Source organism: Quercus lobata, chromosome 8 (genome assembly GCF_001633185.2).
Source record: "Quercus lobata isolate SW786 chromosome 8, ValleyOak3.0 Primary Assembly, whole genome shotgun sequence".
NCBI lineage: Eukaryota > Viridiplantae > Streptophyta > Magnoliopsida > Fagales > Fagaceae > Quercus > Quercus lobata.
In genome coordinates this window covers 58,014,361-58,086,449 of record NC_044911.1, presented here as the reverse complement: position 1 = coordinate 58,086,449, position 72,089 = coordinate 58,014,361, and the positions used below count along the sequence as shown (strand labels likewise).

The window sequence follows — 72,089 nt, the reverse complement described above, 5'->3', positions numbered from 1 at the left end:
TATTATCAAGTATAGCAATGGTAATCCTCAGTAAATTAAACTCTTAGAACTAACCGGGATAACTGCTGAGTGCTGCGCGATGCACGCTAGACCAATGTCCAAAACTTAGCTTTCCTCCTCCAAGTAGTTGGTTTCCCCATAGGCTTGAGTCCGTGGACCATACAATGCCCTGGTTCTGTCCAAAACCTAGTTTTCCATCATCCAAGTAGTTGGTTTCCCCATAGGCTTGAGTCCGAGGACCATACAATGCCCTGGTTCTGTCCAAAACCTAGTTTTCCATCATCCAAGTAGTTGGTTTCCCCATAGGCTTGAGTCCGAGGACCATACAATGCCCTGGTTCTGTCCAAAACCTAGTTTTCCATCATCCAAGTAGTTGGTTTCCCCATAGGCTTGAGTCCGAGGACCATACAATGCCCTGGTTCTGTCCAAAACCTAGTTTTCCATCATCCAGGTAGTTGGTTTCCCCATAGGCTTGAGTCCGAGGACCATACAATGCCCTGGTTCTGTCCAAAACCTAGTTTTCCATCATCCAAGTAGTTGGTTTCCCCATAGGCTTGAGTCCGAGGACCATACAATGCCCTGGTTCTGTCCAAAACTAGTTTTCCATCATCCAGGTAGTTGGTTTCCCCAAGGACCTAGTTTTCCATCATCCAGGTAGTTTGAGTTACAATGCCCTGGTTCTGTCCAAAACCTAGTTTTCCTCATCCAGGTAGTTGGTTTCCCCATAGGCTTGAGTCCGAGGACCATACAATGCCCTGGTTCTGTCCAAAACCTAGTTTTCCATCATCCAAGTAGTTGGTTTCCCCATAGGCCTGAGTCCGAGGACCATACAGTGCCCTGGTTCTGTCCAAAACCTAGTTTTCCATCATCCAGGTAGTTGGTTTCCCCATAGGCTTGAGTCCGAGGACCATACAATGCCCTGGTTCTGTCCAAAACCTAGTTTTCCATCATCCAGGTAGTTGGTTTCCCCATAGGCTTGAGTCCGAGGACCATACAATGCCCTGGTTCTGTCCAAAACCTAGTTTTCCATCATCCAGGTAGTTGGTTTCCCCATAGGCTTGAGTCCAAGGACCATACAATGCCCTGATTCTGTCCAAAACCTAGTTTTCTCTTTGTGTGGGATCTTGGCTTTAGGGGAGTTAGCTCCTCAACCAAGCCCCTAGAGTTAATCCATACGATTAACGCTATCAAGTGCCTAGTTTGCTCTTTACGGGAGACCTTGGCTTTAAGGGAGTTAGCTCCTCAGCCAAGCCCCTAGTCAAGAAACGTAGCCCCTAGCAGAACTTTATACTAGAACTCTATAACCAACGATTAGAAATAACGAAGAAACTCTATCGACCCACATCCTATACCAACACACAAGCCTTCCCACAGACGGCGCCAATTGTAAGGACGCGATTCGTGGCGGACCGTAACAGTGTCGGGTTCGCACGTAAAAAGGCCCCTAACAATATCATTTGTAGAGCGTGGGTTTGGAAGGCTAGGCCCTGGTTGACAGGCGGTGAGTTTTTCGCGGTGTTCGTGCGAGTTTAAGTTTTCCTTCACCCCTGGAGTCTTTCTCCTAGAGGTGGGCTGGGAGGCTCTGGTTTTTGGCCATTTCCCCCCCCCCTCCATAGATTACTTACTTTTCCTTTTATACTGGCTCGTGTCCACTGTCCTTCGTCCACGCGTAGGGTTAAACTTTCCAAAATTGATACTTGTCCCATCAGTCCATACTCAAAGTCGTTAGGGATGGTTGTAAAAGCCAAAGAATGCGGCTCTGTCAGGTTCAGAGCATTAAATGGCAGTAACAGCAGCTTTCCCAGGATATTTTAGATCTTTCTTCCCAGTTTCAGTCCTATACCGTCTTTACCCCTCTTTCAGGGGGAGAACTTTGGGTCTGCCGAGGACTGAGCTGTCCTCGGCGGTATCCATAGGCTATCTTGTCGAGCTTGGGCCATAGCCCTCCTCGGCTTGGGCCTTCGGATTCTCCCCGGGTAGATGGGCCTAGCCCATAAATCATTTGGGCCCCACAATAGTCATTATGCATCCCTTTAGTAATTTTTACACATTACAACAATATAGATACAACAAAATTTCAACTTATGACATCCGTTCCATGATGTTTACCCTTTATCGTAGGCCCAAAACACCAATTGATTTTTGTGTATGTTGAGTTTTTATGTGGCTTTTTGGTGAGCTAAAATACTTTTTTTTTTTTTTTTTTTTTTTTTTTGGTATAAGCAAAAGGGAATGCTCAAGTTCTAATTGTAACTAATCTATTTGATCTGCTTTTCCTTCTTTTGTGAAAAAGAAATTTACCACTACGTAAGTATCTTAATTAATTATAACATTTCTTAGTCAAAAGGAAAAGAAAGTAATAATCTACAGGGGAAAGCTTCGTCTATATAAATTTATAATTAGCTAAGTACTTGAGAAGTTTTGCAACTTCTTAAACCTTTTTATTTTGTTACTTAAAATAAAATAAAAATAAATAAATAAACCTTTATTCATGCACCTATCCTTTAGGAAGCTTTCTTAGGGTGTGGAAATCCGAGCACCTATAAAATACAAAATCAGTATATCCGTGCACCTATAAAATACAAGATCAGTATATTATCTCTTATTAATAATAATAAAAAATCATTTTATCATCTTAATTAAATATACTATCCTAGTCTTCTTCTTTTTACTTCTTTTTTTTTTGGATAGATGTCATAGAATTTAAATCTATAGCGTCCGCTTTATGATTATTGTTTTATATCATCAAATCAAGACACTAATTGGTTTTTTGTGTAGGTGAGATTCAAACCCCAACTCTCTTATTCGACAACAAGAGACTTTATCGGTTAAGCTAATTGAAACGCATCGTCCTAATCTATACCCATTAAAATTCGAAAGGGCAAGAGGGGCCATGACCCCCAATCCCCACTCCCTTCAAAATTACAATCTTTTTCTATATATAAACATTAAAAAAATAAATAAATTAGTATTTGTCTATTTCAAACCTGTTGCTCCCTTCTTCTTCTTTTTTTGAGAAGGAAACCTGTTGCCCCTGAATTATCAATTTGAACCTTCAACTAAATATCCCATATATCGCTAACTTTAAAATCAATATTATTCTTTTGTTTAAAGCAAAAATAAATTTATTGAATGCCCACCCGCTCCGCATCCTAATCTTAGGGCATGACTAAAGCATGCATCATATTGTCAGGCAATTAAAGCAATTCAGGTAGTAATCCATTCATCTATCAAGACCAATCAAGCATGTGAACACCAACAACCAAACATGTGAACATAAAAGCATATAACTATGCGAGCAACATTCAAGCATGTGAACCCCCAGTCATGTGAGCATCAATCGAAGAGCTGGATGTTTAGGTTAAATTAATGATTAAAGACTTATGCAAGGGAATCTTTAATTGAATAGATGCTTCCATTAGATCTTATATGTATTCCAAAGTTAAACTTAGAAGTTAAAACATTAATGTATAATTAATCATTAATGTTCCTTGACATCAATCCTATTTAAATTCAAACCTCAAAGTGATTTAGGTAAAATATAATCTTGGCCTATCATTAGGGGTTAATTGGTTGTAATCTAGGAAATGATTCATCTTTGACCTAATCATTTAAGCTTAATTGGTTACATCTTTGGAAGGACTCCAGTTTTTGATTTGCATCATTAAACTTAATTGATTATAATCTTGGAAGTATTTTATTTTCATTCCTTTAATTAAATCTTAATTGTTTCTCAAAAGAAAAAAAAATTAAATCTTGATTGATTATCATTTGTGGAAAAATTTTATTATTCGAATCAACCATAAGGTGGCGTTTGATACAGGGAATCACATTACTCCTGGCATTCAAATTACTAGGAATGTGATGCCTTACAATTTAGATGTCTAGAAATGTAACTATTCTTATATTTGGTTTAACTAAGAATCTAATAAGATTCTTAGAAATGTGAAATTATTATGTTTGGTTTATTCTCAAGAATCTTAAAAATTATTTATTTTTCCCATACTATCCTTAGATTTGTAAATCCAATATCAAGTCTTTTTTTCATTTTAAATCTTCCTCCAAATAAATAATGATGAACAAATTGTAAACTGTATATTATGATAAATTCATTAAAAAATGACAAGTACAATGCAAAAATAACTATTTAAATTCTTATTCTTTTTGAAAAATCATGTTAATAAAAATAAATAATTTATTTTACTTTAGCATCTAACCAATTCCAAATAGGAGATATAAAAAGGGGAAAAAGTAATTCTTAACCATAATTTTAAAAAGAGCTTAATCCATAACAAAACAACTTGACAACATTTTGGTCTATATATGGGGCACAAATCCTACAAAAATCATTCTATCTAATTAACTTAAATAATATTATTTCAATTTTCATTTAGTTATTAATTATTAGTATAGATTTTTTAAGTGGTAAAAAAAATTTAACTGTGGTCTTTATCATATATTGAAAAAGAATAAATTAATTAAGTAGCTTATGAACAAGTTCGGATTTATTCAAGAAAAAAAATGAACCAATCATAAGCATAAACATAACCCATATTTAAATTAAAATTAAATAAACAAATCCTAAACCTTTAAACTCCACCTAATTAACTATAGAGCCCTAGTCACCATGTATCTCATTGGAGAGATCACTAGAACCCGGAGATACAAAGCCATTTAAGATGAATTTTTGTTTTTCTTTTTGGTTATCATCTAAAAGCAATTTCAGATTATTTTAATAACAAATCTTACATACTTTCATCTCATTTTGACATAATGCTAATAACTAACCAAACCCATAGAGAGAGAGAGAGAGAGAGAGAGAGAGAGAGAACGACCATCATTGGACATACATTGCCACACCAAATTTAACTACATTTAAAACATATTTGCAACAAAAAACATCTTAGCAATCCCACAAAATTCTTCATTTAGAAATGGAAACACCAATAAGATATAAGTCATGCTAGCAGGTGCTCTTAGAGCAACGGTTAACAATCTATTTAAGAAAAGTTTTGATACCACTTTTATAGAAAATGAAAAAAGCTATCAAAACTCCTCTTGAGGAAGTTCCCAAATCTGTGAGTTGAGCACGTCTACGAGGAAGCAAATCAATGTGCAGACGCCTTAGCTCGTATTGGTAGTACTAGTGATGTCTCTTTCATTTTGTTTGCCCATCCACCACCTGTGGTGGATCGGATTTGCTCCCTGGACATTGAAGGGGCCTTTTGTAACAGATTGATTTAGTTTTTATGCAATTATCTTCCATTACCAAAAAAAAAAGCAATCAAAACATTAATTATTTTTTTTCTTTTCTCATAAAAACTTTCTTTAAATAGATTATTAATCGTTACCTTAAACACATCCGTTAACATTCTCCGTTAACATTCTCCCATAAGATATAACAGTGCCATCATTCTACTTTTGCATCATTTAGGGCCATCATTTATGTTTCAAGTTCAAACATCGGAAGGAAGACGTTAGTGAGGACACTCTTCGATAGTAGTGAAGTCCTGAGCAATTTCTCACCCTTGCAATAAATCAGAAAAAGTAGCTAAGCTGTTAGTTATTACATGTAGCAAGTAAAAGAGACATTTTTGCAATAGGGCATCGGGAATTGACCTAGCAAACAAGTTGATTTGGACGGGAACAGACCTTTCTTGGTATTTGACGGGTCGGGTCTATCCAATAAAACGAGATGGATTATGCATGAGTTGCATAGCAAAATCTTTATTTACCCAAGTAATTGAAAGAAGTTTGAGTTTTTTTTAAAACAATATAATAATATCTATAGATAAATTAAAAAATTAATTAACACTAAAAACATTTAATTACACAAATTTTATAAAAACAAATTTGTCCTATTTAATATTTTATTAACAAATTTTTTCATATACTATCTGTGGGTTCCTCGGATGGACGGTTCTTCGAGCCAAGGGCTTTTTGCCTTGTAGCCTTTTACACCGCACCCTTTGGAGTCCCACATCGAAGGAAACCCCCCCCCCCCCTACTTGCTGCCTTATAAGCTGTGAAACCAAGGGAGTAGTGTACCATCAGTCTTTAGATCCGTCCATCCGATGAACACTAATGGTACACTATTCCCTTGGCTTCACAGCTTATAAGGCAGCAAGTGGAGGGGTTTTCCTTCGATGTGGGACTCCAAAGGGTGCAGTGTAAAAGGCTACAAGGCAAAAAGCGCTTGGCTCGAAGATCCGTCCATCCGAGGAACCCACATTATCAATGACTAAAGGAATTTTGATACATAAATAAATAAAAGAGTAATTGAATCATCTTGCTTTTTTTTTTCACAGATTTTCTTTTGTTAGCAAAGTTAGAAAATAATTTTATAAAAATGGATTCCCCCCCACCCCCCCCCCCAAAAAAAAGGGCCAATTTTTTTTTTTTTATTATATACCAATCATAAGATCACTTATTAAAAAAAAAAGTTAAAAAATTTTTTGGCTGTTTTTCATTAGGTAGCATCCTCACAAGTCACAACAGTAGCTACTTGCTTGTCTACCTTCATCATGTTTTTCTTATAAATACCAAAAAAAAAAAAAATCCATTTAATTTTATTTAAAATAGAACAAGTTTATTTCGCGTATTAAATGATATGGCTTCAACATAAATTTAGATGTGTAATATTTAATCTATAGGATAAATGCATTTCAAATGGGAATGGTTTTGAGAACCTAAATACAAATTCTTTATTTCATTTTCTGTGTTCTAATGGGAATGGTTTTGAAAGCGAAACTTAAGGATTATTTAATTCCATACATGTGAAAATGTATGAAATAGGTACTGTTAATAGGTGCCTTAAAACATTTTTATTATATTATTTTAAGAAAATTTTGATACCATTTTCATAAGAAATGTAAAAATAGCTGTAAAAAAAAAGTAATTATTTTTTCTTTTCACATAAAAAAGTTTCTAAAATATTTCCTAACCTAATGTCTTTAGGAAATCCGTTAACTTTTCCCAAGAATATTTAGTATTTTTTATTTTTTTTGTTTATTCTTGTTTGATTATTGATATGTAAAATGGATACCGTAAGGACTCGATTTGTACCAACCCAAAATGATACTGGGTTCGCACGTGAACAGGCCCAAACAATATAATTTGTAGAGCGTGGGTATTAAGAACTAAATTAACTTTTGTGGAATGAAAAGTTTCACCCTCATGTATATTGAAGGCCCAAAACTGGCACAACAATCGGTTTTTCTCTTGTAATCGATACAGTTCTTTTACTTTTCACGTTCTTCTTCTTCAGTCTTTCCTTTTCTTTTCTCTTTTATGTTCAAAAACTCCCCTTTTGCATGTTCTTCTTTCAGTTTATATACCACCCTCTGTGTTCCAACCTCACCACACACGTGTAGGCTGAGTTCGGGGGATTTCTTTATGTCCCATCTAGCGCCTCCTGGAACTTCTTATGAGCAGCTGTAAGGCTACCTCCTTACTGTTCAAGTATCACCTCCACATTAATGCGGTCAGAGAGTTGGTTGAGAGGTAATTAATGCGGAGGCAGCTGTAGTTATAGATATTTGTTTGTCTTTTCTTTCTTACCCTTGGTCTGTTATCCCATCTTCAGTGGTGACATAATTCCGAGGTCCGGTTGTAACAAGACCGCGTCCTGATCGTCCTCGGACGCATACTACCAAGCAGTATGGCGTCCTCGGACGAATACGGAACTCTACTTTCGTGATATTGACTACCACCCCCCCCTCAGTAATTACCCTTATGACCTGACTTGGCCTCCTCGGACGTGTAAGGTTGAATTTATTCAACCATCTTATTGGCTTTATTCCGTGCCAAATTTGCTTGTAATTCAACATTTAGTAACCCTGTATTTAGGTGGGTTTGATGTAAGGGTAGTGAGTGAGATAGGGTGAAGTTTGCTCAAGAGTGTGCAAGAAAACAGAGTGTCGCGGCTGGGACTCGCGGGTGACTCGCGGCTGCAAGCCGCCAAAAGCTGCACACGTGCCAAGCATGCTGGAAGATGAACAGTCATGCTAGCTGGAGCACTACAGGACAAAACAGGACAACTGGCCATACGGTTATCTCCATACGGTTATCTCGCGACTGGATCTCGCGACTTAGTCAAGCCGCGAGGTCAAGCCGCGAGCCACCCCTATTTTGTAAAAACCTGACGTTTCACATTCCTCTCCACTCCAGTATAAATACCCCTATTACCCACGATTGAAAGAGAGCTTCCAGAGAGAATTTTGAGAGAGAAACCCTAGAGAAAAACTAGATTGATTCACACACAATCTATACCTTAGAGACTCTTCAAATTCCTCAACTCTCTTCCTCTCCATTGTTAAATCCTTGAGAGGCATTATACCAAACCAGGTTCTCACCATCATCATCATTGTGAGACTGCTGTTTGGATTTCTGGGAAGCAGTTAGGAAGGAACCAATCTTCATTGGTTGATGCTACGGTCTAGTAGCGGAATCCGGGAAGCTAGAAAAGAAAAAGGTTCGGCGTAACCTCGTTGGAGCAAGAAGCTTGGAGGGCTTAGGTGCACTGGGTAGATTAGGCTTGGAAGGTCTATTGCTGTCCTTGTATCCCAACTATATTTTCTAGTGGATTGATTACCGCTTGGAGGGCGGCGGAGAGATTTTTCGCCGAGGGCTTCGGTTTCCTCTTCGATAACACATCGCGTGTTATCTTTGTGTTTGCATCTTCCTTCCTCTCTATCTTTGCCTTTTTATTTATCTGTTGTGGATATTAATCTGTTATGGCTTAGATAGTATTTAATCAATTTCGTTTGATAGCATATGTTAAGTTTCCGCACACTAGTTGTTTGACATATTGCTTGAATTGATTAAGTTGTTATTTGGGGGTCTAAACGTTCAAAGGTGTTTTTGTACACGTTTTTGAACTTTCAATTGGTATCAGAGCGGGTACACTGATATTGGTTTCATTACCATTGTGTGATCCTTGACTCCCTTTTGAGATGGATAGGTCTCAATCCCTAAATGCACCTCCATATTTTGATAGTAGTAATTATGCTTTTTGGAAGGTTCGAATGAGAGCTTTTCTGTGTTCTATTGATGAATCCGTTTGGGATGCTGTTGAGATTGGTTGGACCAAACCAGAGGCAGCAAAATCCACATGGGATAAGGCAGCACTTGCTGCATCTAATGCTAACAGTAAAGCACTCAATGCTATTTTCTGTGGTGTGTCTCCAGATGAATTTCACAGGATTTCTCATATTACCGTGGCCAAAGAAGCATGGGAGATTTTGGAAACTACCTATGAAGGCACGAAAAAAGTGAAAGACACCAAGTTACAAATGCTGACCACTCGGTTTGAGGAGCTCAAAATGAGTGAGGATGAGTCTTTTGACTCTTTCTATGGGAAGTTAAATGAAGTGGTTGTCAGCAAGTTCAACTTGGGGGAGAAAACGGAGGACTCGAAGATTGTAAGAAAGATCCTTCGATCATTGCCGGAAAGTTTTCGAGCTAAAGTGACAGCAATAGAAGAGAGCAAGAACCTCGATGACATCAAAGTGCAAGAGCTGGTGGGTTCTCTGCAGACTTATGAGATGTCGCTGCCCAATCAACGGAAGAGTAAATCTCTTGCTCTAAAGACCATTAATGAGAAGGTGGAAGATCAAGACTCATCGGGAGAAGATGTGGTTGACAAAGATGTTGCATACCTTGTCAAAAATTTCAAAAAGTTTTTGAAATTCAAAAATAATGGCAAATTTGATGATAAAAGAAAATTCCAAAGTTCTGGAAGGGATAAAAGGGAATTCAAAAGGAAAGATGGAAAAGAATCCCAACCTACACAAGGTGTCACTTGTTTCGAATGTAACGGGCATGGACACTTCAAAAAGGAATGTCCGAATTATTTGAAATCGAAAGGTAAAGTGTATGCCACGACCTTGAGTGACTCGGATTCGTCTGACTCAGAGTCTGAAGAGAGCTGTGATGGAGAGGGGAACTATTCAGCTTTTATGACTATTGCTCATATTGAGTCGTCAGATGAACTGAATCTGCTTGTGCAAGACCTTGGAGAACATAGTGATGATGAATCACTAGGAATTGTTGAAGAATTGGATGCTGAAGAAGATGGAAGCAACGCGAATCTTCAGGAGAATTATAACTTACTTTTGGAGAAGTCCGGGGAATACACAAGGGTGGCCAAGGCTGCTGTGAGAAAAATGAAGAAGGCTGAGGAGGACTACAAAAGTCTCCTAATCCGATATAGGGAGGCCAAGTGTGAGATAGAAACTCTGAATGGAGAGTTGTCCGAAGCTTACACAAAAGTAAGGTTTCTTGAGAGTGAGGTTGTGCAAGCTAATGCTAAAGTAGAGAGGGTTACCACCAAGAAGTTAGATGATGTTATATCATCTCAAAAGAGCTTTTCAGACAAATCCAGATTGGAATATACCGGAGGAGGTAGTTCGTCTGGAAATATCACAAAAGAAGTAAAGTTTGTAAAGGCCAAAGATCCAGTTGTAGCTGACTCTACTGGTGAAAAGCTTGAGATGAAGGAGAAGAAGAATTTGGTGAACCAACGGATGTTAAATCATCACAATCAGTTAGCAGGCAGGTCTGAATCTCATGCCAAGTCACGTCCTCGACCACAAAGAGGTCCTAGAGGAACTTATGTGTGCCACTACTGCGGACTTCAAGGGCATACTCGACCAAATTGCCAAAAGCTGAGAGCAAAGAATAGTGCAACCCCTCAAAGGTCAGGAGGACCTAGAAATGAGAGAAGAAGTTGGGCTGGAGATCAATCTAGAGATCAGAATGGTGATCCCGGAATGATGAACGTGATAAAGATGATTGGTGCATTCACCAACTGCTTGGAAAGCTTCTCACGAAGGTTTGAAAGCCCTAACTCCCGTACCCAATCCTATAAGGAAATCACCCCAAACGCAAGTGACGTGAGGGTGAATAAGGGTACTCATGCATAAGCATTACAACATGTCCATGCATCAATACTTCCTATGCTTTGTGACTATGTTTGATTGTTTTGCTTGCTATTTTTGCTGTTGGTTGTTTGTTTGTCTTCTTGTACATTTCTTTAATTTTGTCTTATCAATCTTTTTGTTTCTTGTGTCAAAAATCCAAAAAAACACATAAAAATAGAAAATCAAAAAGCTTGATTGACTTTGTTGAGCTTTTGTCTCAAAACTTGTTTTGACTTATACCTTTGTGCTAATGGCTTTGTGCATTTTCGAGCATTGCTTGTCTTTATGCACTTATATCACTGTGGGAAAAATCTTGAAATCTTTGTGATTGTTGTAAATAGATCTTCAAACTTGTCATGAATGATTAGTGAATGGTTCTGTTGATCTTGAGACTTGCATAGACTTGTGTCTATATATCTTCCCACTCTTTATTTTTGTTTTGCTAAAAAGAGCTCACCAAATGTAAATCTCCAAATGAAAAGAGATATCGAGCTGCAAAAGCCTGTCGCACATTCTAGTATTTGACTAGGAAAAAGGGTAAGCGACCTTCTATTGAAGTGAATGTTCATTCAAAAAAAAGCCAAAGGCTTATTCATTAAAGTGAAATATCATGTATCAATCTCACAATGAGAGGTGATTGACTCAAAAGATCAAAAAGATCAATTGTTATGTTTGAAAGTGGAGTCAAATGTAATGCTTCAAATCATGTTTTTCAAGTTTTGTGGGAGGTCATATATACATACTTCTATAATTGAGATAGGTCACATGATCTAGTGCTAATTGTGTATGCCTTGGTTGAATTGATCATTGAAGCTTCACATTAGACGAAGGACTATCTCATTGTTGATATCCACACACAACACACAAGTTTATGTTCAATAAATGTCATATTCATTTGTGTGATTGTACTTGATGAAATGTGTTTTCACATGCTCAATCTTTGTTATTTCAAGCACAAAAAGATTTTTGAGTGTTTTAGGTGCTTTTGGAAAGTATTTTTGTTTGAAAAATCTGAAAATTTCAAAAAACCAGTTTTGCCCTGTTTTGGCGGCTCAGTCGCGGGTATGTCAAGTCGCGAGTCTCAGTCGCATCTTTGCTGGTAATTTTTGGCGACTTGTTCGCGAGTGGAAGGTCCAGTCGCGAGGTTCACTCAGAGATTTTCGCGGCTCAGCTCGCGACTCGCTCGCGGGTAGACCTTCCAGTCGCGAAAAACACTTAGAAAAATTTTTTTTCAAAATTTTGTTCTTGAGTGCTTTGGCGGCTTGAGCTGGCGACTGTGTGGCGACTTAATCCAGTCGCGAAAATCGCGTGTTTGGCAGAAACATGAGCAGTTTTAAAACTTGTTTCAGTTTTCCCTCGAACATTTGTAACTGTTCATCTTCTCTCTAAACTTCCTCCTTTCCAAAAACTCTGTGAATCCATATTCAACCCTCATTGGTGCTTCATTTCTTATCCAAATCATCAAGAAAAGGTAAGGGTTTATGCTTTCTCAATCTCATTTTCTCTTTTCCTGGTTTTTCTTGCTGCTGTTTGGGTTGATATTGTGTACGAAATACTTCTCTCTTATGAAATGGGTATGGCGGGTCTTGTTTGATATTGTTCTCATCTGTTCTCATGTTGAACGGTCAAAATGTGATGTTCATTGTTCTGATATTTGCCTATTATTGAGTCTGAAAATCTTTTGTTAAATGGGTTTGGTGTCTATTTGACTTACTCATTTCACTTGCTTAAGCATTGTTTCTGATAATGATATTGGTTACTGAATCCTTTTTGGGTGTTTGTATCTCAACCTTGTTCTCTAGTATGGATTATTGGGTTCTTCATGTTGAAATATTTTTCCTTGTTCATATCTCTGGTGGAGTATTTTATGTTATCTGCTCTAAATGTTTGAATGCTGTATTTGTTTGCATATCATGGTCTTGATAACCTGTCTCAGCGACAAGTGTTAGTTGTTCTGTCCTTCTATGTCTTGGTGCACTATCACCATATTGCTGCACCTATCATTTTGTGCTTCTGTGTGTTGTTGGTAGTTTGATTGGGTCTGCACTATCTTCAATTTGTGTTTGTATATTGATATTCTGTTTACACTGAATCATGTTGACATTGGTCTTGTGTGGTATTGGTGTTTGGTTCTTTGCTGTGGGAATGTTATCTTGCAGATGTCTCGTCGATCTTCCAGGGGTAAAGACATTATTGCTGACGAACCAGCAACACCAGTTGCCAAAAGGACTCAATTATCATCTCAGGCTTCTCAAGACCCCAATGAGGATAGATTCAGACTTCCTCTTAACTCACACGTCTACTCAAATGTGTTTGACAAGTCGACCACTATAGTGGAACGAGTGGTAGAGTTTAATACCTTAGGGACCACTTTCATCCCTCGAATCTTTGAGAACCGAGATTGGGCAAACTTGTTCGGGAACTTTGATGACCCAATGGATGAGCTGGTCAAAGAATGCTTCTCCAATGCAACTGATCTTGGACCTGAACTCGTTTTCTGGGTCAGAGGAACAGAGTTCAGTGTTACCCCAAACTCCATCGCAGACCTTCTCAGCATCACCAGACCTCAGAATGTTAATATTACTCCTTACGATGAACGAAATCCGGAAGTTGGAGAAATTTTGCAAATCCTAGGATACGATCATGAAGTATCCAGTGCAGGAACCTCCATCAGCACCGCAAAGTTTGCACCCGAGCTGACCACACTGAAGTTGATCATGTTCACCAATCTCTACCCATTGTCCAACACTACATTCATCAATCTTGGGAGAGCTCTATTTCTTTGTGACCTTATTACAGGAGCTCCCATTGACATATGTGCTCACATCTACTACATCTTGAGGAAGACCGCATGTCGATCTGCAGCATTTTGCAGTCTCATCATGAAGCTCATTCTTCGTGAAGGCATTACTCCTCCTGCAGATGGAAAAATGTTGACTCGTCAACGTCCCATTTCCTTGCTCACTCTTCAACCTAGCAGAAGTCACTCCTCTAAATCACCAAGGAGTGCTCACATCTCTCCGGTCACTCCATCTGCCCCTGACTCAGAGACACCAGCACATACCACATCTACATCACGTGCTGTTCCTAAAGCTTCACCAGCTCCTATTCCGCAAGCACCGACTGCTCCTCATACTGATAGAGCTGGCAGTGTACTTGAGCATATTCAGAAACGCGTTGATGAGCTTGTGGAACTTCTCTACTCCACAAACAACCATGTTCAAATGCGTCTCGAGACTATGGAGAATCAGCTAGATGATATTCAACGAAAGTTGGACGAGAGCCTTTAGCTATTCGTGACAAAAAGGAGGAGAGCTTTCAGTAAGGGGGAGAAAAGTCCAAAGGGAAGTGTGCATAGTGATAGGGGGAGTACACACATACACACATACTTTTGTCATACTTTTGTTTTTAGTCTTATCCTCTAAACTTATGGTTTTTAGGTTTATGCTTGTTGGGTACTATTTAATGTTTTTATGGGTTTGATACACTATGTTTTTGGTGTATTGTTTCTAAACTCTTAACTTATACTCTTGGTATAAAGTTTAATATATTTTGATGATGTTATTCAAGGTTGTTTGTGTTTGTGTTTTGTACCCATGTGCTTATGTAAGCTTTTAGGGTTATGTTTTTATGCATATTTGTAGGCTTTATGGTATGTACCTTGCTTAATGCAGCCTTTATGCTATGTTGAAATCAGTACTTTAATCTAAATGGTATGCATTTTGGTTTATGTACTGTCACTCTTGTGCCCTTGTAGGATTGTTCCTAGATGCATATGACTTGTGTGATATGCATTGGTTGAGTGTTGAGCATACAAGTGTCTTGCCTTGTGCTTGTTAACTTGTATGTCCTTGTGTTCATTCCAAGTGTGAATGAGCATTGTGATCACTACCTTGTGGTGTTCACTTGGTTGATCAAGCCATGGTTTGTTTCATAACTCCATCTTTGCTTGATCACTTATTGCCTGTTTCATATGCATTTTATAATTCTCTGCTTACAATGATCATGGTGTATTGTTGTGTTTCAGGAGTATTATGTTCATATGATTCAAGTGCTTCACAGCTTCTAGAGTTAGGCGTGAGTGAGTTTTGTTCAACTGTTCCCAACTCACATGTTAAGTCTAGAGTCTGTTTTAGGGTTTTGTCACGGAATAGCCAAAGGGGGAGATTGTAAGGTTGAATTTATTCAACCATCTTATTGGCTTTATTCCATGCCAAATTTGCTTGTAATTCAGCATTTAGTAACCCTGTATTTAGGTGGGTTTGATGTAAGGGTAGTGAGTGAGATAGAGTGAAGTTTTCTCAAGAGTGTGCAAGAAAACAGAGTGTCGCGGCTGGGACTCGCGGGTGACTCGCGGCTGCAAGCCGTCAGAAGCTGCACACGTGCCAAGCATGCTGAAAGATGAACAATCATGCTAGCTGGAGCACTACAGGACAAAATAGGACAACTGGCCATACGGTTATCTCGCGACTGGATCTCACGACTTAGTCAAGCCGCGAGGTCAAGTCGCGAGCCACCCCTATTTTGTAAAAACCTGACGTTTCACATTCCTCTCCACTCCAGTATAAATACCCCTATTACCCACGATTGAAAGAGAGCTTCCAGAGAGAATTTTGAGAGAGAAACCCTAGAGAAAAACTAGATTGATTCACACACAATCTATACCTTAGAGACTCTTCAAATTCCTCAACTCTCTTCCTCTCCATTGTCAAATCCTTGAGAGGCTTTATACCAAACCAGGTTCTCACCATCATCATCATTGTGAGACTGCTGTTTGGATTTCTGGGAAGCAGTTAGGAAGGAACCAATCTTCATTGGTTGATGCTACGGTCTAGTAGCGGAATCCGGGAAGCTAGAAAAGAAAAAGGTTCGGCGTAACCTCGTTGGAGCAAGAAGCTTGGAGGGCTTAGGTGCACTGGGTAGATTAGGCTTGGAGGGTCTATTGCTGTCCTTGTATCCCAACTATATTTTCTAGTGGATTGATTACCACTTGGAGGGCGGCGGAGAGGTTTTTTGCCGAGGGCTTCGGTTTCCTCTTCGCGTGTTGTCTTTGTGTTTGCATCTTCCTTCCTCTCTATCTTTGCCTTTTTATTTATCTGCTGTGGATATTAATCTGTTATGGCTTAGATAGTATTTAATCAATTTCGTTTGATAGCATATGTTAAGTTTCCGCACACTAGTTGTTTGACATATTGCTTGAATTGATTAAGTTGTTATTTGGGGGTCTAAACGTTCAAAGGTGTTTTTGTACACGTTTTTGAACTTTCAGGACGGATATGCATCCTCGGATGGGCCACAGGCCCAACGATCCTGACCTTAATGGGCCTGTTGATTGACTGGCCCCCACAATAGCCCCTCAAAATCCTGCTTTTCGACTCCTCGAGAGAGAAGGTGGATTTTGACGTTATAAGCCCGTACCTATGCGTGTTTTGGGGCATGCCCCTGACGCTTCAGCATCCCGATTTTGGCAGCATTAAATTTTGGCAACGCCCTTGCCTCCCACGTTCGACGGTGAGATTTAAATCACACGGCAGAGGGCCTCCCTTGTTTTGTGAGCGAGAACTTTACCGCTCACAATCCTCATATGACTATAAAGGCATTCTCAAATTAACCCTGTACCTTACCTTCGATGATACGTGGTTCCAGAGTTCATACATTGAACCTGCCTTTCTCTATTTTCGTTATTTTCCTGACGACTACAAATAATCGTACTTTGTCCGAGGTCCTTCCTTTAAACTTGTAAGTCTTCTCAAAGTTTTTACCACTTTTATTTCAAACCCAACAGTCTTTTCTGCTAAGTCTTTTAGAAAAATGGGAAATAAAAGAATCCATTTCGATGTCTCGTTGAATCCGAGGAAGGTATTAGAAACTTTCGCTCTAAGTATAAAATCCCCTCAACGGTGGGGATGAGGTACGCAGCCCAAGGAGAATGGGCTGATGCTAGACAAACTGGGGAAGTAGTTATTCCCATGATTGCCTTTATAGAATGCGGGATGACTATCCCCATGGGTAGTATCACTAGGAGTTACCTCAACTTCTTTAGGCTATCCCCCACCCAGTGTGCTCCAAATATGTTTAGGGTCCTAGGAAGTATAGATGCTTTGAATAAGAGAATGGACCTAAAGTTAACCCATCATGATGTGAATTGGGTGTACAACCTCCATCACTTAACCAGTCAGAGGTATTATCTCAAGTCGAGATATCCTGAGATAAGGCTGATTCAGTGCCTTCCCACTTCAAACAAGAACCTAAAGGAGGATTTCCTTATTCTCTCTGGGGAATGGCACGATGGTCTGCCTTGCCCGACAATAGAGAGAACACCAGGTGGGCGCGTAGTCATAGATCTGTAATATTTAGTTCGCAAGCACATTTCGTTTACTTTTTTCTTTTTAATTATTTTTGTCTCCAACAATTTTCACTCTCGACTCAACGGTTTTGCAGATAGACGCTACACAAAGCCCAACTTTAAGTTAGTCAATAAGGCGAACTTGGATAAGTTACTGAAAACCGAGATATACATGAACGAAGCTGACGGTCAGTTCCGGTCAGCACACTTAATTCTCGGCTATACCCCCCTGTCTTTTGCTTTTCAGGCGCCGAAGTGCATGATTAGAGCCCGGGACCCTCGGCTTCACCGTATCAGTGTTGCCTACGAAGGGTTCATTGTTCCAGAGGGCATTCCGCTTCCCCAGTACACATCTCGCACAGAGCCTCTTTTCGTAGCCAGGGTCTCGACAGGAACTTCTTCATCCCTACCTACCCTCAAGGAAAAGAAAATAAAAGGGAGAAAGGAAAAGGAGAAAGACAAGGAAGAGGTTGTAGCAGTCTCTAAGTCCTCGGACGACTTCGGGATTTTTGATCAACCCATAAGCCCTGGGGAAGATCCTGACGAGATGGGGATACAAAGAAAACCCCAGAAAAGCTTGCTGGAGCTAATGGAAGGTCAGCCGGGAAAGAGTGCGCCTGCAAAATCAACACCATCCCAGGCTTCATCTCTTCCCGCTAGATCTCCTCCCCCTACTCCTCGTCAACCTCCTCGGCCATCAACATAGCCAACACTTCCTAACGCTGCTGAGCAAAAAAGGCGCAGGGAACAGAAGGGCAAGGAGGTGGCAGACTCGAGCAAGTCTCGTTCTACTCACAAGGAGGATGCCCGACGAGCTACAAAACAGCAGAAAACTAAGCACCAAGCCGCGCGGGGCCAAGAGAAATCTGATCCCCAACATTCTGAATCACAAGCATGGTTGCCAACACCTATGCACGATAGGGAGCCCCTGCGAGATGATGCATCTATAAGGGACTTCAACGGCGGCATAGGGTGCCACATAGCCTCGGCCATAGAGGAAGCCTTATTACTCCCAAAAGATATTGTTGAAATAAAGAATATGAGGAAGAATGAACTCGTCCTCGACAATAAACGATATTTGGGCATGGTAAGGAGTTAACTTTTTATCTTTTTCATTTTGTGACTGTTACTCACCAATATGCACTCTTCATTGACTATAGTGTTAACCTTTTCCCTACAGATCATCCAAAATACTTTCAAGCTAGATGAGATGTTCAACGCCTGTTCCGATCAGCTAGACGATGAAAGAAAAAGAAGGACAACGGCTGTACAGACCTTGTCCAAAATTGAACAGGGTTTGGCCGATGCAAGGAAAAAGTTACAGGTCGAAGAGCAAGCTCGCAAGAGCGCCGAGTCGGCATTAGAAGGCTACCAAAAGCAAGTCGAGGACCAAGGGAACTGTCTGCGTGAGGCGAATGCCGAGCTAAAGAAGGCTCAGGAACAAGTCCTAGTTCTTAGGAAGCATTTGGAGGAAACTCAAAAGCTAAGGGAGCGAGCTGAAAAGTCCAAGGAGCAAGCCGAGAAAGTGAAAATCGATGCCGAACAGGCAATGAATGAAGCTGAACAGAGAGGCTACGAGGTTGGTATAACTGAAACTGAGAAGGCTTTAAGAGCCGAGGTTCCAGAGGTATGCCGTATCTACTGCGCAAAAACTTGGAATGAGGCCCTTAACCGTGTTGGGGTTGAAACTTCATCTGAATTACGTAAGCCAGAGAACGTATTCTATCCCGAGGCGATCCGCCCCTCAGTTCTTCTACCCCATCAGGTTGATGCTCCTTCTTCAGTTATTAACCTCAACGAGGAGGTTTCGCCTCACAGTTTTCCTCCCCTTGGCCAGCCGGAATCAGCTAAAGGGGGACTTGCCCCTCCAGAAGCTTCCCCAGACAAAACCACCACCGCTTCGGAGGCAGAGACGGCCTCCTAAGGTTTTCAACAAGATTTGGACTCCACAGTCTTACCAACCGGGGGCGTTACTAAAACCAAAGAGGGAATCACCACTTCGGAGACAGACACATCCACCGGCCAGAACCCAAAGATCCAACTGAAATTGAAAAAGTAGAACCTGTTTTGTAGTCTAAATAGACATTTAGTAGGGGACTCCCTTGCTCATTTTCTTACCGCTCTTACAGCTTTATGTTATTTCTGTACTCGCTCACTGTGTTATTGTAGTTTGGATAGGTTCATTTCAACTATCTTTTGCTTATATGAGGCAATTTCTCTTACACACATCGTCAATTGATAATTAGCAATAGGCAATAAGCATTAATACAATAGGGTCTTAGGGAGACGTTTTAGATGTGCACGTATTTTTTCCAATCAATTGCAATTCTTCACGAAAGCTCATAAACTAAATAAAATTATGCCTTCAGTACCTTGACTGTACGCCAACTGACGTCCATAGATTTCTCTCTAATTCCCCAATAAGTGTTACAGGGCGTTACTTGCCATTAAGTTTGTGATCAGAAGATCTGTCACAACTCAGTTACTGTTCAATACTCCAATACACATCATAGGGTGTTAATTTCCACTAAGTTCGTGGTCTGAGGACCCGACACAACTGGGCTTCTGTTTAACATTTCAATATACATCATAGGACGTTAATTTCCACCAAGTTTGCGATTCGAGGACTTGACATAACTTAGTTTCTATTTAACATTTCAATATACATCATAGGACGTTAATTTCCACCAAGTTTGCAATCCGAGGACCTGACATAACTTAGTTTCTGTTTAACATTTCAATATACATCATAGGACGTTAATTTCCACCAAGTTTGCGATCCGAGGACCTGACATAACTTAGTTTCTGTTTAACATTTCAATATACATCATAGGACGTTAATTTCCACCAAGTTTGCGATCCGAGGACCTGACATAACTTAGTTTCTGTTTAACATTTCAACATACATCATAGGACGTTAATTTCCACCAAGTTTGCGATCCGAGAACCTGACATAACTTAGTTTCTGTTTAACATTTCAATATACATCGTAGGACGCAGGAGCACAGGATATATGGCTGACGTAAATTAAAAGAAATATTTGAATTGAAATACTTTTATTAATAATAATACCTCTTGAGATTATTTACATTCCAAGGATGAAGTACAGCTTTTTCATCTAGGTCTTCCAGATAATAGGCTCCTATTCCCGCTACAGAAGTGATCCGATATGGCCCTTCCCAATTAGGTCCCAGTTTTCCCCAATTTGGATTCTTGGTAGCCCTCAGAACTTTACTCAGCACCAAATCTCCTACGGCTAACGGCCTCATTTTCACATTACTATCATAGCCCTGCTTGAGTTTATGCTGGTAGTAAGATAGTTGAACCATCGCGCTCTCCCTTCGCTCTTCAATCAGGTCCAAACTTTTCTCCAACATCGCATCATTGCTATCCGAAGAGAATGTATTGGTCCTTAACGTTGGGAATCCAGTTTCCAGGGCGATGACGACCTCGACCCCATAGGTCATGGAAAAGGGAGTTTCCCCCGTTGAACGTCGAGGTGTTGTCCGATATGTCCATAGAATATGTGGCAATTCTTCCACCCACTTTCCTTTCGCATCATCCAGTCTCTTCTTAAGCCCATTGACTATTACTTTGTTAACAGCTTCAGCCTGCCCATTGCCTTGTGGATAAGCCGGAGTGGAATATCTGTTTCTTATACCCAGTTCTGAACAATATTCCCTAAAGGCATTGCTATCAAATTGGAGTCCATTATCTGAGACAAGAGTGCAGGGAGTTCCAAATCGCGTAACAATGTTCCTCCAAATAAACTTCTTCACATCTACGTCTCTGATGTTCGCCAAGGGCTTAGTTTCGACCCATTTAGTGAAGTAGTCTGTGCCGACCAGCAAGTACATCTTGTTTCCTGTGGCTTTAGGAAAAGAGCCGACAATGTCCAGCCCCCATTGGGCAAAAGGCCAAGGGCTAGAGAGAGGGTTAAGAACTCCCCCCGGTTGATGGATATTTGGAGCATATCTTTGACACTAATCGCATTTCCTAACGTACTCCTGCGTTTCCTTCTGCATATTTGGCCACCAATATCCTTGTGTGATGGCCCGACATGATAGAGACCTTCCTCCTATATGGCTTCCACAAATGCCCTCATGCAATTCTTCCAAGATTGACTTTGTTGTCTCAAGAGGCACACAGAGCAGGTATGGCCCAGAGAATGACCGTTTGTATAACTTTTTATCTTCAGATAGCCAATACCGAGGAGCTTTCCTTCATATTTTCTCAGCTTCCACCTTATCTTCGAGCAATATGTCACTTTCAAGAAATTTTAATATGGGATCCATCCAGTTTGGCGACAGACTGGTTTGATTGATTTGGCAAACCTCCTTTTCTGGTGAGGTGGGGGTACACAGGTCCTCAACGATGATCACCCGAGGAAAATTTCGTACTGAGGAGGTGGCAAGGGTTGCCAAGGAATCAACGTGTGTATTTTCACCTCGAGGAATATGCAATAAGTCGAAAGACTCAAACTTCGTTTACATACGCCTAACCCGGTCCAGATACCCTTGCATCCTTGGGTTTCGGGCCTCCAGCTCTCCTCTCACCTGGCTGACTACCAATCTCGAGTCTGAGAATAATTTCACTACCTTTCCACCCATTTTTTGGACCATACTCATTCCCATTATCAAGGCTTCGTATTCTGATTCGTTGTTAGTAGCCGAGAACCCTAATCTTATCGACTTCTCGATGATGACCTCCTCGGGGGATATCAACACCAATCTCATTCCTGCTCCCTGTTGGTTTACGGCCCCATCCACGTACACCCTCCAAAAGGACCCACCTTGTGTGGATATTAGGCCAACCGATTTTTCACCCATGTGACCCTAATTCACATTAACTTCTTCTGGGCATTCGGTGAACTCAGCCACCAGATCGGCAAGGATTTGACCTTTCACAGAGGTGCGAGGCATGTATTTGATATCGAAAACACCCAGAATCGTGCCCCACTTAGCAATTCTTCCAATGTAGTCAGCACTTCTGAGTATGGATTTAAGAGGCAGTTGGGTCAAGATAACCACGGTATGGACCTGAAAGTAGTGCGGAAGTTTGCGTGTTGCATGGACCACTGCCAATATGGCCTTTTCTAATGGCAAATATCTCACCTCGGCCTCATGGAGGGATTTACTTACATAATAAACTGGCCTTTGGACGCCATTGTCTTCTCATATCAAGACGAAACTAACTGCATGAGGGGCAACCGCCAGATAAGCAAACAACACCTCATCCACCTCAGGGCTAGACATGATGGGTGGCTTGGACAGGTATTCTTTTTACTGCTGGAATGCTACAGCACACTCCGCGGTCCATTCAAATCCTCACCACTTATGCAATAGGCGGAAAAAAGGACGACACCTCTCAGCTGACCTAGAGATGAACCGATTCAACGCAGCAGTCATCCCCGTCAGTTTCTGCACCTCTTTTGGATTCCGAGGTGCTTGCAAATCGTTAATGGCCCTAATCTGGTCTGGGTTCACCTCAATTCCTCTATGGGTCACCATGTACCCCAAGAACTTCCCGGAACCTACACCAAAGGAGCACTTTGAAGCATTCAAGCGTAACTTATGTTTTCTCAGTATCCCGAAGATACTCGTGAGGTCTTCCATATGTTCGGATGCCACTTTACTTTTCACAACCATATCATCGATATAAACTTCAATATTTCTACCCAGTTGCGGTTCAAACATTTTCGTCATCATGCATTGGTAGGTAGATCCAGCGTTTTTTAAGCCGAAGGGCATCACCTTGTAATGATAGTTCCCAATCGGGGTTACAAAAGCAGTCTTTTCCTGATCATCGGCGGCCAGCGGTATTTGGTGATAACCTTGGAAGGCATCCAAGAAACTCATCCTAGGGTGACCCACGGTCGCATCCACCAACTGGTCGATCTTCGGCATGGGAAATGGATCCTTGGGGCAAGCCTTATTGAGATCCGTGAAGTCCACGCACACCCTCCATTTTCCAGTCTTCCTTTTTACTACCACCGTATTGGTTAACCACTGAGGATAAAAAACTTCCTTGATAGCCCCAGCCTGTTTGAGCTTGGCAACTTCACTTCTAACTGCCTCGGCGTGTTCCTTTGATGGTTGCCGAGGAGGTTGCCTCCTGGGCATAACGGCGGGATTCACGTTAAGTCGATGACAAATGAAATTCGAGTCCACCCCTGGGGCTTCGTACGGGTTCCATGCGAAAACGTCCACATTGGCTCGGAGGAATTCCAACAACCTCGCCTTCTCTTGCAAAGGCAATTTAGCCCGGACCTGGAAGAATTTTTCCGGATCACCAGCAACAATTACCTTCTCCAAATCTTCACACTCTACCCCATCGGCTGGTACGTCCAAGCCTGATGCTGGGGACTTTAATTGCTATAACTCATTATCGGTCCTAGCTGAGGTTTCTGCTTCTAGCCGATGCTGTATAGCCGCTACTAGGCATTGCCGAGCAGCCGCCTGACTCCCTACTATTTCCAACACTTGGCCTCCGGACAGGTACTTCACCTTCTGATGCAGAGTAGACGAGACCGCCTTAAGGGTGTGAAGCCAAGGTCTACCCATGATAGCCGTGTACGGAGAAAAAACATCTACGACAATAAAGTCCACATCCACCACATCCGTACCTACTTGCACAGGCAGCCTAATCAGTCCTTTGGGAGCGACCATCCTTCCCTCGAAACTTACTAGAGGAGAATTGTAGGTTGTTAAGTCCTCTGGCTTCAAACCTAGCCCCTTGTACAAGTCTGGATACATTACATCCACAGCGCTACCCTGATCAACCATCACCCTTCTGACATCGTACCCGCCAATTCTCAGCGTTACCACCAAAGTATCGTCATGGGGCTATATGGTCCCAACCATGTCCTCATCTGAGAAGCCCAGAATCAGGGGGACATGCACCCTGGCTCTCTTCAATGCTTGGGAATGATCCTTGGCCGGGGATCGGAACACCGACAATACCCTGGAAGGGCAAGATCCAGTCCTTCCCGGGGCCGCAAAGATAACGTTAATCGTACCCAGAGAAAGTCTTGATGAAGCATCCCCACGCACCTCTGAACCTGCTTGGCTCGCCTTTCCACTGGAGTGATGCAAGAGTTGTTTTAATTTCCCTTCACGGATCAACTATTCCAAGTGGTCCCATAAATTCCTGCAGTTATCCATCGTGTGCCCATGATCCTGATGATAGTGGCAGTACAAGTTCGGGTTGCGTTTCCTAGGCTCTCCCGCCATCTTGTTCGGCCATTTGAAGAATGGCTCGTTCTTTATCTTCTCCAAAACTTGCTGAACTGGCTCTCGAAATATTGCATTAACCACCTGGGCATCCGCCGAACCCGACTGCCCAACAAAATCCCTCCAGGGTCGGCTGCTATTATAACGGTCCAACCTGAAATCCCTCCTCTCCTGAGGGATCACCTTGGCCTTCCCTTTTCCCTGAAGTTGATCCTCCTCTACCCTTCTGTACTTATCTATCCTGTCCATCAGTTGGTGCACACTGGTAACAGGTTTACCCGTCAGGGATTTCCTTAAATCGTGATCAGCTGGGAGGCCAGCTTTGAAAGTGGTTATGGCCACACCATCGTTCTTTCCCTCTATTTCATTAAACATTTCCCAGTACCTATCCGAGTAATTCTTGAGAGTCTCGCCCTCTCACATAGACAGAGCCAGCAAAGATCTCAAAGGCCGAGGAGTCTTACTGCATGTGATAAAGCGAGCACCAAAAGCCCGAGTCAGTGTTTTGAAAGATCCAACAGAATTGGCCCTTAAACCGTTGAACCACCACATCACCGTCGAACCCAAACTCAATGGAAAAACTTTGCACATCAAAGCCTCGTCCCTGGAGTAGATAGCCATTTTCTGGCTGAAATAGCTTACATGTTCTACCGGGTCTGAACGGCCATCATACAGAGAGAACGTAGGCTGATGGAATCGCCGAGGATGAATCGCATCGTCTATGCTTTTTCGTAAAGGGCGACCTGGAAATTTGACTCAAGGCCTTGTTCATGGCATCGTTACCCAAGCCCCTGCTAGGTGGACTTCTACGTTTACGTCGATGGCGATGCTCTTCCTCATAGGAGAAAGTCTCGCTTGGCGGAGTTCTCGATCTCCTCCTATAACTAGCCCCATCCGACTCCTCAGATGATGGTTCGGAGCAAGGTGGGGAGCGCTCCCGCCGGGCATGGCGCAACTCTCTCTTCAAATCGGCAATCTCACGTTGTAGATTCCCATCATGCTTTGCATGGGAGACGTGACTCTTCCCACGAGAGTGGCTTCTGGTAGTATGAGTTGTACGTACACTCCCCTCATGGCCCTCTCTCCGTTCGGGACTCCTACGGGGATCACCATGCTAGGATCCCCTTGACTCTACCTGGTGCGGGTTGGCATCCTCCTGATGCGGTCCCGCCGCATAGTGGTGTGGACCCGCCTTCTCCATCAGAAACGTTGCACCGGAAGTCTTTTAAGTTAATACAAGCTCTTCCCACAGACGGCGCCAATTGTAACGACTCGATTTGTACCGAACCAAAATGATACTGGGTTTGCACGTGAACAGGCCCAAACAATATAATTTGTAGAGCATGGGTATTAAGAATTAGATTAACTTTTGTGAAATAAAAAGTTTCACCCTCATGTATATTGAAGGCCCAGAACTGGCACAACAATCGGTTTTTCTCTTGTAATCGATACAGTTCTTTTGCTTTTCACGTTCTTCTTCTTCAGTCTTTCCTTTTCTTTTCTCTTTTATGTTCAAAAACCCCCTTTTGCATGTTCTTCTTTCAGTTTATATACCCCCATCTGTGTTCCATCCTCACCACACACGTGTAGGTTGGGTTCGGAGGATTTCTTTCTGTTCCATTTAGCGCCTCTTGGAACTTCCTATGGGCAGCTGTAAGGCTGCCTCCTTACTGTTCAGGTATCACCTTCACATTAATGCGGTCAGAGAGTTGGTTGAGAGGTAATTAATGCGGAGGCAGCTGTAGTTATAGATATTTGTTTGTCTTTTCTTTCTTACCCTTGGTCTGTTATCTCATCTTCAGTGGTGACATAATTCCGAGGTCCGGTTGTAACAAGACCGCGTCCTAATCGTCCTCGGACGCATACTGCCGAGGAGTATGGTGTCCTCGGACAAATACGGAACTCTACTTTTGTGATATTGACTACCACCCCCCCCTCGGTAATTACCCTTATGACCTGACTTGGCCTCCTCGAACGGATATGCATCCTCGGATGGGCCACAGGCCCAACGATCCTCACCTTAATGGGCCTGTTGATTGACTGGCCCCCACAGATACATATTCATCAATAAATAAGGTTTTTGTTAATGAATATCTTAAGAAAAGTGGTTAAGGTGCATTATATATTTTATACCTTAACAAATATTTTCTTGATATCATAGTCGAGAGTACTTTTTGTCATAATGCAATTGACAATGAAAAATACAATGACTACAATCCCTAAACGAAACTAAGTGCTGAAATTAGTATCTCAATTATTTCCAGTGCCATTGATTCTAATTAAGTAAACTAGTTCGAAGTGAATTGTTCCTAATCTAACTAATTCAAAGTAAACTATAATAGATCATAGCTTTAGTTATCATTTCAACAATAAACTGATTTGAAAGCTAAGCATAATTCAAAATCAGCTTTTGTTATCATTTTAACAATAAACTGATTGAAAGCAAGCATAATTCAAAATCAAACATGACCAATAACTAAATGCTAGAATTAAATTTGATCACAAAGTACAAGGAAATTACTTACAAGTGTAAATTCTTTCACTACTCCTAAGAAACTAATTACAATTTTACAAATAGTCTCATCAAGTTTTTTGGTTTGTTTTCAATTCCTTCTTCTGTAGAATGAGCCTCGATCTATACTTGAGACTTCTACAATTATTATTATTATTATTATTTTTTTTTTTTTTATAATCTACAATGCAGCTGCTTGTAAGGAGACTTCTACAATTACTGTCAGTTGAGATTTCCATGTGTTTGAGCAAAACCAAATTTTCATTAAGTTTGACCATTTTTAATGTTCTACATTAGCTCGTAGTGAAGGTTGAGTTGGAATTTCAATTTCCAGTGATATATGACTTCGTTGATTAGAGTTTAAGGTTCAGAATATGCCTTATTTAAGAGTGGCTTTTTATGTAATGCAAGTAACATCGAGCAATGAAAAATACAATGACTACAATCCTTAAGAAATTAATGGCCTGTTTGGAAGTTTAGAGAGAGAGGAGAGTAGAGGGGAGTAGAGGAGAGGAGAGTAGTGAGGAGGAGAGTAGAGGGGAATGATTCTCCTCCACCTTGTTTGGATGTTTTTAAAATTAGTAAGGGGGAAAGGAGTAATTAGTCATTTCTCTTATTTGGATGTTTTAAAAATTAGGATGGAGAGGAAAGAAAATTATTAAAATAGACAAATTTATCCCTATTTGAAAATGGACTTATAACATTAGTCTATGATTAATTTATTAGTTTTGTAAAGTTTTGAACTTGAATATGTTAGTGATTTTTTTTTTTTTTTTTGAGAAGAATAAATAAAATTAAAAAAATTAATTATTTTTCTTTTTCTATAAAAAAAATTTCTAAAATTACTTTTTAACAAATACCTTGAAATTATCAGTTAAAAAAAATCCAAAAAAATTCTTCATTTTCTCCTATGTCTTAATTGCTAAAATATAAAAGTGCTAACGCCTAATGGTATGAAAAACAGAATGAGATTTAAAAAAAAAAAAAAAAAAAAAAAAAAAAAAAAAAAAAAAAAAAATTTTCAAACTTGACCAAAATAAAAACAAAAAATTTACACATTTTTTAGCTCAGCACCTTAATTCAGATCTCTCTCTTGAGTCTTAACACCCAATGACCCAAACTTCACAGACCCAAAGCAAAACACAACACAACACAACTCCAAACTCCACCATGGCCGATCACCAATACCATCTCATCCAAAATCACCACCACCACCACCGTCCTAACCACATCTCCCTCCCCCAACGCACTACCACCACCGCCGCCGCCGCCGCCAATCCCAACACACCCATCACTTCAAGACTCTACCCTGTCTACCCATTCACTCCATCATCTTCATCTTCATCTTCAACCCCAACAAAACACCGCCTCTCCTCTCTCCCTTCCTTCACCTCCAATTCCAAACCCATCGCCGCAAGTGCCTGAGCTCAATCTCGTTCGCCGCGATCGACGTGGACCTTTGGACGTCGTCGGCGACGACCCACGACTCGACGACATCTAATTTGTTGTGCTTTTTTCGGGTTACAGCTGTGAGATTCTGAGAAAAATTACGTGGCTTTAATTTCTGTTTGGGTGCTCTGAAAATGGAGGAAAAGGGAAAGGAATTGAAATTTGAGTATTGTGTATTTTGTTTGTTAGAAAATAAAACTCCTAGTTACACTTTTTGAAACAGAAAAGTGTTTGTTTTTGGTGGCTTTTCCGGTTCTGAATTTCTAAAATTTTAGCATTAAATTATTTATTTTCTCATTAAACAAACAAAGGTTATATATTTGTAATTTTGTTAATTAAGAAAGGGTAAATTAAGAAATTCATTTGAACAATAATTTATCAACTCTACTCTCCCTTCAAATCTCTCCATTTTGGGGGAATTAAAAATGAGGGGTTAGAGGTAGTTGAAACCCCTCCAAACCCCTCCAAATCCCTCTCCCTTCTTCTTCAAAAAACTTCCAAACAAGGTAAATGAACTACTCCCCCTCCCTTTATTCTACTCCCCCTCCATTTTTTAACTTCCAAACAAGCCATAAGTGCTGAAATATGAATATAAGTTATTCCCTGTGTCATGATTAACTACAATAGATCAGACCTTCAATTATCATTCTAATGGCCTATTTGAATTAAGGGAGGAGAGTGGAGAAGAGTAGAGTAGAGTTAGTTAACTCTACTCTACTCTACTCTCCTCCACTCCCTCTCTCTCCTCCTCAATCCAAACTGACCCTAACACTAAACTGATTGAAAGCAAATACTAAAATCGAACATGATCACAGAACAGCGAAAGCACTTACATAAGAAATACTAGATACACAGATGCTTAGCATAAAGACCAAGTAATGGTTGATAAAAGGCAAACATAGATTAAAGTTGAGCTAAATTGATAATGACGTATAAGGCTTAAAATACAAGCCTAGAATCCAGTTTGAGGTAATACTTAGATTGAAGAAAAAGCTTAGAATTCATATTACCTCGAACTGGAATATAAGCTTTTAAAAATTCTTGGGTTAATACTTTGGCCCCTAAGGTCATATTCTTGGTTCCATCCCCGGATATAAAATCAATGATAAATCTTTATCAAATGAAAGTCTTAGAATTCATATTACCTCGAATTGAATATAAGCTTTTAAAACTTCTTGAATAATGGTTTCATCCCTGAACATAAGATAGTAAGTCTTTATCCAATGAAAATTGAAAACACATTTTCTTTCAAACATAAAGATCATCTCTCTTTATTGATGCTATAGATTATAATTGGTATAAACTGAAAGACTACCCTTCTAAATGAAATCTTTGAACGTCAAAATCAAATACAACTGAGTAGAACTAAAGTGACACTTAGACTCAACAAGATGTGACCAAATGGTAATCATCTAGTACACATGGGTTTGCAAGGAGCCATGTAACTCAATTGGTTGGCTCTTCCTAGTATTTTCAAATGATACATCTAAGGTTCAAATCCCCTCCAACCATCATAAATAAAAGTAGACGGTGAGTTCCTTAACTTTTTTAAACTAGACAACACAACAGAAATTTTCAATTGAAAACACACAAAATGATCATAAACATAAAACACATTTGTCAAATGTGTTGACACCTATCCCTAAAGCTTGGTACAGATACAAATCTTCCAAGATATAGAAATCTTTTGAAAAAAAGAACAACGTAAATCATCGAACGCAACAATAATTTTCCATTTCCAAGAAAACAAAACAAAACAAAACATAAACCTAAAAAGGGAAAATTTTAAAATATATATATAATATATTAAAGATTGCCAGGTCGATCTCTATGAAATTTTTAAAGACCATGTAAAAAAATCACATCAATTAAAACAGATTCAAAAACAACAAATATTTTTCCCAAGACCCAAAAAAAAACCCTTGAGTTTCAAGAAAGTTATATATTATGCACATTGGCACCAAAAAGAGGGGGTGGGGGAGGCAGTTTAGTTGCGTTATGCCCTCAGTCATCTTCAGGCACTTAGGCTGAGATTTAAAACTTCTTTGCAACAAAATAACAACATTTTGGATACAACACAACTTTTGCACCAAGAAATTCAATCTCTATGTTAACTTCTCATTCCAGCTTTGATATAATTTTTGTTACAATTATATTACGTGTCAAAATATAATTGACTACTTATCACTTCTATATAAACCTACTATTTTTTCACAATTACTCACAATCCACCACAAATTATGAAATTTTATATGGTCTTAAAATTTTTAATATTATGTCCCTAAAATTTGGCTTTCCCCATGTAACAACAGTTCATTGTCGGCCATAAATTGAGGCCTTGAGTCACGCTTTTTCTTCTTTTTGTAAAAAGAATTTAATCCGTATGTAACCCTTTATAACTTTTCTTTAGTGGACAGAGATTTATCTATTATGTACTTTTTAATTAGCCCAGCAATAGAAGACTTTGCAAATTCTGAAGCCTCTTTGCTTTGCTTTATTGATAAAACAAAAAACAAAAATAAGAAGCATCTTTTCTTTTCTTTTCTTTTTTCCTTTTTTTTTTTTTAAGATTTGGTAAAGAATTTAATTAAGCAGCACGTACCCTTTTCCCCTCTCAGGATATGAACAAGCCCTTTGTATTATGTATTATGTATTTCGTAAGTATCCGCATAACCCAAATGGATTGCTACCTTCTTTGGCTGAATAAAATGCTTCTTGTTCTTCCTTTTAAGAAGTTGTGATATCAAGCTTTATAAAATACTGTTTGGACCCCTACAATAAATTGATTGAGCTGAATATTGTAATTGGAATTCATTCAATTGAAGTCAGGTTCAATTCTCCCTCAAAAAAAAAAAAGAAGTTAAGTTCAATTCATTTAATTGGAACCTTATAAATCCAGTGGACGTGTTAGGAATTAAAAATAATAATAACCAATTCTTCATGTGTTTCAAAGCATCAATAACATGAATTGAATAGAAAAACGCCCCTATATATGCTCGCAGGGTGTGAAACGCTAACAAGTTGGTTTTTGATTGCTTGTCAATATTTGAGTTGGAGCTTAATGATTTGTTGGATTAGTGGTTTGATAATGCCCAATATCAGAATACGAAATATTTCCACACCATCTTGTGGATTCTGCATGCGGAAGAAACGAAATGACGTGCGTAAGGTGCAAAAGAACAAGGTCTTCTGACTTTGGTTCGAAGAGCAAAGGAGCTTACTCAAAGTAGATATGACATAATGACAGCAAGCCAATTGTAGACTTGGTCAGGTGGCCTCCTCCAAGGAATAATTGGTTCGAAGTAAATGTTCAGACTTCAGAGGCCATTCTAAATTTTTTTAAAGATCCTTTTTTCTTTTTCTTTTTTTTTCATATAACTGGATATTTGGTAGTGAGAATATTTGAATCATAGATGTCCTTATTAGAAATATCATGATGTATTTCTTGGCCAAACATATATATATATATATATAAGGAAAAAGTTTAGCTACAAAATTAGTTGTAGGCTTAGGCTACAAACTTACTTAATATCTTTTTATTATATGTGAATTTTGACAAATCCACCATTGGATTATATCTTCTTCTTATATCCTCCATACTTGCAAAATTTCAAGAAAATTAAAGATCAATAGCTATGTCATCAATAAATTTTTTAAATTGCAAGTTTTTGTAATTTAAAATTATGCACAAAATATAAGCTTATAAATCATATAGTAAATGATATCCGATTGACACAAAATTTAACATGTGTATTAAAGGCGTAAAGAACATGCAATTCAACAGTTAGATTTTCAAAATATATTGTAGTATTTATTTTATTGAGTAAGTTTGTAATCTTAAGCTACAATCAATTTTGTAACTAAACTTTGTCCTATATATAATTAATAGAAACTTACATAATACATACACCTATCCGGAGATAATTAATAGAAACTTTCGTGCTTACATGTCATGTGTAAGAAATAGATTTATTTGTACTCATTAAATCATATAAAATTAACACATCATACATATAAATTTATATTATTTTTCTTTATTATTATAATAAAAATTACAATAGTATACATATAAATTTATATTATTTTTCTTTATTGCTATATATAATATAAATTTGCTGGGTAACAAACATTGTATGATACATATCAAAAAAAAAAAAAAAAGCCAAATAAAAATTGTCGGATGTGTCTTTGCTAGGAAGAAAAACTGGGCAACAAAAGCCACCCATATAAGTTCTAGAAAAACTGGGCAACAAAAGAAATCCATGTAAGTTTATATAAAAATTGTAGGATGCGCCTTTGCTAGGACGCGTCTTTGCTGTGAAGAGGCTGAAGAGAGACTAATGATGAGTGCCGGGAGAGTGAGAATTAGGTGGGGCAGGTGAGAGCAAAGAGTCAAGGTTATTTTTGAGCCAGCATTTTCATCCCTCGTTTCTCTTCATTTTGGAGAAAAAAAGTTTTGTGTGGGGGCCTGGGTAAAAAATGTCTGGACCCCACCTAAAAATTTTGTTTTCTCCCTCCCAATCAAAAAAACACACAAACCTATTTTTCACCCTATTTTCTTTCCATTATTTTCCATTCACCGTATTCCACCTCCAACCAAACACACCTTAAAGGTTTGGTCTTCCTCAACAGATATATTAGGTGGTCTTTCCTTATTAAAAAATTTTAATGTTTATTTGGTAATATCATAAGTATTAATATTCAATAAATGAATTTAATTACTACTAAAAATTAAGGAAAAAATTTGGCTACAAATTTGGTTGTAGTCTAAAACTACAACTTCCACTAATTTGGTTGTGAGTTAAAAAGGTTTAAAGTCTGTGTTGTGTATCCAAGAGCTAGGTCCTTTTAAATATATACTACTGTCAGTTTTTTTATGACCTTTTTCCCTCTTCCTATATGTGAGTGTTAAAAATACTTAATATTCATGTAAAAAGTATATATATATTTATATATATATATGATTTGTTGTTATTGCAACAATACTTTTATAATATAAGGACAGGCGTGCTAAGAAAAAATTTATAATACAGTTTAAAATCTTTATTTATTTTTTCTATTTTTTAACATTGATGAGACCCTTTTGACCTTCTTATGCAGTGCCACAACTTTGTCCAAGCTCTAACGTGAGCCATGAAAAAAAAGAGATAAAACTCACAGCCAATTACTGAAAAATGGTCCAATAAAGAGCAGTAAATAAAGTAACGCTTTTTTTTTAAAAAAAAATCATAAATAGAGTAATACTAAAGATACATAAATTTACACAATTTTATATCACAATTAATCATATGGTGAATTATAAATGATAAAAATATCCTCATATAACTCACCATCACATATTTATTAATCACAACTTACCACGTTGTGACTTAAAATACATTTCAAGACCTCAATTATTGTATACCTATAATTTTGCTCTTCCTGTGCAACAACAGTACATTGTCGACCAGAAATCGTGGACTTTTCTTTAATCCGTACTTAACTTTTCATAATTTTCCTTCTAGTGGACAAAACTTTACATATTAGGGCCCATTGTCACCATCCTGATGGGCCAAGCCTAGTACTATCTACGTTGATGATTTTGATTATTATTATTATTATTATTTGAGAATCATTATCTGTTATAATTATAATGTTGGTAAAAATAAAGGAAAGATATAAAAAGAAGAAGAGACACGAGAGAAAATAATTTCCAAATTTCTAAATTTAAAATTGTATGACAAAAATTGTCTTTTAATATAAGCATGTATGTGTATAGTACAAATATATAGAGTGCAAAGTAAGTATATAGTAATTAAGGAGCATGTTAAAATCCTAACGATCTTACCCCATAGATCAATTTAATGGATGTTGATTTTTCTTAAAAGGCTATATAAATGATATTACACAGATCTAAATTGATCTATGGGGTAAGATCGTTAGGATTTTATAGAGAATAATCATAGGATTTTACATTCCTTTGTCCAGAATCACAATCCCATGCCACCCTTATCCCATTAAAGATTCTACGCCAATCGGGATTGTTTTTATAGAGTAGGATCTTAGGATTTTAAGATCAAGAATTGGAATTATAACAACCATTGTTATGAGTTTGAGACAAATAAAAGAACCTTGGGCCTAAGATCAAGAAGAGGGTCACCAGTACCACCACAGATATTTACTTTGTGCTTCAAGAGAGTCTCTTTGTTCACGTTTGGTTGAAGGTAAGTGGTACTCAAATATTCAATGCTATCGTAAATGTTTCCAAAGCTCCACCATTCCTTGTTTTTTGAGAAGAGGATGATAGTTCCGAGGGGAAAACGGAGAATGTGAAAGAGGTAGTCGATGAATTCCTTGTCTGCTTCAGCAAAAAGAACTCTGTGGCTTTCTGTGTCTATTACAAGTTTCAAACTCATATTGGTTACTGCCATGATTGACCTAGTGAAAACTTCAGCAGCTCTGGAAAATCAAAAGGGTTTTATTAATAAGACATAACAATTAACATATGTGCCCTTTTATAAGAACACCGCACATTGATTTTAATCAGACTTGGAAATATAATAAAAATAGATAAAATCAAGAAATTAAATAGATCAGGAACCCAAGTCAACTAGAGTATACAAGGAGGTATTATTGACGGAATCAATTAGGAGCTGGAATTATTGATACTTATAAACTTCCAAATATCCCGTGAGGATTTTTAATAGTCAACAAGAATTATTATAGACATAATCAATTAGGAACAGTAATTATTGATTAGCATTGACACCGCCATAATAGGGTAACTTTTTTTTTCCCTAAGAAGGCTACTTCTCATTTGATTACTGTTGGATGTGTTACAATGGAAACATTTTTTTTTTTTTTTTTTTTTGAGCTGACTGTTAAAATGGAAACATAAACACTGGTGGCGGTAGTCAGCTCAAAAAAAGGAGAAAATTCTTAAATACTCCCAGGTATAGTAAAATGGAGCCCAAAAACATTTTAAAAAAAAAATTTAAGACAATTTTTGTGATATTTAAAACAATTTTTTTTCTTTTATAAGATAGGATATAATATTAACTTATAATGTTCACTCATTCCATGATAATTACTCTTATCATCAAGTTAAGACAATGATTTTAACTATAAGCAGGATTTAAATCTCACATCAACAAGAGACTTTTATGAGTTGAGCTTATTGAAAAATCTTTTAGACTTCTAAAAAAAATCATTTAGGCTACAATTGTTATTATTGGACAATAAACTATCCAAATAAGGTTTTTTTATATTGCCACTTATTATTATGCAAGAATAAGGTAGTACATGCAGCACTCAAGTTTGAATTTTGATACCCATTTGTATGGACATTGGTCTTGTTGGTGTTAGCACTTAGCACTTAGCAGTTGACTCAAACAACTTTAATTGCCTCAAGTCATCAGTCACATCCTCAAGACCGAACTGGGGAGGTCACAACTCGGCAATACCAAACAATATCCTTAGATAATTAATAGAAACTTTACATACTTACATCTCATCTCTTGAAACATTGAGCACTCTGAAAAAGAAAAAAGAAAAAAAAATTAAGAAGAGCAAGCATGCTTCGATCCCCTTTACATTTTCACACCAGTTTTGACTAACATAGCAATATTTTTATAACATATTTGAAACTAAAACACCTCCTTGCAATCCCACAGAATTGTTGCACTTAAATTTTAAGTTGCTTTCACCGATCATCTTCCTCTTTCCCTTTTTTTGAACAATCAACTTCCTCTTTCACAACCGAGAGGAAGACATCAGTGAGAATACTCTTAGTCAGCAGAGAAGCTTTGAGCAATTTCACAACCTAGCAACAAACCAGATAAAGGAGCAAATTAAAAGAATTAGCACTCGTACGTAAAGCCACGATTGGTACCCTCACATAAAGCAGAAAGCAAAGAATGACATACATAATTAACATACCTCATCCATGCCCACATCGACCACTTTCTCCTCAAGAACCCCTATTTCCTTGATATTAAACTTGTTAAACAGTGTGAGAACAGAAATTGTGGATAATGGTTTCACGGCCAGATCATCCGTCACCATATATGTTACCTTTCCTTTCACATAATCTCCCACACTGGAATAGGGATTGTTTGCGCTTGGTGTGCCAATATATTTTGTCTCTTCGTCCATAGATCTCCCGCACACACATATTGTGTTGAACTCATCAGAAACGTGCAGGCACTTGCAGGACATATACAATTTCCTGGATGATTCAACGTTTGGCAAATGGAGAGGGAGTCCAGTACCACCAGAGAAGTATGCCATGGGCTTCAGGAGAGACTCCTTGTTCACGTTTGGTCGAAGGTAAGTTGTACTTACATTTGCAATGCTGTTGTAAATGTTTCCCAAGCTGCCCACCATTTCTTGATCGAGAAGCGGAATGAGAGTTCCAATGGGCAGGGCAAGAATGTAAAAGAGGAAGTCCACGAAATCCTTGCCTGCTTCAGCATAAACCACTCTCCGTCTTTCTGTGTCTATCATAAGTTTTAAACTCACTTTGGTTACAGCTGCCATGGACACTGTCTAGCTTGGTTTCTCTAGAACTTTGCTGGGAAAAACGATGTACAATAATTACTGTGAGTCTGTGATCATCTTGACGGTTTATACACTTGTTGTTGGATACAAATCCTTTATACCGCGTTTTGTTTTCACCTTATATTTTATCGATCATAGTTTATTTTTTTCCTATTTTAAACTTTAACTATTTTATTAAAAAAAAATGTTAAATAAATACGTAACAAGTTATGATTAATAGAACATAAAAAATAGTATAGAAGACTTGTATTCCTTGTGTTTTAGATGACCGAGTAAATCCCAGCTCGGACAATTCTTTGTCACAATTCATACATGGCATATCTTGATTGGATTAAAATCAATTTCAACAGGGGCCTACCATTAGCACTATTATCATGCATCAATTGAAAATATGTTGTGTCCTTTAGAATCCTAAAATTTAGGTTTTTTTTTTTTTTTTTTTTTTTTGGGACTCAGTTAGATTCTCAGGTGAAAATAGCTAAATAGCCCTTAATTTTTAAATTATGTAGTCAAAGGGCCATCTTTTCAAATTATCTAACAAAACACCACTCTTTTGAAACTTGATATTAATAATATTGAGTTTTATGTATATTTATAAGTGGAACTTGATATTTCTGCTCAAAATTTTCAAAAAAAAAAAAAATCTAAGTAGTAAAAAAAAAAATTTTTTTTTTTTTTGAGAAATATCTAAGTAGTAAAATATGATTGCTAATGTCAAGTTCCAAAACAATGGTATTTTTCTACTGTGGGGCGCAAATGATTTATGGGTCAGGCCCCTCTACCCAGGGAGAGTCCAAAGGCCCAGGCCGAGGAGGATTATGGCCCAAGTTCAACGAAATAGCCTTTGGGTACCGCCGAGGGTAGTTCAGTCCTCGGCAGACCCACAGTACCTCCAAAGGGAAGGGTAAAAACGGTATAGGACTGGAACATGGAAGAAAGATCTAAAATATCCAAGGAAAGCTGCCCTTACTGCCATTCAATGCTTTAAACCTGATAGAGCCGCATTCTTTGGCTTTTACAACCATCCCCAACGACTTTGAATATGGGCTGATGGGACAAGTATCAATCTTGGAAAGGTTGACCCTATACGTGGACGAAGGACAATGAACGCAGGCGAATATAAAAGGAAAAACAAGTAACCTAAAGAGGGGGTTGGGAAAAATGGCCAGAAACCAGAGCCTCCTAGCCCACCTCCAGGAGAAAGACTCCAGGGGTGTAGGAAAGCTTAAGTTCATACGAACACCGCGAAAAACCCACCGCCTATCGAACAAGGCCTAGCCTTTCAAACCCACGCTCTACAAATGATATTGTTAGGGGCCTTTTCACGTGCGAACCCGACACTGTTACGGTCCGTCACGAATCGCGTCCTTACAATTGGCGCCGTCTGTGGGAAAGGCTTGTGTGTTGGTATAGGAAGTGGGTCGATAGAGTTTCTTCGTTATATCTAACCGTCGATTATAGAGTTCTAGTATAAAGTTCTGTTAGGGACTATGTTTCTTGACTAGGGGCTGGGTTGAGGAACTAACTCCCTTAAAGCCAAGGTCCCCTGTAAAGAGTAAACTAGGCACCTGGTAACGTTAACCGTATGGATAAACTCTAGGGGCTTGGCCGAGGAGCTAACTCCCCTAAAGCCAAGATCCCACACAAAGAGAAAACTAGGTTTTGGACAGAACCAAGGCATTGCATGGTCCACGGACCCAAGCCTCAGGGGAAACCAACTACCTGGATGTGGAAAACTAGGTTTTGGACAGAACCAAGGCATTGCATGGTCCACGGACCCAAGCCTCAGGGGAAACCAACTACCTGGATGTGGAAAACTAGGTTTTGGACAAACTTGCACCGGACCCAACCTGGGGATACCTGGATGTGAAAACTAGGTTTTGGACAGAACCAAGGCATTGCATGGTCCTCGGACCCAAGCCTCTGGGAAACCAGGATGTGGAAAACTAGGTTTTGGACAGAACAAAGGCATTGCATGGTCCTCGGACCCAAGCCTCAGGGGAAACCAACTACCTGGATGTGAAAACTAGGTTTTGGACAGAACCAAGGCATTGCATGGTCCACCGGACCCAAGCCTCAGGGGAAACCAACTACCTGGATGTGAAAAAACTAGGTTTTGGACAGAACCAAGGCATTGCATGGTCCTCGGACAAGCCCAAGCCAGGGGAAAGGGGAAACCAACTACCTGGATGTGGAAAACTAGGTTTTGGACGAACCAAGGCATTGCATGGTCCTCGGACCAGCCTCAGGGAAACCAACTACCTGGATGTGGAAAACTAGGTTTTGGACAGAACCAAGCATTGCATGGTCACACCCAAGCCTCAGAAACAACTACCTGGATGTGGAAACAGGTTTTGGACAAACCAAGCATTGCATGGTCCACGGACCCAAGCCTCAGGGAAACCAACTACCTGGATGTGGAAAACTAGGTTTTGGACAGACCAAGGCATTGCATGGTCCTCGGACCCAAGCCTCAGGGGAAACCAACTACCTGGATGTGGAAAACTAGGTTTTGGACAGAACCAAGGCATTGCATGGTCCTCGAACCCAAGCCTCAGGGGAAACCAACTACCTGGATGTGGAAAACTAGTTTTGGACAGAACCAAGGCATTGCATGGTCCACGGACCAAACTAAGTACCATCAGGGGCCTCAAAACCAACCTACCTGGATGTGGAAAACTAGGTTTTGGACAGAACCAAGGCATTGCATGGTCTCGGACCCAAGCCTCAGGGGAAACCAACTACCTGGATGTGGAAAACTAGGTTTGGACAGAACCAAGGCTTGCATGGTTCTCGGACCCAAGCCTCAGGGAAACCAACTACCTGGATGTGGAAAACTAGGTTTTGGACAGAACCAAGGCATTGCATGGTCCACGGACCCAAGCCTCAGGGGAAACCAACTACCTGGATGTGGAAAACTAGGTTTTGGACAGAACCAAGGCATTGCATGGTCCTCGGACCCAAGCCTCAGGGGAAACCAACTACCTGGATGTGGAAAGCTAGGTTTTGGGCAGAACCAGGCATTGCATGGTCCTCGGACCCAAGCCTCAGGGGAAACCAACTACCTGATGTAATGGAAAACTAGGTTTTGGACAGAACCAAGGCATTGCAAAGTCCTCGGACTCAAGCCTGTGGGGAAACCAACTACTTGGATGAGGAACCAACTATTTAAAGAAAAAAACTATGGCCCGTAAACCTCGAAATCCCTCCGAAGAGAACTCCGCGTTAGCAGACGGGTTAATACCTTGATTGCGCGGATTCCTCGGTCTACCCTCGGATCCCCAGTATCAAAGGGGTTGATGCGATACGGCGCAACATATTACCCCAAAAGCACAACCAAAGTCCCTCGCTACTTAGCTACCCTTTCAGACGAATTATTTAGAGATTATCGTTCTCGGACATTGGTCTAGCATGCATCGCGTAGTACTCAACGCTTATCCCGGTTAGTTCCAAGAATTTAATTTATTGAAAGTTACCATTGTTATACTTGATAATATTTGTGAGTTTAAATTAGTAGGAACCCGTGTTAAAGCATTTTTTCTGCCTGGAATATCCTTAAGGGCAAGCTTGCATTTAATATTCATGCATAAAGTAGTTGTTACGGAGAAGAAAGATATGTATGGAGAAATAGACACATATTTTATTAAGACAAAGGAACAGTACAGTGTACAATGAAAAGCTGAAACAAGCTTACACTAAAACTGACCACATAAGTAAAGGAAAATACAAGCGAGTGGAGAGAAGGCCGTGGGGACAGCTCAGAGGAGAGGTTGGCTACTGCGCCAAGTTATTATCTAAGGAAACCATTCCTCGACACCTCTGCATGCCCATAACTCAGGCAGCCAAAGAACCTGACCTCAGGCTAACACCATCTACAGAAAAGGTGCTAGGAGCTTGAGGTTGGGAAGCCCCCACAAAAATTTGCCTGCCACAAGGTAGACAGTGCTGATGGTGGAAATTCCTTCTTTGGACATACCGAAAAACTAGCATGACCAGAACCTGCTTCGGATTTTGACTAAAAGAGGGAAGAGGACCCCCTCCCCTATGACGAAATGGAATGCTCCCTTGAACTTGCACCTCCTTGGCCCGTACCTCCCTACTTTGAGTCTCGGGGGGACATGACGCCTTTGTGGCGGAGGGAGCTCCTTTTTCCCAATCTCTGCCTCAAGCATGATGAACTAAGGGAGGAATCTGAAGGATTTGTGTGTGAAAAAGAGCAACTTTCTCTCCTATTTATGTTAAAAGATAAGGTGGTGGCATTTAATTCGCGCAGCGTCCCAAGGAACGCTACAGACAAAACGTCTCTGGCTCGACTTCCAACGTCGTCTGCAACCCTGAGATTAAAGGAGTCTCGAGAAGGTGCACCTCGAACACTGGGACGCCAAAAGGTACCGCGTGATCAAAAGTTATGGAAACACCTCTTAATTTGTGGGCCCAGTAAATTCGCGGCCCAGGCCCGTTCGGCATATGGGCCCAGGGACAGAACCAAGGCCTTGTATGGTCCTCGGACTCAAGCTTATGGGGAAACCAAGTACGAAAAATTATAAAAATTACAAGTTTTTGGGCAGAACCAAGGCCTTGTATGGTCCTCGGACTCAAGCCTATGGGGAAGCCAAGTACGAAAAATTATAAAAATTACAAGTTATTGGACAGAACCAAGGCCTTGCATGGTCCTCGGACTCAAGCCTATGGGAAAACCAAATACTTGGATAAGAAAAGGTTTGACTCTCATAAGAAAGGTTACTTGGTAAAAATGTCAGGTCACTTCATCCACGGCTTAAACACCATAAAATGTTAAGGCCAATAAAGGTGCAAGGAAGGGGGTGGAACGCCCCAGCATTTAGTCGTATAAGAGGGCTATTCATTTGGTAGGGGATATGTCCTCGGACGGCTATTTCTCACACGGCATCAAGCCTTCGGTTCTCTCCTCGGCTAGTTCCGGGTGAGTACTATTTTTTACGGGTCGGCCTTATTGTGCCAAGCACTTCTATTAAAGCTATGGCGACATCATTTTATTATCAAATATTTTGGTCTTAGTCGTCATTGATTTAGATGCTATATTATTGTGCCGAGCAGCGCTTGCAAATTTATGAAAACATAGAGACATAACATGCGAAATAAGGTAGACAACAATTTTTATTAATATAAAAAAATCATTACAACATACAAAAAGGGACTCAAACGAGCCTATACAAAATGTAAACTGCCTAAGCAACCATTACATCTGTAGTACAGAAAAGTAAACTGTCAAGCGTCTTTTAAACTCGTCTTCAAAGTTTCTCCAATCTCTGCCTCATTGCTGCTCATACTGAGAGAGGGACTCACTTTAAAAAAGAAAATGAATGAAGAAGAAGGAAATAGTAAGGAAGAAATCAATGACGAAGATGAGGGGGATGAATAAAGAAGATGGAGGACATGAGTAAAGAAGGAGGAGAAGAAGAGAGAGAGATGAAGAGACAAAGAGAGGAATAAAAGATAGAAAAGAAACAGCACCAGGGCGGAACTGGTGCTGGGAAGACAATAAGAAGAGGGAGGGGAAGGGCACCAAGGAGCAAAAGAGGGAGAAGCAGAAGCACTTAGCCCCTGCCTCCGCCCTGACTCCTAACACGCCAGTGCCATATTAGGTACGCTCGTGAGGAGCCGGATGGTAACGATCTTGGGTGTTCTCGACTCAGTCACGTCGAAAGTTTGACGTGACGAGTCCCTGCTTCGGATTTTGACTGAAAGAAGGATGAGGTTGATTTTGAGTCTTCGCCATCCTTGTCCCGATCGAGCCATGATAAACTTTATCGGAACGTGGCGTTTTTGGGAGGGGTGGGACTTTTGCATCCCTTGTCGTTATGGTAAAGTATTTTACGATTAAGTGTATAAACCGGCGAGTAAACCGAATCTTAAGGGAGGCTAAGTATTCCAGAGTCGCAGGAGGATGAAAAGGGATTTTTGGTAAAAACAATCACCTCCTCCTGTCCTACTTATACAGAGGGCGGAGCGGGGGGCATTTAATAAGTTCAGATCTCCAAAGGAATCAGCAAACCCAAACACGCCGGTTCTGCTTCTCCACCCCATCAAAATAAACCGTCGAATTAAAGTAGTCTCGTAAATAGTGATTATTCAAAGCGCGTTTTGAATACCCCAAGCGATAAGAATGCATCAAGCGCGAAATTAAAAACTGTCTCATAGACCGGTGCACCTCTTGGGCATATGAAGCGCCGCCAGCATGTTCAATAGGCCGAATGGATTGGGCCATAGGAAGAAGTTTGGCATCACCAAAACCCCCCTGTCCAGCCCAGAGGTTGGACAGCCGGGTTTTGAGGGGCTAATGTGGGGCGCAAATGATTTATAGGCCAGGCCCCTCTACCCAGGGAGAGTCCAAAGGCCCAGGCCGAGGAGGATTATGGCCCAAGTTCAACGAAATAGCCTTTGGGTACCGCCGAGGGTAGTTCAGTCCTCGGCAGACCCACAGTGCCTCCAAAGGGAAGGGTAAAAACGGTATAGGACTGGAACATGGAAGAAAGATCTAAAATATCCAAGGAAAGCTGCCCTTACTGCCATTCAATGCTTTAAACCTGATAGAGCCGCATTCTTTGGCTTTTACAACCATCCCCAACGACTTTGAATATGGGCTGATGGGACAAGTATCAATCTTGGAAAGGTTGACCCTATACGTGGACGAAGGACAATGAACGCAGGGGAATATAAAAGGAAAAACAAGTAACCTAAAGAGGGGGTTGGGAAAAATGGCCAGAAACCAGAGCCTCCTAGCCCACCTCCAGGAGAAAGACTCCAGGGGTGTAGGAAAGCTTAAGTTCATACGAACACCGCGAAAAACCCACCGCCTATCGAACAAGGCCTAGCCTTTCAAACCCACGCTCTACAAATGATATTGTTAGGGGCCTTTTCACGTGCGAACCCGACACTGTTACGGTCCGTCACGAATCGCGTCCTTACAACTACATAGTTTGAAAATGGGTTGTTTCATTACATAATTTAAAAATTAAAGCTATTTAGACATTTTTACCTAGATACTCTAATTAAATTCAACCGATGCATTGAATTTAATTGTAATTGTTTGCAGAGAAGGCAATATATTTTGTGTTTTACTAAAAAAGAAAGTTTGTTTCTACAGTTTTTTTTTTTTTTCTTTAATTGTTACTCAGTTTTCACTCTTGCTACAAATTCCGAAAAGCCGTTGGCTTTCCAAGAAATGAAATCTCATTGTCGGCCACAGACTGAGGACTAACGCAAGTGGGCAAAGCTTGGGTCCATTGTTGTGTCCTATGCTAATGCGAGGTATGATTGCATGTACTCTCTTTGAATTTTATTTTTTCCTTTTCCTTTTTTTTTTTTAATTTTTTTGCTTTTCCATCTCTTGTGAAAATGAATTTTGCCCCCTACCAAACCTTTGATTAACCTTTCTTAGTCAAAAGGCAAAGAAAACAACAATATATTAACCTTTCTTAGTCAAAAGACAAAGAAAACAACAATTAAATGGAAAGCTTTGTCGTTAATGTTTAGGGTAAATTATAAATTACACTCTTAAAATTTGAGGGTTTGAATTTTACACCTTAAAATTTTAAAATTTAGATTTTACTCCCTAAAATTTTGGGGTATTTTAATTTTACACTCTAACGTTTCAAAATTTGGATTTCACCTCTTAAATTTTAAGAGTGTTTGGATTTTACTGCCTAAAATTTAAGAGGTTTATATTTTATACCTTAAAGTTTCAGATTTTGGGGTGTAAAATCCAAACACTCAAATTTTTGGGAGTAAAATCCAAATTCAGAAACATTAAGGTGTAAAATCTAAATATCTCCAAATTTCAATGGGTAAAATCTAAAATTTGAAACATTAAAGTGTAAAATCCAAACACCCCAAACTTCAAGGGGTAAATTCTAAATTTTGAAACTTCTAGATGTAAAATTCAAACACCTCCAAACTTTAAGGATGTAATTTACAATTTACCTTACCCAATCTTTGTACATTTTTAATTAGGCAAGTAATTGAGGAATTTTCCTTTTCTTTTACTGAGGAGGGAATATATATATTAAATGCATACAATTTTTTTTAATAAAAAACAATGTTACGGACACATTTTTTGGTCTATATATTCTTTTTTACAATGTTACGGACATAATTTTTTCACAATAAATTTAACAATTGTTAAAGTAGTTGATCATAGATGGCAGGAATAATTAATACTTTTTAGTTGATACACCGACCGTCAAACCTATATATTGGTCACTTCAAGGCATCTGGAAGATTTTGCTTGACTCTCTGATTTCAACTCAGCACTCCAACACACCATAGGTTATCTTTGTGTTTGGGTGGTAAACTCCTCTCAAGAAAATGGCAATTGGAGTGGTTGAAAGATGTTTTGGCTTTGGCAAGGTTTTCTCAATAGAATCTATGATCGTCTTTTTCTCGGTAGAATATTATGAGGGTTAATTTCCGTTCTTATATGGTGTAGAGTTTGAGGTTTGAATGGCTACAAAAAGCCAAGGCACCTGAAATCCATATAAGTCGGTGGTTTTCCTTAATAGTTTCACTCGATCGAGTGTTGCATAAATGCCAAGCAAAACTTTATGTCCAACAACTTTTCAATTATGCTTGATTTTGCTCAACCGATCTTTAGTTCACTCAAGCGAAATTTCTTAAGAGTTGTAGAACGAGTAGTTTTCTTCTTACTTCAACCTCACTTACACTAGATAATTACAAGTAAACTTAATTAAAATTACAATGTAATTTTCTAATAATTATAACCAAATTTTTTATAGAATTAGCTAACCTCTAACAAACCTTACAAACTTTCATTTCAGAGAGAGAGAGAGAGAGAGGAGGGGAGCAACCATTGTCCACTATATTGCCACACCAGATTTTACTACATTCGAAACATATTTGCAACCAAAAAAAAAAAAATTGGTAATCCCACAGAATTCTTCACTTAGAAATTGAAACACCACCAAGATACAACAGAGCCATCATTCTGCTTTTTCTGCTTTTACTTCCTCTTTCAACATTGGGAGGAAGACATCAGTGAGGACACTCTTTGATAGTAGTGAAGCTCTGAGCAATTTTATACCCTAGCAATAAACGAGAAAAAGTAGCAAAGTGGTTAGTAAATGCAGGAAAGAATAGAGACAATTTTACACGAAGGCATTAGGGATAAACCTAGCAAACATGTTGGGTATGATGGGTTCGGATTTGATCATCTGGGTATGGATCAAATCATATTCTGGTCAGGAACTTTTATTATAGCGGGTTATAAAACCTCTATGATCCTTAACCAATCTTTGATAGGTTGGATATACCCAAAAAGACATAATTATGGTAAGATTACACAAGGACTCCATAGGACAATCTTTATTTAACAGAAATAATTTAAAGAAGTTTTAAAAACAGTTTTAAAAAAGACATCAGTTTCGATTCTCAAAAAAAAAAAAAAAAAGACATCAGTAATCTCATAGAAAATAATTAACACTAAAAACAATTACAAAAATTATATAAAAATAACTTTGTCATTTTTTTATAATTAATGTATTTACATAGTACTTTTTAGTTATTTTTATGTAATATAGATGACTAAAGAACATTGGACATTATAATTGAAAATAAATAAAATGAATGAGTAATTTCAACCTTCTTACTATTTTTCTTTTACATAAATTTTCTTTACTTTTGTTAGTTAAGTTATAATATAATTAAAAAACGAAAAATGAATATTTTTTTTCTTTCTAAAATGGATCAATCAACTCAACCTAATTTTCTAGAAGTAGGGTCGGGTTGACTCATTTTTCAAGAATTCAAAAAAACTTTTACACGCGGCTGTTTTTATTTTTTAGGTTCAAATGAATTAGGGTGTGTTTGAATACCGTTTATTTGTTGAAAACTGAAAACAAAAAACACTGTAATAAAGAATAATTTTTAAATGTGTAAATAGTACTGTGGGACCCAAATTTATATTGAAATTTGTATTTGGATGACTTTTGTGAATCTGTGAACAATGTCATAAGACCCACATTTTTTCAATAAAATGCACAAACATAGCAAAATAACGCTTCCCAAACGCACAATTAATAGGTCTTGGTCCAATTGTATCAAGTCTATAATTGTAAATAATAAAATAATGACAATAGTAGGCACATATAAGAACTAATAAATAATATTATGAAAAATATTTTGTATTTGTTTTTTTAGAAGAGAAAATTATTCTGCATGTATCCAAAATTAAATCAGCAAGACGCCAAGAGCTTTATAACTTAACTACTATATTTCTTAATGTTTTTAACGAAACATACATGATTCAGATTCCCCCTTTTCCATTGTGACTTTCAAATAAAAAATATATATCAAACCTAGCAAAACACGGTGCCTCTTTTGTTTTTCTTTTTTGGCAGAGAAAAAAGTCGATGCACATGTTTTTATGTTGATATCTAGGCATGGCATCAATGAATATCCCGCAACAGTTAGAACTTAATTTTTTTCTGAATAACAAAATTTCATTAAAAAACATAACTTAACAATGCAAATGCAGACGGTACCAATCCATCTCAATGCCTCATAACGAAGGAATGATAGGGATGGCCGCCATGGCCCCCCAGGTTGCACAATTCCATGCCTTCATTTATTGAAAAATATTGTTTCACACTGTTGTAAACTTTGTGTGCACAATGTCCATAATTTCACGCATAATACACACATTTTTTAATGATCATGTATAAAACATGAAATGAGTGTGTATGAAAGATGTACATACACTTATCATTATGAGAGAATTAATGCCTTTCATCTATTGTAAATTGTAATCTGTTTATTGGTTGAGAAAAAAGTCCATATGTACATTTGCTTTTAAGCGATAAAAATGTTATATATAGACCACAAAAAATTACTCCACTTGTTAACCTGACAAATATGATTGAAACAATATCATTTCACACAACTTACAAGAAATATCATTCTAATTTATACATCAATTACAACAAATCTTATCAATAGTATTTTTTATATAATTATTAGGAATTTATGATTCTGCTATACCAGTTTAATTAACTTTAACCAACTTATTTTGCACCAAAAAAAAAATCACCAGAAGGAAATAACTGACACTGAAAGTAAATGAAGTAAATGCACAAAAATACAAAGAATGAACATACCTCATCTATCTCCAAGAAAAAAAAAAAAAGCAACATACCTCATCCATGCCAAAATTGACCACTTTCTCCACAAGAGTTCCTATTTCCTTGAGATTAAACTTGTCAAGAAGAGTGATCATAGAAAGTGTGGACAATGGTTTCACCTCCAGATCATCCATCACCATGTACGTAACGGCCTCTTCCACATACCCTCCCTCCATCTCAGTGGAGGAGTAGGGATTGTTTAGCCTTTGTGGACCTTGATAACTTGCCTCGGAAGTCCCATAAAAATGGGTCGGGCAGCGTGTGCCGCGAACGTCCCACACTCTTTGACAAGAATGAGTAGAATTACACCTATACAATTTCCTGGATGTTGAGGTTACAACGTTTGGCAATTGGAGAAGGCCGAGAGTACCAACACTACCAGAGATGAACGCTTTGTACTTCAGGAGAGTGTCTTTGTTCACGTTTGGTTGAAGGTAAGTAGTACCTAAATTTTCAATGCTCTCGTAAATGTTTCCCAAGCCGCCCAACATTTCTTGATTCAGAAGTGGAACGAAAGCCCCGACCGGCAGGGCGATTATGTCAATTAGGAAGTCCACGAATTCCTTGCCCGCTTCGGCATAAAGCACTGTCTGGCTTTCTGTGTCTACCACAAGTTTCAAACTCACTGTTTTGTTCACAGCTGCCATGGACTCTGTCTAGCTTTGAAGTTTTTGGGAGACAAGCAATCAATATATGGGAAAACTAAAATAATCTTTCACAGAATGTCTATATTTAAAATAAAAAGCGTGTGAGAATCAAAAACCCTCAATATGTCATGACTCATGCATCACATACTAACTAGTAACTAGCATAAAAAGACAAGTAATTTTAAACAAATAGGAAAACAAAAGCACTCTCTGTGCCAAAAGCACTAATGTATTGTTGTTTGCCTGATTAATATTTAGAACTTAATAGATTGTTTGGATCGATAGAAAATATAGTAAGTTGGCCAAAAATTAGAGAATTAGACTAATTTTGGACCAACTACATTCTACTTTCTTCAATCCAAACATACCCTAAGAAACCTCGAATGCATTAGGTACTGATAAGATAAGGATATAATATTTTTCACAACTAACTATATGATTTGTTATTGTTGGAACATCACTTTTATAATATAAGGACAGAGGTGCTAAGATAAAAATTTTATGAATGAGATTGAGTGCCACAACTTTGTCCAAGCTCTAATTTGAGAGATGAAAATAAAGAGATAAAACTAACAGCCAATTACTGAAAAATGGTCCGATAAAGCAGTAAATATTGTGATTTTAAATATATATATATATATATATATATAAGACAGCCTGTCATTTGTACGATGTTCCAATCATAACAGTTAGCCCAAAAAGAAAAAAAATTGATTCCAATGTAACCACAGTTCATTGTCGACCACGAATGGAGCCATGGAGGACTTGCTTTTTCAGCTAAGGAAGAGTTGGACTGCTTTTTCAGACCTGAATTATTGTATCCCTATAATTCAGCTCTTCCTGTGGACTTTTCTTTTAAGAGGACAAAGCTATTATATATTAGGGCCCATTGTCACCATCATGATGGGCCAAGCCTAGTCCTATCTATGACTATGATCATGATGTTGATTATTATTATTATTATTATTATTATTATTATTATTATTATTATTATTATTATTAGAGCATTCTTATCAAAGGGTGTAAAAATTTTAGCATTTATCATCTAAAAAATCAATTTTATAACATTTAATATATCACTTTACAATACACCTAACATCAAAACTTCTATTTTTTTTACCACTTCATTAAAATATTATTTATTTCTCATTTTTTATTCTCACCACCCAAGCCACCACAAACCCACACATAAATTCATAGCAACCAGCAGTTAGCCACATTCACCACCACTAGCACCATCATGACAGCCACAACCCACCACAAAAAAAAAAAACAAAAAACAAAAAAATCAAAAAAAAACAAAAAAACAAAAACAAAAAAAAAACAAAACAACCACCATCAGCCACCACTACCACCAATATGGCAACCACAACCCACGGCAAAAAAAACACAAAACCACCACCACAACAACCACCATCATCAACAACCCACCACAAAACCCGTTAAAATAGACCAACACCACCAGCCAAAACAACTATCATCACAATCACAAGCCACCTCCAAAAAAAAAAAAAAAATACTACCCAATCCTAAAACAAATCAAGGAAAAATCAAACCTCATGGAGAAAGGATGGTGAAACAACATAGGGAAAGAATGAAGAAAAAGAGAGAAAAAGAAAGAGGAAAAGTCAGAATAGTCAAAGTAGTAATAAAAAACTTTTTTTTTAAGATTTGAGCTACAGTAGACCATTATAATTGACAATCTACTGTAGCTGAGATGCTAAATATTTTAAGAATAGCAGATTTGATGTGGTGTGATTTTTGTGAAATGAGATGCTAAATTTAGCTTTTAGCATTTTTCACAACTTTGATGTGAATGCCCTTATTATTATTATTATTATTATTATTATTATTATTATTATTATTATTATTATTCTTTGATAATTGCAAAGTTGATAAAAATAAAGGAAAGAAATAAAGAGAAAGAGAGACACAAGAGAAAATAATTTGTAAATTTCTAAATGTAAAATAATTTGTAAATTTCTAAATGTAAAATTGTATAATGATTTGTCTTTTAATATAAGCATGTCTATGTGTAATACAAATTCTTTGATAATTACAAAGTTGATAAAAATAAAGGAAAGAAATAAAGAGAAAGAGAGACACAAGAGAAAATAATTTGTAAATTTCTAAATGTAAAATTGTATAATGATTTGTCTTTTAATATAAGCATGTCTGTGTGTAATACAAATATATGGAGTGCAAAGCAAGTAAATAGTAATTAAGTAGCATGTCAGTTAGGATTAGAATCCTATATAGGATTAATGAGAATTTCATGGATCAAATCGAGAATCGTAAGATTCTAGTTTCTAGAAAAAAAAAATATATATATATATATTAATAATAAAAATTCATTAGTATCGATAATATATGTTAAAAAATCATAAGAAAAACAAGAAATAAATGTGACACAAATTACTCATAAAAGGTTATAACTAATTAGAACCAAATTAACGATACGTGAATTAGTGACAAAGTTCAAATTTCAAACTTACAAGTTTTAAGTTCCAACAAAAAAAATATACACAAAGTTCCAAATGAGTAAGTCTAGTACCACAAATATTTCCACAACTTTGCCATTATCTTGCTACTTGGCGAATTGTAAGTGATGGAAATAAAATAGTGGGTCCATGTGAGTTCATGATTTCACCACTCACGAGTCACAGCATAGCAAAGTTGTGGAAATATTTGTGACACTAGACTTACTCATTCCAAATTAACAAATTTGTCATTTACTACAATAAGAAAATCACCCCAAATTCAAAGTTACAAAATTTTTGCAAATGTTTCAACATTATTAAGATAATGAAAAATGTCAAGCCATTCAAAACCCATTACAATAGAGTTGGACAATTCTAATCTCACCATAGAGAGACGTAACTAAAAATACTTTTAATGGATGTTGATTTTGCTTAAAGGCTGCATAAACGATATTACACGAATCTAAATTGATCCATGAGGTAAGATTGTTAGGATTATATAGAGAATAATTGTAAGATTTTACATTCCATCATTCAGAAGCACGATCCCATTCCGCCCTTATCCCATGAAAGATTAATTCTAGGCTGATCAGGATTGTTTTTGTAGAGTAGAATCTTAGGATTCTATTAGAATTATGACAACTATCGTAAGGAGTTTAAGACAAGTAAAAGATTAACCTTGGGCCTAAGCCCTTTGGTAATAACTTTTAACATTTTTCCTAAACAATGCCAATTCATAAACAAACAAGTGAACAACATTAATCAAGTAAATGTATATTGCCCTTTATATTTCCAGACATTTGGCTACCATCGAAAGCATACGAATGAAACCCAACAAAATGAAAAAGACGTAACATACTTTCAACAACACTTTGTCCAAAACCCAGAAACTATTTTCTCTCCAAAATAAGAAAACACAATGTAATGTAATAGTGCAATCATTTAGGCCCCTTCTTCCTTCGCAACATTTATTAGCCACCTAAATTTCTCAATTAGGATTTAAGGAAGATGTCTGTCAGAACATTTTTTGTCAGTAGAGAAGCCTTCAGCAATTTAAGACCCTACAAAATCAAAATAGAGCAAAAAATTGTTATTACACACATATAGTATACTACAAGAAATCAAGTAGAGAAAGCTTAATTGCTATGACAGTCATACCTCTTCCATGCCCAAATCAACCACTTTCTCCTCAAGGGCCCCTACATCCTTGACATTAAAATTGTTAAGCAGAGTGATACTAGAAATAGTGGACATTGGCTTCACCACTAGATCATCCATCACCATGTATGTAACCACACCTTTCACATACCCTCCTTCACTGGAGGAGCCCGAATTGTTTCCACTTTGCGAGTCTACATAAGTTAATTCCGAGGTCATAGTAATCGATGATCTCGTGCACGAAGGACAAGATGTGGTGCGATCATCAGATACATATGCATGACCTTGAACACACCTATAGAATTTCCTAGATGTTGATGATTCAATGTTTGGCAATTGGAGAGGGACTACACCACCACCAGAGATGTATACTTTGGGCTTCAACAGAGAGTCTTTGTTTTGTTTTGGCTGAAGATAAGTATCACTCAAACTTTCAATGCTCTCATAGAAGTTTTGCAAGCAGCCTACCATTCCTTGCTTTTTAAGCAGCCTAATGACAGTTCCAATCGGCAGAGCGAGAATGGTAATGAGGAAATCAACAAAATCCTCGCCTGCTTCAGCGAAGAGCACCCGCTGACCCTTACTGTCTATCAAAAGCTTCAAGCTTAACTTTGTAGCTGCCATCTCTATATATATGCCAAGTGACTTCTTTCAGTTCTTTGGCTTGGATAATACCAACCTTTTATATAGTCTTTTGGGCTATATGGAATAATTAATGGGAAATTATAACGAATAGTCTTTTCATTGGCACTCGTGATTCATGAACATTAGGGAATTGAAACGTTGAACTAAACATTTGCTGCATACATGTATGCACAGCATGGACTCTTGACTTCCTAATTGGGAAGTCCTTTCAGTTTTGTCGAAAATTTCAATGATAGAGTTATGAGTGGTAATGACTTAAAGCAATTGAAAAGCCAATTGGAGTTGGTGCACAATCATTTTGGAATGTTTTGAGTCCATGTCTGTATTGAGGGTGCCAAGTAATACTCAGTAGCCTTGGAAGACTATGAAGCTGAGTCACCAGTCTGCAACATCAAGTAACTTTTTTTTTTTTTTTTCATATGATGTATAAATAATAAATAGCCTAAAAGGTGTTCATGCTTCCAGGATTTCAAATATAATTAGCGTAATTCATACCTCTTTTATCTCAATTGCCAACAGTCGATCAACACACACACACACACACACACACACACACACACACACACACACACATATATATATATATATATATGTACCCTTAGGTGACAAATATTGTTTGCCAAATGAGAGGCATCGGCTAGCAAGGGAGGCTATGTGAAATGGGTGTAAAAAGCTAGTCATTTTGCTTACAATATCAGGTGGTTCCACTTTCTATTAGGAAAATGACGATTATTAGTTAGGTAATACTTGTTACACACAAGCTGTTACACAGTTTTAAACACACCCTATTTATAAACTGAAATTGCTTCAAGTCACGATTTTAATTAAAAATTTGGATATGTGTAAAACTGTAAGTAACAGTTTGTTTGTAATAAACACAACCTTTATTAGTTTATATGAATAGTACCATGTAAAATTTACATTGTTTTTACATTTCCCTAATGTAGTATATGAATTTTTTATGTTATGGCATGATACACGTGAGAGTCGGTGGATGAATTATTGGCCGATTCATGAAGGCACCTGAAAGCTGCAGACTGCTCATGGTGGTGCATGGGTTTGCAAATATCTTCCATGGAGGGGAGAGATGGTTTTCAGCTGATTTTTGTGGGGGGTTTTGTAGAGGAGTTCAAGATCTGTCAACTAATATGTGGGAAGCAATAATGTTATCGAAAAAATGCCAAACAAAAAAATAAATAAATAAATAATTTATAATAATAGTATATTATTTAATTATTTGTAAAATTGAACAATTTTATATATATATATATATATATATATATAAAGATAGGCATAGACTTCTGTGCTATATATATAGAAACCTAAATAGAAGAGATATTTGGTGAAGTTTCATTTTAACAAAAGAGGTAGGTGTAATTTACACTAATATTTAAAGTATCAACCCATCATTTGGAATATAAAACATAACGTGCTAATATACACTCATAGGACACCAAATAAATCGAGACATCATTCCTTGAGCCAAATTAGTTTACAACAAAAGGCATAGTAGGCTTACATGGAAATTACTATATGTCCATGATGGTTATGGAAACATGTCATGATAATAAAAAAGAATTCTTGTTTTCGAATAGGAAATTTGGGGTTCAATCATCGCCTATACAAAAAATCAATTGGTTTTTTGACCTGATGTTAAAAAAGAAATCATCATAAAATGGATGTCATAAGTTTAAAATGTTATTGTATTTATCCAAAAAAAAAAACCTTAAAATTAATATATATATATATATATATATGTGTGTATACTTTTTTTTTCGAAACCCTATGTTTATGGATGGCTTCAAATTAAACTCCACACGTTTAAATTAAACTATACTTTAAGAAATATTTCAATTCAACCATAAATCCATTTATGTTGACATCATTAACAGAAAATTCTTAAATAAAACGACTTTATTTTTATTTTATCACAGCTATGATTATTATATACTAACACTATTTCACTCAAAACCAGACATTTTCTTTAAGCACTTTTTATTAATGGCTTTACACACAATGAGTTTATGGTTTGAATCAAAACATTTTTTAAAGTGAAGAGTTTAATTTAAAATCTCAAAAATCTCATGTTTATTTTAAATTCATCTCTAAACTGTGAGCTTTGAAATGTAATTTTTTTTTTAAGTGAAAAATAAAACAACAACACAACACATCAGCAGTGCTATGATATAAGGCAGCATACAATATTGGGTCTGGGTGGCAAGATTTGTATTATGCAGCATTCTATGCCAATGCCATTCGAAATTGCCGATCAAATGTTGGCTTATACCGACTTTTAAAGGCTATATATATATATATATATATGCTCTATTTCATATAAAGTTGAGATACATGTGTTGTTTCAAACAGATCATTTATATGAACTCTAGACATCATCTGATCAATACAACGTGTGGATGACCACTCGAGAGATTGATATTTATATATACTTAATAGTTTTTTAGTTTTTCTTTGTTATTGTTTACTACTATTTTATTTTTATTTCATAACAAGCGGAATATTGCGGACCCAAAACCTTTTTCTTCAAGGTTTCTTATTGAGCGGTCGGGCTTGACACCAAACATGTAATGAAATGCCTAATGGGCCTAACAATGTCAAGGGCTTCGGCGATCTCAGTGGGAAATTGTAGGCCCAATTAATACCTTAACATTCATGGCCTTCTTATATATATTGAGAATCCAAATCTTCCGTACAAGAGAAGTGGGACAGAATATTGAGTAATCTCAGCATGACATGAACATAATGAAATTGCCTTATGGCCCTCACCTCTCAGCCATTATATAAGGTGATAATTAACGAAAACTTAACAAGACTCCCAAAAAATAAAAATAAAAAATAATAAGAGAAAGAAGGGCAAGCATATTGCCTTTTACATTGCCACCAGATTTATAACATATTTGCAACCAAAAAAAAAAATTCTTGGCAATCCCACAGGCCTCTTGAGTTAAGGGTTTATTTGGATAAACTTAAAGACCTGTTTTAGATCAATTAAGGGTTTATTTGGATAAACTTAAATGTCTGTTTGAGATCCGCTTATTTTACTGAAATTGAAAATTTTTTACTGAAAGTATTGAAGATAAATGCAAAAATTAGCTGAAATAGTATAGTGGGATACATAAATAGTACCAAAAAGTGCAGTGAGACTCATACATAGTAGCAAAAATAAATTGAATAGTAAAATAAGTTAGCAAAAATAATTTTTAGAAGAACAATTACATTTTATGAGGTACAATTGTACTTTTATATAATAAACAAAATAAGCCGACAAAAACAAAGTCATTCAAACACACACTATATTAGAAATTAAAATTCCAATCGGCTGCAACAGTGCCATTATAAGGACGCTTCTACCTCCTGTTGGAAGTTTATTTCATGCTCAACTTTGGGAGGAAGATATCAGTGAGAACACTATTCGACAGCAGAGAAGCCTTCAACAATTTCACACCCTAGCAATAAACCACATCAAGGAGCAAAATAGTTATTATTGTGCAGTAATTAGTAAATAACAGAAGCATATTTTATATATAGATACAACAATATTTAAAGTTAAGATATATGCTACATTATATTTGTTTATTACTATCCCGTTAAGATATCAATAAATTTTTTTTAAGGAGAAATTAAATCCCAAGTCTTTTACATTTATCATTAAGAAATTCTGCATTTTAGGTTTTTTTTTTTTTTCTTTAGATGAGCCAATACTTGTTTCCCATTTTATCTTCTCCAAGTGGTAATAATTGAGCATATAGGCTCTATACTCTAGAGTCGTAGACTCGTAATAACATACTATACCAGGGCAAGACAACTTTTTGATTTAGCAGTTTAAGGTATTGGGATGGATCAGTCATCGATTCCAAATTTTTCTTTCAAGAAAAAACGAAAGAACAGAAAATGAAAGAAGAAATAAATAGAGGTCATGCATATATAAAAAGCAAAGAAGGAATGACATACCTCATCCATGCCCAAATCGACCACTTTCTCCTCAAGATTTCCTACTTCTTTGACATTAAAATTGTTAAGCAGAGTGATACTAGAAATAGCTGACAAAGGATTCACCACCAGATTATCCATTACCATGTATGTAACCACCCCTTTCACGTACCCTCCCTCACTTGAGGACCCTGGATTGATTGAGCTTGGAGGGTCTACGAAATTTAGCTTGCGGCTCATGGAATTCTGGCAAGAAGGACAGATTGCACTGCTGTTAGCAGACACGTATGAAATACAGTTGGTGCTGTAGCCGTAGCTATTACTATTGTTACACCTATAGAAATTCCTGGATGTTGATGATGATTCAACATTTGGCAATTGGAGAGGGACTACACCACCAGAAAAGTATACTTCAGGCTTCAGCAGAGAGTCCTTGTTTTGGTCTGGCTGAAGGTAAGTATCACTCAAATTTTCAATGCTCTCGTAGAAGTTTTGCAAGCAGCCAACCATCCCTTGCTTTTTAAGCAGCCTAATAACAGTTCCGACAGGCAGAGCGAGAATGGTAATAAGGAAATCAACAAATTCCTTGCCTGCTTCAGCGAAGAGCACTTGGTGACTCTTTTTGTCAATCAAAAGCTTCAGGCTTACCTTTGCGGCTGCCATGTTTTATATGCTAAAACTTTGAATGTATTCGAAATGGAAATTAAGTGCCTTCTTTGGCTAGCTGTTACCTTTTTTATATAGCCTTCGGGTTTTGTGTAATTCATGCACTCTGGAAACTGGGAAGTGCCTTATTTTGCTACCCTTTTTATTGGCACTCATTATTCATGAACATTGGGGAATTAAACATTTGTTGCATGTAGAGACTCTTGACTTTCTAATGGTCCCAAGTCCTTTCAGTTTTGTCAAAAAGATCAATGAGAGAATTATGAGTAGTAATGGGTTCAAGCAATTGAAAGCTAATGGGATAGTTAGTGCACAATCATTTTGGAATATATTGAATCCATGCCTTTATTGGGGGTGCCAAGAAACAGTAAATAAAAACAAATATTGACTTGTTACGTTGGACCATGCCTGATGATACCTATATAGTATCGTCTTGGTCCTCTTGGAGAATGATGAAGCTGAAGACACTAATTATCTGCAACGTAAAGGAACTTATTTTATAGTCCATAACTCCATAGGCCATATATGTATAAATGGCTAAAAAAGGTGTTACACTTGTTAATGCAGGATATTACATATAAGACTAGCCAACATTCATCTCTTATGCGAAAGCAGTGTAAAAACTAGTCTTCTATACATCATTACATTGTTGCGCCTCTTTGGCCCTCCCTCATTTCAGCCTCATCAACCTACATCAGTCTCAAAGGATGGAATCTGATGAACCAGGGCTGGTTACAAAATTGGCACCATTTGATTTAGGGTGAAAAAGATTGTTTTATGTAAGACTTTTGCCAGGCGATCTAAAAAAATTTATGAATTGCTATCTCACTATCTTGTCAACTGGTACATATTCTAGGGATGTAGAAAAGAAAACTTACCAATTTCAACCATACCACAAGAAAACTCAAACTGAAAATTTTTTTTTTTTTTTAATTTTAGGTTTTTGCTAAAGGAAGTTTTGTTGCTAAAGCTACTAGGCTTAAATTGGATACAATTCAAAAATAGAATATCCTACTGTTAATTGAAGTAAGAAACTTAGGAAACTCTTTAAAAGTTTTAGTTATTATTTATCACTTCGCTTTTCAAAAGTAGTTTTGTTTATTCGATTCTTTTGGTTGAAAATAGTATTAAAACTGCAATTGAACCCATTCTCCTAAATCTAATACTAATCATGTTATCAAGGAGATTAACAACCTAGAAAAGTAGCATTAAGTGATTTAAGTGTATGTACAAGGCAGCCAATAAATAAAGATAGTAATGATTTACTAAGTTATAAATTGTTAATTAGTCTAATTTTGAGGGGCAAAGCTTGGGTCCAAACCCATCTTGAGTCTCTTGAGTCTTGACCATCTTGACAAGTCCAGTGCACAAGCACTAAACCCAAGTCAAGTCCAACTTTGAAGAGTGAATTACCTTGAATTAGTTCATTTTATCAAACTTAGAAGTATCGATTCCCTTGAAGCAGCTAATAAAAACTTAGGCATATGTAAAAATTAATATTATGGAGCAGTTAGAGCAAAAAGCTAGCTCCCTCATCTCTTGTCAATTGCATATGCAATAGGTCATGGAGAATCACTGAATTATTCAACAAGCTCAGCATGTCTCCATCACACAACGGAAGAGAGAACTTGCAAGCTTATACAAGGGCCAACCTTGAAAGTCACCGTGTCAATGACAATCGAAGGTCATAAAATACTGGAAATGACTGCAAGTATGTGTGACTATAAAGTAGTAAAAACGTCTGAAAAGTATGATTATAAAACAAATAAAAATTATCGGATGATCTAAAGGTATTGGTTTAAAAAATATTTTTAAAAACTTCTTATAGATAAAGAAAAAAGTAACTAATTTTTTTGACACTTTTAAATTTTCTATAAAAGTGATATCAAAATTTTCTTAAAATTGTCCATTAACAAATCCTCTAAAGACACCCATTAACCCAAAACATAAGTACAAAGTTCCAAGTGAAGGGAATTTAACCAAAATCCCAACCTGTGAGAAAAAAAAATAGAAAAAAACACACGCCAAAGAAAGCAATCACACGCACAAGACAATATTTACGTGGTTCGGTAATTTACCTACGTCCACGGAGTTGCAGGGATTTCACTATTATCAGGGAAAAAATACAAAGTACAAGAATTGCGGCTACAATACTTTTTTCTCTCACCCTCAAGAATGCAGCAACAACAACCTACAATCTTAAAAACCCTAATCACGACAAAGTCAGTTTATATATATGAAATGGGCCTGTCGGCCCAAGCCTCCGCTCCATGGACTAAACCTCAGTAAATCTCCCATTAAAAACCACACAATATTATTCGGGTCGGGTCGAGTCGTCAAACCGGATCAAACAAAACTAGGCTCTACAAAACCCAACACCAAGTTCCAACCTCTATAAGAACATTCACCTAGGAAAGGTAAATAAATGTTATTGCAAAATAAATAAGTAAAAAAAGCTTGAGGAACACGGGAACAGAGAGCATATCAAATCATCAAAGAGATGAAATTTAAGAAATACTAATAGAGAAAGTGAGAAACACAATGGGGTGGAAGAATTAGAAAGACCCTTGTGGACAAGGCTGTTTTCTAGGGGAGAATGTTATGAATGCAGTTTATTTTAATTAGTATTGAATAAATAACGATAAAGGATATTTTGTGTTAATTCAAATAAAATAATTTTGGGTTTCAATTGCGTTAGATTTTTATCAAATTGACCTTCTTGGTGATGGATGGGTTAGAGAAGGCATAAGTGTGTGTGGTTCGGTTGGCTCAGTTTTTTTTCAAATTTATCACCAAACCGATAGGGATCGGTTTTTTCATAATTAGAACCAATGCATACCGCTTAGGGTCGGTTTTTCGACCTATAGCAGTGCGATTTTTTGTTGTCGGTTTAATCGGTTTGGTCGGTTTGAAACATTTGTTTGTTTGTTTTTATAAAAAAAAAAAATTGGACTTTCAAGCTCAATACACAACACATTCAAAACTATTTCTCTATTAATCACTAAAAGATTAAGCCCAATACACAGCACGTTCAAAACTAAAGAGCCCAAACACAAAAAAATTATTGGCATAAATGTTATTAAAATTTTAGTTGGCAGACAACTAGACATGAAACATGATGGAGGTGGGACTTGAAGTAACAATGTAACACTCCAAACTAAATATAACATAAAAGACATGATTTAATAATACAAATAAACAAGTGCGCCGATCATCCATTTCATCCATAGTATAAACTTAGTTTGGAACTAGAGAGTGAGAGAAAGAGAGCTTTAAGGCCGAGAGGTGAGAGAGGAGAGGGGGTTACCGGTGGTTTGCCACAAATTGGGCTGAGTGACTGGCGGCAACTGCTTGACTGGTGAGTGGTGAGGCATCTGCTGATGAGACTTAAGAGGGCAGACTGTAAAGGCCAACTGAGCCGAGAGGAGAGAGAGAGAGAGAGTTAAGGTTGTATATGAGAGAATATAATGAAATTTATACAATGGTAGAAATCAAAAAACGTAGCATAAAACGGCACCGTTTTGTTTTTTTTTTTTTTTTTTTAAACACTTAATACAATGATGCTTTAAAAAAAATCCTAGTAAAACAACGCCGTATCCAAACCTTTTAAATTATTATGCAAGTATTGGTTCGGTTTGGTTCTATCTCGATTTCGAACTTCTGCTCTGGTGACTGCACCACACCGGCATCGAAAATCCCTTCACGCTCCACTCGCCAGCATCGACTCAGTCGATCGATTGCAATGGCGGTACGGGATGATCGGCATCGGTTGGTTGAGTCGGTGACGATAAGCTTCTACTCACCCCTAGGCATAACCTAAATACAAATCCTCCTATACCACATTTTGTGTTCCACTTTATGTTCCACCAATCATAACTTGTCATTTGTTTTTTTTTTTTTTTTCATTTTAAACTTTGGCTATTTTATAAGAAAAGTTAAACAAATGCATGACAAGTTGTAATTAGTGGAACATAAAGTGGAACACAAAAAATGATACAGAGGATTTGTATAAAGCATAACCCACCTATCCTTTTTCTCCCCAAGTTAAACCAATAATTAACTAAAAATTTAATTAAGACTCTTTTAATTGGGGTCCTAGGCATTGCATAAACACCTAGAGCATAGTTGTCAAATCGTGAATCGTATCATGAATCGATTTTTGATTTTTTTGCATCATATATCGTATTAAATCGTGTATCGTAAGATACAAAAACACCTAATAAAATTATAAAATAATTATAAATATACATATATATATATATATAAGGTATATTCATTATAAATTCAAAATATATTCAACTAATGACCAATTTAATCATTACTTATGTAATAAAATTTAACAAGGCTAACTAAATAAATCAAATTAACTTATGTTTATAACATGCACATTCAAATTGATTAAACTCAAAAGTAATATATGATATATGAACCAAAATAATAATATATTTTCATCATTTTGGTTAATCAACTCTATCTAAGTCAATGTTATCATCATGTGTCAGCATCTTGCAAAATTATTTTTTCATAGACATTTTCTTTATTATTATCAACATTTACTTTCTTTTTCTTTTTTTTTGGTTTTTTTATTCTAATAATTTTTTCTTGGCATTCTAGCTTTTTAGACTCAAAATAATAATAACAAAATAAAAAATAATTATATTTTCATTTAATAAATTATTAATAGCATAGAAAAAAAATTTGCACATATGAAAGTGAGTGTTATGAGTATAGTCTAAATTTTGTAGGAGAAAGTAAAGGAAGGAAAAAAACTTATGGACTTGCTATTTCATTAGACTCAATTAATTTTCCCAATAATTTTGTGTTAACAAAGTCTAACAACTTGTTTAAATCAAATAAAACCACAAATTTTAACCCCAAAAAAAAAAAAAAAAAAAAAAAACTCATTTTAAACTCACATGTTTATGTATCGTACGATACGTACGATTCACCGATACAATACGATTCATACGATATGCACCTATGTATCGGACGATACTAACAACTATGACCTAAAGTACCCCTAATTGTGGCCCACATAGGTTTATATTTTATTTTTATTATATTTTTTAATTTCAAATATATTGAAGAAGTTTGTTTTTTTAGAACATTAAGAGGAAAGGACTCGGTATCAATTAGTAATGAAGTTAAACCCCTCAATTTTGGGTAGCGACTAAGGGTTAAGTTTATCTTCTTGGGCTTCTAATGAAGTGGTCTTAGCTAGACACAAACATAATGAAATGCCTATTGGCCTAACGAGAAATAATTTAATTAAAATTACTTTGAAGTTCTCCAATCGGGATTACTAAATGCCAAAAAATGTAAAATTATACATCTCATTTTGTATTTTGATAACCATTAACATTTGCTTAGGCATTCTTCAAGTCATCATCAAGCACCTCATTGAAGAGGTCATCAAATCTCAAGAGAAGTACCAAGCAATATTATTATAACGAAAAAAAAATCATTTAATAATTTTTCTAAATATATAAATAAAATAAAATTTTTTAAAAAAAAAGATATCATTTAATAAATACTGAGTAAATAAATTTCCCAAAAGAAGAGAGAGAGTGAGAGAAGGTCAAATACATTGCCCTTTAACTTATCCCAAAAAAAAAAAATGTACATTGCCCCTTATATTGCCACAACAAATTTGACTTATGTTTGCAACATATTTGCAACAGAAAAACATCCTCTTCCTGGCAACTACTCAAATCTCTTGCATTTAGAAATTAAGATGCCCAAAAGATGTGACAGCATTATTCTACCTCTTGCTAGCAGCTGCCTTCTTTTCCTACTTTGGGAGGAAGACATCAGTAAGAACACTGTTCGACAGCAAAGAAGCCTTGAGCAATTTCACACCCTATCAATAAACCACATAAAGAAGTAGTTATAATATGCCGAAATTAGAAGTGGTATTTTGAACATGGTAGCATTTGAACACAAAAAACATGTAGTGCTTTTTATCAAGGTTTTAAAAACCAGACTAGATCAGCCGGTCTAACCTGTTCAACCTAGAACTGGCCACTGATCCGGTCCAATAAAACCGGTTAAAAACTGGTAAAAATCAAGAACCGGGTGTCAAATCGGTTCATTGACCGGTTCGGTTTTTAAAACCTTGCTTTTTATTCACCCTTCTCTTCTCTAAACGGCATTTGAACATATGAACAATGCTATTTGAACAGCGCAATGTTAGAGAAAAATTTTGACAAATTTTTTTAATAAAAAAAATTAAGATAACAAGTTGTAACTTAGGAGTGAGGTAACATTACTTTCACATAATGCACAATTGATACAATTTCATTACATAGCAATCACAACAGTTTGTCAATAATTATGGGGGAAAAAAAAAATTTATGATTTGAACTTCAAATTGAAAGTGCAAAAGGTACAAAGAATAAACGATAAACGACATACCTCATCCATGCCCAAATGGACCACTTTCTCCTCAAGAGCTCCAATTTCCTTGGCCAACTTGTTAAGCAAGGTGATACCGGAGATGATGGACATTGGTCTCACCTTCAGATCATCCTTAACCATGTATGTAACCACACCTTTCACGTACCCTCCCTCACTGCTGGAGGAGTCATGATTGTTTGCCTCTGGTGGTTCTACAAAATTCAACTTTTGGTTCATACATAACCTACACGAAGGACAGATAGCAGTGCTGTCAGCAGACACGTATGAATTACAGTTTTCATTTGTTGCTGAATAAGATTGTTGTGGTTGTCGACTCCTTAAGTATGAATTAGAGTTTTTTTTTTTTTTTTTTATATATAGGAGTATGACTTAGAGTTGTAGTTACTACTGGTACTATAGTTACGACTGGTACTACAACTATACAAGTTCCATGATGTTGATGATTCTACGTTTGGCAATAGTAGAGGACCACCATTGATGTGTACAATGGGCATGAGCAGAGTGGACTTGTTTTGGCCTGGCTGAAGGTAACTATCACTCAGATTTTCAATACTCTCGTACAGGTTTTGCAAGCAGCCTACCATGCCTTGGCTTCTAAGCAGCCTAATGACAGTTCCAACCGGCAGACCAAGAATTGTAATAAGGAAATCAACAAATTCCTTGCCGGCTTCAGCGAAGATCACTTGGTGTTCCTTTTTGTCTATCAGAAGCTTCAGGCTTACCTTAGTGGCTGCCATGTCAATTTCGTATATTAACAGTGATTATGAAACTTTGAATGAACAAGTCTTTGGGCTATATGGAATTCACCCTGGCTAGTACCTCCTTTTAATACCCTTCTCATTGGCGCTCATGATGAGTCATGATTCATGAACATTGGGGAATTGGTACGAAGAAATAAACATATGCTGCATGGAAGGGACTTTTTGACTTTCTAATTGGAAAGTCCTTTCAGTTTTGGCCACAAATTAATGAAAGTTATGAGTAGTAATAACTAATAACATCAACCAATCGAAAAGCCAATTGGAGATGGTGCACAATCATTTCGGGATGTGTTTGAGTCCATGTCTTTATTGGGGTGCCAAGGAGTTCATGTTTGAAGAAAATCACATAATTAAATGCAATTCGTACCTCTTTGATCCTCATTGCCAACAGATATGTCCTCTTATGTGCCATACGTTGCTTGCCAGCTATATGAGACCCATCGCCTGGCATGGAAGGTTATGTGATAGAGGGTATAAAAACATTGCAATATCTCTCGCATAAATTATTGGACCGTTTTGTGAGAAGGAAATGAAAGAAGTTTCACTTTTTTATCAGTTTATATGACATCAGTCTTAGTTTATTATACATAAAAATATATATATGGCATCCAAGGCTTTTTGGATTAAAGATACCTCTGATTAACTTGAAGATATTGGATTTGAGTGGTATAGTTTGTCCACAGCATATAGGCCACTCGTTTTTGTCAAATACTTTCTTTCTTCGCAAGTTTTAAGATTCAGGGGGACAGTACTACCAAACAAGACAATGGGGTTCTAAGAATTGGGAAAGCTTTTCTCTTGAATTTGGGAATTTTAAACTAGCTTTGATGAAATACTACCCGTACAAACGTCCAACAATTTTCAGCTTGTCAAAGGCACACATCTTCTAAGAAGCCATCCAGCAAACGTTTTCTGATGCCTTGAACACCCGACACAACATCGCCCAAGGAATTAAAGAAAAAGAACAATGAAGATTAACCAGCCAAAAAAAAATTTATCAATGTATCTATTCTGTTTGCTAAGGCCTTTGGATCGTTTCTAAAAGTGAATATACAAGAAAATTCAGATTAAGAGGCGGAGCTAATTAAGCAAGAAAATGAGTGTTACATGAAAATGAGGGTGTAATAGCGCTGTACAACCAAGTGAGAAGAGCCACAGAACGTTAAAAGCAGCCTCCTGCAAACAACATATGACAAATATCCAACATGAGAAAGGGGAAAAAGATAAAACAAAGTTTCTCTCCAAACTAGTTTGGAGAGAGACCCTATAAACTTATCATATATATTTATATTGAGTGTAAATTTTGAAAATCTAACCGTTAAATTGCATGTTCTTATTACATCCTTAATGCTTACAAAATTTCAAGAAAATCAAAGATCAAATGGTATGTCATCAAATAAATGTTATAATTTCAAGTTTTTATAACCTAAAGTTGAATATAAAAAATAAGTTAATTAATCAAATAGTAAATAATATTCAATTTGAGCGAAATTTGAAAGGTATATTTAGAACATAAGGAACATAAAATTCAATGGTTAAATTTTCAAAATTCACATTCAAAAAAGAAATATATGAGAAGTTTGAAGAGATTCTCTCCAAACTAGATATATGAGAAGTTTGAAGAGTTTCTAGAAACTTTTTTTTTAGAAACTTTGTTCAAAAAGATATTATGCATTGTTTTTACAAGTGAAAAATGCTCATGAAGTTGCCCATCTAAAAAAAAACAATCTGAGACCCCCCACCCCCACCCACCAAAAAAAAAAAAAACAGAAACAAAAACAAGAACTGGTAAGGATACAAAAAGATATTCTTAGTCAAATAACTGCATGCTCAACTTCCTTTGGTTATTTTGGCAAACAGCCGACTTGGTAGAAATTTTTTATTCTACCAATCCACCCACTATAGAACAGCTGAACAAAACTAAGCTATATTGGTCATTTTATGCCAAATATTCAAGTCCTAATTTTTGCATTTCTAGTAAGTGTCATATTATTCTCTGTTATTGAGCTCCATTTGGACGATGATATATATGCCCAAAAGTGCTCCAAGTATGAAATACTTTTCATCAAGTGAATTTTAACTTTCCTTCCTTTTGCCTCATTTACCCAAGGATACAAAAGGATATCTCTGAAGCCATGCTTGTATGAATTTACCAAGCTTTGTGCAGGGTTTTCTGGCTATTATCTTTGTGAGCATGACCATTAAACAGAACTAGCCAAGGACATTAATTATGACCCTTTAAAAGGCCAGTTGAAGAGTATATCACAAAGACAACAACAAACAAGCCTTATTCCCAAAAATTTTGGGGTTGGCTATGGCTCCCCAACAGGTTAGTCAGACCCAACAACTGATGTATATTCTCTTAGGGCTTGTTTGGATGGAGGGGAGAAGGAGGGGAAGTGGAGTGGAGTAGAATAGAGTTGGCTAAAAATAGACTAATTTTGAGCTAAATCTACTCTACTCTACTCCCCCTCCCTCCCCCTCAATCCAAACAGACCATTAATTATATATGATTTGCTGTTCTTGGCAAATTAAAAGACATCTTGCTACCGTTAATTTCGCAGGGTTGTTAGCTAACTAGTGATCTAAGCAGAATAATCTCTAAGAGAAGTCACTTCCCCTATTCCCACCAAAAATATGCACCATAGTCTGTTCTGGTAACTGGAAGAAATGTAGATGATGCTTGACACAAAGTACATTACCTCACTGGGCTTTTTCGGGAGAATCTCATCTTGATGCCTGAGAAAGTTGCAGTGCAATTGAGCAAACCAAACAAATAAAAAAAGCTATAAGCCATTGGATTGCAGAATCTCTTCAAATTTCCACTACAACAACCTCAACAATGCAAGAAACTCTATTGGCTCTTCATCTTCTTTAACAATCTGTTCACAAAATATGCAACATTCAAATTAGATGACCTATTAGACAGAATGCCTTCTACTCGCTTCCAAAGCACACATCATAGAGAAATATAAGAGCAAAGAATGGACAAAATTTGTTATATTTAAAGCATTTGTTTTCCAGTAAGTTGGACCAGAAATGTGATATGGGTGAAAATGTTATGTAATTAAATGTTAGAATGCAAAAACAGAACCACCAGTTACAAGAAAACTTCGTCAAAGGAAAAACCAGTGACAAATAGCACCAGTTTTATCACCAGTTACGAGCAAACTCAAGAAAAATGAAAACCCCTTACAAGTACCACCTGTTCCACTTAAACTGAAAACAAACTAAAGTTGATAACCCATCCTTTTTAGTGGTAAGTTATGCACCCAATGGGTCATGAATCCATGACCTCACCCTCCACCTAGAACTTATAAGCAGGAGATGCCAATTGAGCTATAGCTCATAGGCAACCCATCCTTCTACAGCCCCAATACCCATGGACCCTAAGGATGCTCAAGTACTTGAATAAAAGCAGCCATTCTCATTTCAACATTTTACTTTCCTGTCAAAGGCACATATCCAAGCACCAAAATAGAACACTGCTGAGAACTGAGAACATAACACCTTTCATCTGACTTTGAAAGGTATTTCACTATTGATAACAAGAACATCCACTATTAGATGAAAAAAAAAAGAGAACATGGGATGACAAGGCCATAGATACCTTGATAATAAGATACAAAAGCTTACATCCGGACCATGATTTAAAGCATCATTTGCTCAAACCATATTTATGCTGCAACTGGATAGGAAAAACACCAAAATACAGGCATTTAGTTACCTTTAAGACATTCACAATCGCATGTTCTACCCCTTTTCTGAGGCCAACATGAGGGAGCATTTTAAGAGGAACTATACCCTACACTCTAGGATATACCACTGTCCGCATATGTGTTATGTAGCCCAATTAAAAAGTGAATTGGGTCCAGAAGTATCCTGTAAATCAGATATTGCTTCTCCAAGATTAAGCTTATCAGGGTTTGAGCCCCGGTAGGCCTGAACCCTGGAAGCTTTCCCCATACACCAATCACAATAGCTTTTACCCGTGAAGCAAATAACAGTCCATAGAATTGGAAGAGTGATTTTCAGTCACAAATTTATTGTTATTAATAATAAATCTCATTTAACTCGCATGAAGTGCCATTTTGAGGCCTTGGTTCTCTAATGGCATTTCAAAAACACCAACCTTGAGACTTCAAATTAAGATTTCCTGAAAAGCTCAAAACACATTACTCTACATATTTTTGTTTCAAATATATTAACTTTTCATATGACTCAAGCTAAATTACAAAAGTTGTAAAAACAAAGTTGATGGTGCATCCACTTTTATAACAAACAAACTAAATCAAGAAGACAAAAACATCTGACTAATATCGTAGCCATTTAGATAATTCTAAAACTTATACACAATTATAATAATAATAATATATCACACAATAAATAGTGATACATACCTCGACAGCAGTGTCTTTTGGAAGACCCATTTGGGTAAGAGCATCACGGGCAACTTGATTCCAGTCAAGCTCTTTTAGATCATCTAAGTCTCTTTCACTATCTAATCGAATTTGGATTTCATCAGGATCAAAAGACCTTCCTACCCAAAAATATAATATTCTTTTCTCATTTTTGCCTAAACCTGGAGAGTAAATAGCGAAAGCATCTTTAGAATTCATGTCACCTGCACCAAATGTTGCAATCTTTTCTAATCTGGGCCACCGACATACTAAAGGTTTCATAAGATTACTGAATGCCGAGTCACTTTCCACCATCCCATTTGAGACGGCAGAGCCTAGGCCTTGTCCCAAAGGATGCATTCTCCACAACCCAGTTAAATCTCCCTCCCTAATTTTAACTGCATCCTTGGACTCTAAGATATCTCCTATACTATCCGGTTCACATGGGGAAGAATTATTGTTGTGTGTCCAAATACCATCATCTTGACCAGAAAGATGACTTAAGGGAGTATATGCCACCCTCATATTGTCAGCCATCAATGGCAATTTTAGAGATTTTGATAAGCTACCCCTGCGCTCTGCAAGGGAAGGTGAAAACATTTTAGATGGGGAAGAAGTTGATTTGGAACATGGCTGTGAAGCAGAATTAACACCAACAATTTCTGGACTATTAGAAGTTTTGGACAAGAGAGACAAATTAGAAAAGTTAGACAAAGTAGAAGATACCGGAAGAGAACATGAAGCTGCAGAAGGAGAATCTAGAGAGGATTCTGAAAAATACTTTGAACTGGTGCTTGAATCAGAAGAGACAGAATCTGGAGAGAGAAAAGGAGGTGAAGAAGAAGATGATGATGACGAAGTCAATGATGACAAAGATGATGAAGGTGATGATAAATTTGTAGATGAATGTCCTATCATCCTAGATTCTGAGTAGACCCTGGAGAGGGATATTTTGGGAGCAGACACAAACTCCTTCATATCGCCAGATGCAAACTTGCGCCTCAGAGCACTCCAACTGTTCTCTCTAGCAGGAAGGTGGGTTTCATGTTCATTCTCAGATGATGCAAACGGAGGCACAAAACCCCCCATAATAGCTTTTTTGAAAATCTCATAATCAACATTATATGAGTCCACTTTCCGGTCACCTATGCTAACCTTGACCGTAGATTCCCTAACCTCTACACCATTGCTGGGTTTATCCATCAAGGGTAAGAGGTGTGAAAATGCATCCCAGAAATGAGCCGGTTCTTCGCCTTCCTTGATCATCCTCACTGGCCCTTGCACTCTCTCATACCGGACAATCTGACAAACAGCACTTCTTGCATCCTTTTCCATGATGGCCTCACAGTTCTTGCCAATCCAAACATATATCGCAGATGGTAGATGAACAATAAATGCACCCCTAGAATCCAGAGCAGATGGAGAAGGGTCATTCAACATTTTCGGGACAAGATGCAAAGGATCATATGGCGAGTGTGGGGCAATTATATACATCCTCAACAAAGAACTTGGGCTAAGAGGAAATGCATGAACCCTTTTTTGGCACTGTAACAACTGGCAAGCAAAACCCATATTTGGATCAGCAATGCCCCTCGCTGCCTTGACATACTGAAAAGCATCCTCAAAGCTCTGCCCTTCTCTCCACATAAGATACGCAATCACCAAGGATGTAGACCTAGAAACCCCTTGGCAACAATGAACAAATACCCTTCCACGCTGTTCTCTAACATCTTCAAAGTAGTCAAAAACATCATACAAAATACTAGTTATATCCTCAGACGGACTATCCTGCAACCACAAAGTTCTGTACACAAAATCAGCTTTGAAATACTCAGGACAAACAAAACCTACACAATTCAAAACGTGAGTAATCCCATGCTGTTTTAGTATATTCCTATCTTTCGCAACCGCATCTCCACCAAGATATATATGTTCGGCCACCTTCGAGCACTCCTTATCAAAGAAAGCAATCTTATCCCTCTTCACAAGCCCACCATTCTTATCCGGGTTTCTCTGAATTGATGATAAATCAAGCTTCAATCTCTCCCCATTCCCTCTCCCACTCGGAGTGGGTGGTCCCGGCCACTCACCAATATCATCCGACCCTGCCTTCGGCCACTCATCCAAGCTCCGGCGAGCAATAGCCAATGGCTGTAAGGGTGGTAAACAAGACCGAGCCTTAGAATTATGTTGTGACCGCGGGGTTAACGGGGCAGGAAACCTACGATTTTGCCCATTACTGTTTCCTACATTCCCATTAGGATCCCCACATTCTTTTTCTTCGGAATCCGGGTTTTGAGAGGGGAGACGGGAAGAGGACCACGAAGCTGACCGCATAAACATTCTCCGGTTACCAGCCAATTGGCATGGAACCCGAGACTTACTCGTGGCATCCTCTTTACCCACCATACCCAGTTAACCCACTTGAAAATTTTCCTATCCCAAACTCAAGAAACTGAAAGCAAACCCAGAAATCTGGAATTAAACCCTAATACTTAAAAACCTAATCCTCAGTAAGTGAAGCATGGTGGAGTGGTTAACACTTAACCCAAAATGCCAGGAACTAAACCCATATCGGATCAAGCATAAGATGCAAACTGTGACAGAGAAAGCAACCAAAAAAAAAAAAAAAACGGTAGTATATTAATACTTAAGCAACAAAATAGTAAAAATACTAACAATTAAGCAGATGAAACTAAAAAAATTAACAGCAAATCAAGGATTAGGCACTGTAAAACAAAAAGTTGAGCAAATCTAGAAGGAAAGTCAGCAATAAGTGAAGAACCTAGTTCGA

At 37.5% G+C, this 72,089-nt stretch overlaps 5 protein-coding genes across 5 annotated transcripts in view; all 5 read right to left on the bottom strand.

Annotated features, from left to right (window-relative positions):
* Positions 1–23,642: 23,642 nt before the first annotated feature.
* On the bottom strand, positions 23,643–24,749 carry LOC115957128. Its single transcript, XM_031075354.1, has 2 exons — positions 24,549–24,749; positions 23,643–24,113 (listed from the first exon to the last, which is right to left on the bottom strand). The coding sequence occupies exons 1-2, from the start codon at positions 24,747–24,749 to the stop codon at positions 23,643–23,645; spliced, it is 672 nt and encodes a 223-aa protein (XP_030931214.1).
* Positions 24,750–35,898: 11,149 nt separating this feature from the next.
* LOC115955981 lies at positions 35,899–37,092 on the bottom strand. Its single transcript, XM_031074412.1, has 2 exons — positions 36,379–37,092; positions 35,899–36,262 (listed from the first exon to the last, which is right to left on the bottom strand). Exons 1-2 carry the CDS (start codon positions 36,976–36,978, stop codon positions 36,143–36,145), a joined length of 720 nt encoding a protein of 239 aa, XP_030930272.1. The 5' UTR covers positions 36,979–37,092; the 3' UTR covers positions 35,899–36,142.
* Positions 37,093–45,724: 8,632 nt separating this feature from the next.
* Positions 45,725–49,399, bottom strand: LOC115955980. Its single transcript, XM_031074411.1, has 2 exons — positions 48,188–49,399; positions 45,725–46,079 (listed from the first exon to the last, which is right to left on the bottom strand). Exons 1-2 carry the CDS (start codon positions 48,818–48,820, stop codon positions 45,978–45,980), a joined length of 735 nt encoding a protein of 244 aa, XP_030930271.1. The 5' UTR covers positions 48,821–49,399; the 3' UTR covers positions 45,725–45,977.
* Positions 49,400–52,292: 2,893 nt separating this feature from the next.
* LOC115957127 lies at positions 52,293–57,714 on the bottom strand. Its single transcript, XM_031075353.1, has 4 exons — positions 57,073–57,714; positions 56,914–56,984; positions 52,459–53,041; positions 52,293–52,361 (listed from the first exon to the last, which is right to left on the bottom strand). The coding sequence occupies exons 1-4, from the start codon at positions 57,712–57,714 to the stop codon at positions 52,293–52,295; spliced, it is 1,365 nt and encodes a 454-aa protein (XP_030931213.1).
* Positions 57,715–65,607: 7,893 nt separating this feature from the next.
* The window catches only part of LOC115955978 (protein-tyrosine-phosphatase MKP1), a 6,788-nt gene continuing 306 nt past the window's right edge, over positions 65,608–72,089 (bottom strand). The window contains exons 2-4 of the mRNA XM_031074408.1: positions 69,296–71,892; positions 67,598–67,777; positions 65,608–66,071 (exon numbers count right to left, since the gene is read on the bottom strand). Coding sequence (XP_030930268.1) covers positions 67,721–67,777; positions 69,296–71,704 — 2,466 coding nt within the window. The 5' untranslated portion in view covers positions 71,705–71,892 and the 3' untranslated portion in view covers positions 65,608–66,071; positions 67,598–67,720. The remainder of the gene's footprint in view (positions 66,072–67,597; positions 67,778–69,295; positions 71,893–72,089) is intronic.

Bases quoted from the DNA above. Each gene is read 5' to 3' on its own strand.
- LOC115955981 (XM_031074412.1), bottom strand. From the start codon at position 36,978: ATGGCAGCTGTAACCAAAGTGAGTTTAAAACTTATGATAGACACAGAA. The intron at 36,263-36,378 runs GTATGTTAATTA...GTTTGTTGCTAG, and splicing joins TCGATGTGGGCATGGATGAG to GTTGTGAAATTGCTCAAAGC.
- LOC115957128 (XM_031075354.1), bottom strand. From the start codon at position 24,749: ATGGACAGGATAGATAAGTACAGAAGGGTAGAGGAGGATCAACTTCAG. The intron at 24,114-24,548 runs GTTTTGGAGAAG...GGGACCATATAG, and splicing joins TTCGAGAGCCAGTTCAGCAA to CCCCATGACGATACTTTGGT.
- LOC115955980 (XM_031074411.1), bottom strand. From the start codon at position 48,820: ATGGCAGCTGTGAACAAAACAGTGAGTTTGAAACTTGTGGTAGACACA. The intron at 46,080-48,187 runs GTATGTTGCTTT...GTTTATTGCTAG, and splicing joins TCAATTTTGGCATGGATGAG to GGTATAAAATTGCTCAGAGC.
- LOC115957127 (XM_031075353.1), bottom strand. From the start codon at position 57,714: ATGGCAGCCGCAAAGGTAAGCCTGAAGCTTTTGATTGACAAAAAGAGT. The intron at 56,985-57,072 runs GTATGTCATTCC...TTTTCTTGAAAG, and splicing joins TCGATTTGGGCATGGATGAG to AAAAATTTGGAATCGATGAC. The intron at 53,042-56,913 runs GTATAGTATGTT...TTTGATAGACAG, and splicing joins CAAAAAGTTGTCTTGCCCTG to TAAGGGTCAGCGGGTGCTCT.